Below are 72089 nucleotides of genomic sequence, written 5' to 3'. Positions count from 1 at the left end.
AGAAAGCTAGGTAGTATACTGGCAACTAAGTCCTCTAAGTACTGAGGTGTCTGCCGTCTACGCTGCGGGCGATCTATTTTTATCACGATAAAATGTCGACCCTTCTTCCTCCCAAGAGAGTTAACGTCCATCATCCTCATCGGAGTGTACATTCCACCACACGCGAACACTGGGGTCGCACTTTCAAAACTTCACGACGAGGTAAACAAACTCCAGACAGCTAATGTTGACGCTGCCATTTTGGTTCTGGGTGATTTCAACAGCGCGCGTCTTAAAAAGGTGTTGCCGAATTTCTATCAGCATGTGACCTGTCCCACCAGAGGCGAGAACATATTAGACCATGTATACTCGCAATTTAAGAATGGGTACAAGTCACAGGCTCTTAGTCCATTCGGTAAAAGCGATCACGCCGCCATCTTTCTTTTGCCAAAGTACAAACAAAGTCTCAAGCGAACGCCGGTGGTCTCGCGAAAGGTTAAGCGTTGGGCCGTGACGTCAGAGGAGTCACTCCAAGCTGCACTTGACTGCACAGACTGGAGTGTATTCCGTGATAACACAGCCAATATTAACGAATACACCGAAACGGTAATTGACTATGTCTGTACTCTGGTAGAAGAAACAATCCCCTCCACCAAAATTAAAATCTACCCAAATCAAAAGCCCTGGGTAGACAAATCCGTCCGTGAGGCTCTGAAAGTGCGCACATCAGCATACAACACCGGGCTGGTGACAGGCAACATGGAAGAACACAAGATGGCAAGATACAACGTCAGGAGAGCAGTAATAGAGGCAAAACGGCGTTACAGGGATAAAGTTGAACTTCAGTTTGAACAGGCTGACTCTAGAGGCATGTGGCAGGGCCTCAGAACAATGACAGACTACAAAGGCACCCCCCTCAAACTGAACAGTGACATCTCCTTAGCAAATGATCTCAATTCCTTCTATGCGAGGTTTGAGGCTGTGAATAACAACACCAGCCTACAAACCACGGCAATGAGGGGGGGGGGCGGGGTCTGCTGATGGAGACTCAGTGTTCAGGGTAACAGAGCATGAGGTGAGACGGATCTTTAAAAAAGTGAATATCAGGAAGGCAGCAGGACCGGACGGCATCCCCGGCCGCGTCCTAAAAGTCTGTGCCGACCAACTGGCCCCGGTATTCACTGACATCTTCAACCTGTCCTTGGAACAGGCTGTCATCCCCACCTGTCTGAAGAAGTCCACCATCATCCCTGTACCCAAAAAATCTACGCCCGCTTGCCTCAACGACTACCGCCCTGTAGCCCTCACCTCCATAGCCATGAAGTGCTTTGAGAAGCTAGTGAAGGGCTACATCTGTTCCTCCCTCCCCATCAACCTGGACCCTCTGCAATTTGCATATCACCCAAACAGGTCCACGGAGGACGCCATAGCCCATGTGCTGCACACAGCAGCATCACACCTGGACAAGAGGCAGGGGAACTATGTGAGAATGCTGTTCATCGACTACAGCTCAGCATTCAATACCATAGTCCCCTCCAAACTCATAGCCAAGCTCAGGGACCTGGGCTTGAACTATGACCTCTGCCAGTGGGTCTTGGACTTCTTGACGGGCAGACCCCAGGTGGTAAGAGCCGGCAACTGCACCTCCTCATCCATCACGCTCAACATAGGGGCCCCCCAGGGCTGTGTTCTGAGCCCCCTCCTCTACTCCCTGTACACACATGACTGCGTAGCACAGCGGAACAACAACACCATCATCAAATTTGCTGATGACACAGTAGTGGTGGGCCTGATCTCTGCCAACAACGAAAGGGCCTACCTGGAAGAGGTAGAGAACCTGTCACAGTGGTGTCAGGAGAACTGCCTCTCCCTGAACGTCAGCAAAACAAAAGAGATGATTGTGGACTTCAGGAGGTCGGGGGTCAAGGACTACAGCCCCCTCAGCATCGACGGGGCACCGGTTGAGAGAGTGAACAGTTTCAAGTACCTCGGAGCCCACATATCCGAGGACTTGACATGGACCACACACATTGACAGTGTTGTGAAGAAGGCACGACAACGCCTCTACTTCCTCAGGCGCCTAAGGAAGTTCCAAGTCAGTCAGAAGATCCTTAGGAACTTCTACTCATGTACAATAGAGAGCATCCTGACCGGCAACATCACCTCCTGGTTTGGGAATAGCACTGCACAAGACCGTAGCAGACTACAAAAAGTGACACGTTCAGCCGAACGCACAATTGGAGGGGGGCTTCCCACCCTCCAGAACATTTACAACAAGCGGTGCAAGGGGAAGGCTAAGAGAATTATTAAGGACTCGAGCCACCCGAACAACTGCCTCTTTGAACTGCTGCGGTCAGGCAAGCGATACCGGAGTCTTAAAGCGAGCACAGAAAGACTCAGAAGAAGCTTCTATCCCCAGGCCATCAGGCTGCTAAACGAACAATAAACACTATGCAACAACCATCAAATGCACACAGCACACACACACACACACACACACACTCACTCAAACAAACAACACACTGCAGCACCCACTCTCCACACTTTAGATCACACAAACACACTTTACACTTTATATTTATTGATAAAGGATTTGCACTACAACTCGTACACCTACTGTGAATTGTACCTAAATTGCACCTCGTCCCATTTCTGCCTTGCACTATATAGTATTGTATATTAGTACACTGCACAGTATTGTATATTGTATGGTAACTACGTCTATTCTGCATCGAACATTGTACATATGTCTAAACTGAACACTGTGACCTCATTTTTTTACTTCTAATTTTACTATGTTATTTTATTTCATACTTATCTTGTCTTGCACAGTCTCTGGAGCGTAACAGTAAGAAGCATTTTGTATAAAAGTATTCTGTACTTCTGTATGACAAATATTAAAGAAACTTGAAACTTGAGAATTAATTCTTTTCTCAGCCTGTAATGACATTGAACAGTGTGTTCACATATTAACAGGTTTACCTGTTCAACTGGCCGTATCAAGGGTAAGGTAGGAGGGGTGTTCCCCCCGGTTCCCTGGGGACTTCCCCACCCTCCTCTCAGACATGTTGTTTACAATATATTGTGTCACTGTGTTGTGGGATACGATGTAACCCTTAGCTTAGTTGCTGGGGTTGTGCTAAAACCGCTTGAGAAACTATATTTTCCTAAAGAAAAGATTGTTTGGTCACTTTTCGTGTGTGCTTAGCAAGGCCTGTGGCCGATACTAATCGAGAATTGTGTATTCTCTCATTATGAAAAACGGCGTTCCTCTGTAGAGTGTATTTGCCATTTTTTGTGGTGATAAAGGGTTGTGTGTGTCTTGGATCTACAACTGGGTTAGGTTGGCCACAGAAGCACATGTGTAAGTCTGGTACCGGGGCTCTTAAGGGGGCCCTCTCTATTCTGTGTTTTTTCCTTAGTAAAAATCAGATAGCAGGTTAGCACATGAGCTGTGTGAAGCTGTTAGACACTTCATGTAGCTGACTGTGACTGAGTGTGTCATGCTCTTTTTTGTCATTACATCGTATCATGGGTGTGGGGTCGTAAAGGGGTGAACTGGTAATCCTTTCCTCCCCTTTTGATGGGCAGGGGTTACAACCTCCTGTCCTTCAAGGTTCCTGTCACGTTGCTGTTCGGCACGTTACAGGGTAAGAGGGGGGGGGAGTTTCCTGGTCCCACGCCCTGGAAGATTGGGCGTGTGCACCGCAGAAATTCCCCCGCCATAGAGTACGTCACTGTGCGTCTCTGTTGGTAAGACTTCCGTGAGCTGTTCAGGTCCATATGATGGATCTGTTTCAGGGAGTGGTCAGGGCTCCTCCTCACGAAGCTCCTACTCGGGCCTTCTGTGAGTTAGGACTCTCCTTCCCTGTGAGGGAGCCTCCTCAGAGTTCAGAGCCTCCTCCTCAGATTGTCAAGGTGAGTAGAACTTCAAAAAGGAGTCCTGCTCTATTGTGTGTGTATTCGATTCAATTCGATTATTGAGTGTGTATTGGTTCAGTGCCTCCTCCTCGGAGAGCCCTAACCCAAAATATTACATGGCTCAATGTTGCAATATATTCTTTTCAATCTATACAGCTCGCGTGGGAAGTCTCTTTTTCGGATTTCCGTCTCCTCCCTATGGGAGGGTGGTGGGATGTAAAATGTAAAAAATATTTACCCTCAGCGTCGTCACGAGGGATTCATGTCAGTCTGTGTTCTTTCTTTTTTGAATAAAAAGAGGAAGGTACATGAAGCACGACGGCTCCGTGTCGTTCTCTCAGGCGACTTGGAGGAACAATGTTTGGTGTCTTGCTAGACTATCCATTGATGTGTTTGGGTCTCGACGCATACATAGTGCTGGCTCAGGTGGGTTTCTGTGACAGAATCACACAGGGGCTAAGTGCGCCTTGGTTGCTTGTTAAAACAGCGTTTTTATAGGGCAACTGGGATGGAGTTTTGTCTCTTCCGAGCGCCAGTTTACTAGGTTGTCTCGATGAATTCTCGTTCATATCTGGGGGATGTTAACGGAATAGATCTGGACATAGGTAGAGGGGTCTCACGCCCTTGGGGTGGGCCACTGAGCACGGTCTAAATGGGGACCGTCTGGGTGGCGCCCTCTTTTCATGTTTTAGATCGACACGCATACCTACCCCCTCTCCTGGAGTGGGCATGTCGGCGTGGTTAGGACGCGGGACTGGTCTGGTCACGCTCGTCCAGGTCAGTTAACCCGTTGTCCGCCGGGGATGCAGATCTGCTGTTCTGGTACCCTGAGGGACTTGTGCTTTTTTCGGGGGGAAAAATGCCAGGTCGGTCCGGGTGTCGCAGGGTTAGGCGCTATGGAGACCCTTGTTGGGTACATGTTGTACTCTGCACTATCGTAATGGCTTACGGCCATACCAACCTGTACACGCCCGATCTCGTTCGATCTCGGACGCTACGCAGGTTCGGTCCTGGTTAGTACTTGGTTGGGAGACCGCCTGGGAATACCAAGTGCGGTGTGCTTAGGGCTGGTTCTCCATTCTTTTCGCTCCTCTCTCACGCGTGGCGAAGAGGGGGCTGTTGGGGTGGTCTTGGACCTCCTCTGGTAACCCTGTGCTTCCCGTGCCGCCGGGCCCGGTCCGAAGTAAAGTTTCGTTGATACCGTAGGCCTGGGATAACCCTTTTTTGAAAACTGAAACACTTGTACTGCGGTATAGCCAGTGTATGCCCGCAGGTGTGTTTTGGAGTTTTTTCTTGAGGGGTTATAGGAACAGCCACCGCATCTGGTAACGACAGGGTGGTTGGTTCCCTGGTGTGTTGGAGCAGAGTCAACTCCCGGGTTACCCGGTTGAGTGTGCCCCTGCACGTTCATGACGTCTGCCAATCATGTCAGCCTTCTCTGCCTCGACCCCTCTGGGTGGTTTTTTTTTAATGGAGGCTTTGTCATGCAATGCATGGGGCTGTTTTCAGCTGACTCCTTTGGCGCCTGTCTCGTCCGCAGTGCTCCAGGCTCAGGTTACAGCCTGTTGCCTGGTTTCCCCGGTGCGCTGCCTGCTTCCGTTGGTTAACCTTTTTTGTGTGCTTACGGCCATGCTGACTGCCTGTTCTGCAGGGTCAGTGTGCCAGGCGGTGTGCTATTGGGGGGAAAGGGCCCGCTCCTGGAGGGGCCTTATCCGAATACGCTGGCGATGTGGGAGGCGGTGTCACTAAGTGACCACCTGGTGGGGTCTTGATGCCTGGCATCATTGACCTCTCCGGGCCCCCGTTTTCCAGGGGATCCAGTCCCTTCAGTGGGTCTGGGTCTTCCTTCGCGCTCCGCTGCTACGGCCTTGCCACAGGGTTGGGTTTGCTCTTGACCCCGGGGCAGTAACGAGGTTGTTCCTTCCGTTCGTTCCCGGGTGGCATGCGGGTTGTGCGTGTGTGTAGTCGTGGGGTCAAGCCACGGTCTGCTCACCCTGTGCGTTGAGTTGCTTGAGTGCCTCTTCGCACGGTCGGATCCGTCGCCCTCCCGTGAACCTCCAATAGGGGGGGTATCCTCCATTAGGGAGGGTCGGGGGGCTCGGTCCTCCCCGGTCTGATGGTTGTGGGGGGCCTCAGCGGGGTACATTCGTCGGGCTATGGCTCCGCTCAGCCCCTGTTATGCAGACAGGTGCTGAGCAAGCCATAACGAAACAGAACGAAGGGTTATGTATATAACCCAGTTCTGTGAGTTATGGTGCGCTCAGCACCTGGACGCCGCTGCGGCCCTTGATTTTTCATTGTGGTGAAATTTGTTGGGAAGGAGATGAGTATGTGGCCCCACCCCTGCTTATGTAGGTAAGCGGATGGGGGTGTGGCCAGATGAATGCTGGCATGTAAAGGTACATGGTGGAATTTTTTATTCAGTGTATATACGCTGAAGCGAGATATATGCAGACAGACAGGTGCCGCAGCGGCGTCCAGGTGCTGAGCGCACCATAACTCACAGAACTGGGTTATATACATAACCCTTCGTTCTGTTTCGTTATGGCTTGCTCAGCACCTGTCTGCATAACAGGGGCTGAGCGGAGCCATAGCCCGACGAATGTACCCCGCTGAGGCCCCCCACAACCATCAGACCGGGGAGGACCGAGCCCCCCCGACCCTCCCTAATGGAGGATACCCCTCCTATTGGAGGTACACGGGAGGGCGACGGATCCGACCGTGCGAAGAGGCACTCAAGCAACTCAACGCACAGGGTGAGCAGACCGTGGCTTGACCCCACGACTACACACACGCACAACCCGCATGCCACCCGGGAATGAACGGAAGGAACAACCTCGTTACTGCCCCCAGAAATCACGGGGTCAAGAGCAAACCCAACCCCGTGGCAAGGCCGTAGCAGCGGAGCGCGAAGGAAGACCCAGACCCACTGAAGGGACTGGATCCCCTGGAAAACGGGGGCCCGGAGAGGTCAATGATGCCAGGCATCAAGACCCCACCAGGTGGTCACTTAGTGACACCAAAACAACAAACAAACAAACACCACTATTCTCCAAATAAACCAACCTAATCTATGGTAAAATAAATTACATTACCTAAACTACCCTTACACCTAACCAAAACAGGAGAAAACAATATCCAAAGGAAATGGCAGCTCACCCCACCTGTGCTTCCTGAAAAGAGAGAAAAACACATTAATGATACAGACAAGAATGGCAAAATATATACAAAACAATCTAAAGCTATCAATGCTCTCTCTGCGGCCATACACACACAAAGGCACTTTCACTATCACAAAGGCCTATAAACAAAATGGGATATTATGAAAAGTACTATGTCACAAAATGTCACCATGCCTAGCCTCATGCCAGAGAGAGAGAGTGACTGAAGTGAGAAGCCATGCTTGACCCCACGACTACACACACGCACAACCCGCATGCCACCCGGGAATGAACGGAAGGAACAACCTCGTTACTGCCCCCAAAATCACGGGGTCAAGAGCAAACCCAACCCCGTGGCAAGACTGTAGCAGCGGAGCGCGAAGGAAGACCCAGACCCACTGAAAAGACTGGATCCCCTGGAAAAAGGGGGCTCGGAGAGGTCAATGACGCCAGGCATCAAGACCCCACCAGGCGGTCACTTAGTGACACCGCCCCCCACATCGCCAGCGTATTCGGATAAGGCCCCTCCAAGAGCGGGCCCTTTCCCCCCAATAGCACACCGCCTGGCACACTGACCCTGCAGAACAGGCAGTCAGCATGGCCGTAAGCACTCAAAAAAGGTTAACCAACGGAAGCAGGCAGCGCACCGGGGAAACCAGGCAGCAGGCTGTAACCTGAGCCTGGAGCACTGCGGACAAGACAGGCGCCAAAGGAGTCAGCTGAAAACAGCCCCCCCCGGCGGAAGGGGCGTATGCTGGCGTTGTTGATCACCATGACAAAGCCTCCATTAAAAAAAACCCACCCAGAGGGGTCGAGGCAGAGAAGGCTGACATGATTGGCAGACGTCATGAACGTGCAGGGGCACACTCAACCGGGCAACCCGGGAGTTGACTCTGCTCCAACATACCAGGGAATCAACTACCCTCTCGGTACAGACGGTGGTTGTTCCTATAACCCCTCAAGAAAAAACTCCAAAACACACCTGCGGGTATACACTGGCTATACTGCAGTACAAGTGTTTCAGTTTTCAAAAAAGGGTTATTCCAGGCCTACGGGTCGACGAAACATTACTTCGGACCGGGCCCGGCGGCTCGGGAAGCACAGGGTTACCAGAGGAGGTCCAAAGACCACCCCAACAGCCCCCTCTTCGCCACGCGTGAGAGAGGAGCGGAAAGAATGGAGAACCAGCCCTAAGCACACCGCACTTGGTATTCCCAGGCGGTCTCCCAACCAAGTACTAACCAGGACCGAACCTGCTTAGCTTCCGAGATCGGACGAGATCGGGCGTGTACAGGTTGGTATGGCCGTAAGCCATTACGATAGTGCAGAGTACAACATGTACCCAACAAAGGGTCTCCATAACGCCTAACCCTGTGACACCCGGGCCGACCCAGCATTTTCCCCCCCGAAAAAAGCACAAGTCCTTCAGGGTACCAGAACAGCAGATCTGCATCCCCGGCGGACAACAGGTTAACTGACCTGGACCAGCGCGACCAGACCAGTCCCGTGCCCTAACCACGCCGACATGCCCACTCCAGAAGAGGGGGTAGGTATGCGTGTCGATCTAAAACATGAAAAGAGGGCGCCACCCAGACGGTCCCATTTGTACCGCGCTCAGTGGCCCACCCCAAGGGCGTGAGACCCCTCTACCTATGTTCTGATCTATTCCGTTAACATCCCCCAGATATGAACGAGAATTCATCGAGACAACCTAGTAAACTGGCGCTCGGAAGAGACAAAACTCCATCCCAGTTGCCCTATAAAAACGCTGTTTTAATAACGAGCAACCAAGGCGCACTTAGCCCCTGCGTGATTCTTAACAGAAACACCCCGAGCCAGCACTATGTACGCATCGAGACCCAAACGATTCTGGTTCTTGACTACGGTCGGGAACCTCCCACCTTCTCTGTCATCTGTCACTTGATTACTGTCACTTGTTTTCCCTGTCATTTAGTGCTGTCAATTAGGGGTTGGCTTCTGATTGGCTGTCACGGGGGTGTGCGTGGAATGTTGGTATTTGGTGGCTATATAACATTCCTTTCCTCTGCTTGTCATTTGTCAGGTCTTCACTATAGGCGTTCGGAGATAACGCGGGCGGTTCCATTTCTGGACCACCACTAAGCTCCATTACCTAATTCTCTCGTTCCCTTGCCTTGGCATAGTATCCTAGTATTACTCTTTGTGTTCTTTACTATTAAAGTCGAACCTGTTCAAGAGTATACCTTCTCCGTCTCTGTGATTGCCTACAACAATTGGAACTCACCTACCTCCATCCTGACAGAAGACCTGACCATCAGAGTTCCATGGAGGCAATCATGGAGAGGCTCCGGGCACAGAAGAGTGCACAGGAGCGCTTGGAGGAATGGCAACATCTGATCAGCGCCGAGTTGGTTCGGCTGGGCGGGATCGTCAGCGCGTCGCAGGAGACGGCGCAGTCGGCGCTCATCACAGCCCAGCAAGCACAAGTCTAGGTGGCGGGGGTAAGGACGACGGTGGGTGAGACGGCGGCAGGAGAGGCGGCGTTCAACACCACGTTCAACACCGAGGAGAGTCGGGGAGCTCTTGGGCACCAGGATCGGAACCAGGAGCCACGGCTACCCGCACCAAGCCGCTACGTGGGAGCACCGGAGGGATGCAGGGAGTTCATCACCCAGTGCTCACTCGTGTTCCAGCTGCAGCCACGCTCATTCCCCTCTTCCAGAGCACAAGTTGCATATATTATCACCCTCCTCACCGGTCAAGCACTCTCCTGGGCTACGGCCAAATTAGAGAGCGGTTCGCCTCTCTGCGAATGTGTGGACGACTTCACCAGGGAGTTGAGAAGGGTATTCGACACTTCCCGAGTACTCTCGGTCTTCGAGGCCGGTGGGCGGCTTCTCGCTTGCCGGCAGGGCTCCCGCACGGTCTCAGAATACGCCATCGAATTTTGGATCGTGGCTCGGGAGGCGGCTTGGCCGGAAATTCCTTGTGTGGTCCTATTTCTCAAGGGACTCTCCGCACGGATGCGAGACGAGTTCTCCGTGCGTGAGATCCCTGAGCAGCTGGAAACGCTCATCAACACCGCCATACGGATGGACAACCGACATCGGGAGAGAGAGAGGGAGCGTGAAGATACTACCCAGGTACGTGTCCTTTCTCCTCCCGTTGTTGACATCTTCCCGCATTACACGAGTGAGCCACTGGGTGATGAATCCATGCAGCTTGGGGCGCTGTCGCTCTCAGACGACGAGCGGCGGCGCTTCATCGAGGAGCGACGTTGCTTCCGGTGCGGCCGCACCGGTCATCGTTTCGGCAGCTGTCGGGAACAGGCTGGCTCAACTCGGCGCTAGTCGGGAAGGGGAGGTGCTCCGCCGGGCCTCGAGAGGGCGCCAGCAGGTGGGCTCACCCCAGCACTACCATCTGACTCACGTACATTTCTGGAGGTGGCGGTTAACTGTGGGGGTAACGTTAGGGGAACGAAGGCTCTCATTGACTCAGGGGCGGCGGGCAATTTCATTCACTTGGGGTTGGTGAGATAATGGGGAATCCCGGTAGAAGAGTTGGGGGTTCCCATTCCTGTCTATGCCCTGGACGGTCAGCCCCTGGGCAGTGGGAGCGTCACACAACGTACTGTTCCTATGCACATCCGGGTGGCGGGTGGGGGGTGGGAGTGGGTTCAATTATTTGTTATTGTCTCCCCCTATTCTGTTATAGTGTTGGGTCATCCCTGGTTGTCTTGTGGTGGGGCTGATATCGGACAACGACGAGAAGGCCTACCGGGAGGAGGTTGAGGTACTGGAACGCTGGTGCCAGGACAACAGCCTGCTCCTGAACATTGGTAAAACCAAGGAGCTGATCGTGGATTATAGGAGAGGACAGCAGGAGACGCACACACCACTGATGATTAACGGGGCTACCGTGGACAGGGTGAGCAGCTTTAAGTACCTGGGGGTCCACATCTCAGAGGACCTGACATGGTCAACACACATAGACACAGTAGTAAAGAAGGCGAAACAGCGCCTCTACCACCTGAGACAGTTAAGGAAGTTCAGAGTATCGGGGAAGATACTCCAGTCCTTCTACTCAGGAGCTGTAGAGAGCATCCTGACCGGAAACATCACTGCCTGGTATGGAAACAGCACGGCACAGGACAAGAAGGCCCTACAGAGAGTGGTGCGCTCAGCCGAGCGTACCACGGGTATTGCACTACCCCCCCTGCAGGTTCTATACAACAAGAGGTGCAAATCCAGAGCCTGCAGGATAATGAAAGACCCTCACCACCCCAATAACAGCCTGTTTCAGCTGCTGAGGTCAGGCAGACGCCTGCGAACCCCAGCTACTAGGACAGAGCGGCTTAGGCTCAGCTTCTTCCCCCAGGCCATCAGAGCCATGAACAATGAACATTGAGTGCTCAGAACATTGAACTATCCACACACAAGCACACATGAACACACACACGACACGCACGCTGTGCACGCTCACACACGAGCAGCCACTTAACACTTTAACATGAGCGGGCACACACTCATGTCGCACACACGCACACTTATGGCCAAAGGAAAGGACACTTTAAATTAGAATAACAGGAACAGTGTATTGCACTACCAAAGCTAACTAGCATGTCCCATATGCTCTGTAAATAACTATGTACAGATACCGAGATGTCACTCCATGTTACCTGTTACCTGTTTACTGCACAATGTTGTTTTTTCATTTTTTGATTCTATTATATGTTGTACCACTGTATTGCACATCGTTGCGGGCAAGACCACCCGCATTTCATTGTATACCTGTATGCCGTGACAATTAAAACTCTTGACTTGACTTGACTTGACTTCATGTGTACGGAATATTAATTGGAGCACGGGCAAGCTCTCAACGGAGGTCGACGTGAAGTCGGTCGTCGGCGAGAGTTTGTCCACTCCCTTGTCTCCCTTCCCCTCTTCTCTTTTTTCTCCTTCTTCTCTCTCCAGGGTAGTGGGGAGCGTCGCAGATTCTGTTCCACCCTCTAATCCCGATTTGATAGGGGTTCCTGAGATCTATTGGGACCTGGCGGACGTTTTTAGCAAGACGCGTGCTAAAGCACTACCGCCTCATAGATCATACAACTGTCCCATTAATCTTCTACCCGGTACCTCCCGCCTCGCGGGCGAATGTTCTCTCTCTCACGCCCCGAGACCTTGGCCATGAACACCTACATTGAGGAGGCATTGCTTGCGGGGCACATACGTCCTTCCACATCCCCGGCCGGCGCTGGTTTCTTCTTTGTTGACAAAAAAGATGGGGATCAGCGCCCGTGCATTGATTATAGGGGATTAAATGACGTTTCCATCAAGAACCGATATCCTTTACCTCTCATGGACACGGCCTTTGAGTGCTTACAGGGGGCACAGGTCTTTTCTAAACTTGACTTACGTAATGCATACAATCTGGTCAGGATTAGAGAAGGAGACGAGTGGAAGACTGCATTTAATACACCCAATGGTCACTATGAGTATTTGGTCATGCCCTTTGGTTTGGCTAATGCTCCGGCAGTCTTCCAAGTCCTGGTTAACGACGTGCTGCGAGACTTGATTGGGGTGTCGGTGTTTGTTTACCTAGATGATATCCTAATTTTTTCTCGCGATATGGTGCAACACCAACTGCATGTTCGGGAGGTGCTAGACCGTCTCCTCAAGCATCAACTATTCGTTAAGGCTGAGAAGTGTGTGTTTCACACTGATACCGTTTCCTTCCTGGGCTTTGTGTTGACGAAGGGTGATCTACGCATGGATTCGGCCAAGGTGAGTGCAGTCTTGGACTGGCCACGGCCTTCGTCGCTCAAGGGGTTACAACGGTTTTTGGGCTTTGCAAATTTTTACAGGCGCTTTATTCGCAACTTTAGCGCCTTAGCCAATCCGTTAACAGCTCTCACTAAGGCCTCTCTCCCTGGCTTTGAATGGTCGCCTAGGGCAGAGTCGGCCTTCTGCGATCTCAAGCGTCGGTTTATATCCGCTCCTGTATTGATCCGCCACGATGCAGAGGTTCCGTTCATTGTGGAGGTGGATGCCTCTGACATCGCTGTGGGGGGGTGCTCTCTCAGAGGTGCTTAAAGGATGGGAAAGTGCACCCATGTGCTTTTTTTTCTCGCCGTCTGTCATCAGCCGAGCGCAACTACGACGTGGGTAATCGGGAGTTGTTGGCTATCAAATTGGCACTGGAGGAATGGAGACATTGGTTGGAGGGGGCGGCACATCCTTTCATTGTTTGGACCGATCATAAGAACTGGGCTTACATCCAAGGGGCTAAACGCCTTAACGCTCGCCAGGCCAGGTGGGCGTTATTCTTCACACGATTTCGATTTACCATCTCCTATAGACCCGGGTCCAAGAATATCAAACCCGACGCGTTATCGCGCCAGTTTGATTTTCCTGGCCCGGGAGTGTTGTATATTTCCAGAGATTTATTCCTTGTTGCACCATACACCATACTGAGACACAACATACAGCATGAACAGGAAGTACTACATATCTGTTTACAAGCAGAGGGTGGTATTGACTGATAGTGCCATCTAGTGGTAAGGTAAAAGTACTGTATTACAACACTCCCACTTAATTTTACAATGGCATTCAAGTCCCTTTAAATAATATTACAACACTCCCACTCAATTTTACAATGGCATTAAGTGCCTTTAAATAATATTACAGAGCCATGCTCTCCTTCATAAAAAAGACATCAAGAAAAAATCTTTAAACAACAACAAAAATATACTTTCTCTTTTTACAATGCTTTTACTGGAACTCTTTTTCACATTTTTCAGACTTGCTTTGACCAGGCAGCGTTCGGCGTTCACCTGTCAAGCACAAATAACCACTCTATTTAAATAGGAAAAAGTCCAATCTCTCCCCTAAGGTACTCAAACTTCTGTTTAGTCAGTGGCTTGGTAAAGATGTCTGCTTTCATGTCATTTGTTGGACAATATTGCAGTTCTATTTGCCCATTCTGCACACATTCACGGATGTAGTGGTAGCGAATGTCTATGTGTTTTGTCCTGGAGTGGTTCACAGGATTCTTCGCGATTGCGATGGCTCCTTGGTTGTCTTCCAGGATCACTGTGGCTGTAGCCTCCACTCCGAGATCGCTCAGTAGTCGTCTCAGCCAGACACCTTCTTGAGCAGCTTGACTGAGTGCGATGTACTCAGCTTCTGCTGTTGAAAGTGCAACTGTTGCCTGTTTCTTGCTAAGCCAGCTCACCGCTCCTCCACACAGTAGAAAGATGTTGCCTGTTGTTGAGCAGCGGTCATCCTGATCACCAGCCCAGTCAGCATCTGAGAATCCAATCAAAGCTCCAGAGTCTGACTGTTCATACTTGAGAGCAAGGTTCACTGTCCCTTTCAAGTATCGAAGTATCCTCTTCACAGCAGTCAGATGTGAAGCATCTGGATTTGCATTGAACTTTGACACAGCACTCACTGCCTGAGCTATGTCTGGTCGTGTGGCCATTGCAGCATACAGCAGACTTCCTACCATTGACTGATAGGTATGTTGGTGCACTGGCTTACTGACACCATCACTTTTCCTCAATCTGACATTGCCATCAGCAGGAGTTGCTACAGGATTTGCATCATCCATTCCATATTTCTGAAGAATGGTTTCAATGTACTGCTTTTGATGAAGAAATACACTGTTCTTATTTCGGATCACTGAGACGCCCAGGATATAGGAGAGCTCACCCATGTCTTTCATCTTGTAGCGCTCCTTGAGAGCCATTTTCAGCTCGTTCATGCTCTCAGTCGACTCCGTTATCAGAATGAGATCGTCAACATAAACTGCGAGTATTTCAAGCTGTTGTCTTGATCTCACAAACACACAGGGGTCTGATGTGCTCTGTTTGAATCCAATTTCCATCATGAACTGTGTGAAAGCCTTGCTCCAGCAGCGGGGTGACTGCTTCAGTCCATAGATCGATTTATTCAGTTTGCATACCTGGGCCCTCATGCATCAACGTGTTCTACGCACAGATCTGTGCTTACCCTGTGCGTACGATCATTTCTAAGCAAAGAGTGGGATTCATCAATTTCAACTTGAACTTGACTTTGTGCGTACATCTACGCACAGGTCAGACCTGGCGTACCTGACGCCCAGTGGTAGAATATCGTTACTACGCATAAGCACTCCTCAGTCCTGCATTCGTTTCAAGGCGGAAATAAGCTTCCGTGCATTAGTGTTCAACTTCTGTATGACCCGTAATTCATTATAGTTCATTGTAAAATAGCGACAGTAGTGTAATTATAACGGGCTCACACGCGAACAAGAGGTTGGCCTGCTTGTTTGGCACGGGGGGGCAGACGCAAAACACCAACCTCCAAACGCGATTAGATATTGTTTCAAATAAAAAGCAAATTATTTTGTGTGTCATGTTTCCAAATAAGATTGGTCACGAAATGCTTTCTACTTCAATTTGTTGGTTAGAATAGATGACCTCCGTTGAAACTTCACTGAGACTAACAGTCTATTTGTGAGCTCCCGCACAGACGTGATGATAATAATAATAATAACAATAATAATAATAGCTTCATTTTATATAGCGCCTTTCAAGAGACCCAAGGTCGCTTTACATAGATAGGGGGGGGGAAATAACAAAGTAACAAACATAGTGGACAGACACACAACATATATGATGGAATTCATTCAAGATCCTCTCCACCCGGGTCTTTGCCACCGCGGCACGGTCCATCGTGATATTGGAGATGGATCGAGCAATAGACTGTTACTTACTGTAGCTGTCAAAGCCTATCACAAATGCAGTTATGTGAATAGAAAGGGATTCCACTCAGTCAATGTTGCGATGCGCATTTGCCTGATACATGTTATTGCTGGATGCCGGGAGGAAGGCGATGCTGAATGTTTTCAATTCATTAAATAAAACGGATACTTTCTGCAAGGGTTTACTGACTGTCATACAAATAATCAACCAACTACATACTGTAACTTTTCAGTGCATGTTCTTATTTACATTGTGACAACAGCCTTGTGAGTTCCCGCAGTGACCCGCACACAGACATGATGGAATTCAAGTTCATGTTTGTATTGATCACATATAGGCAGGCTACACATGGCGCATCTGCTACATCATACATGGCAGTAAGATTCATTGTTCTTGTATTATATGCTCTCGTATTATATTGTTTATATAGGCTACCCAATACTGACATCAAAATAGATTGTAGTATGCCTCTAGAAATCATATGCAGCAGGTAGAAAATTGACGGGAGATCCATCGCGATTTGGAATAAAATTGAGGAGAACTTTAATCCCTGGGGTATTAATCAAACAACACGGGAAAAGGCAGTCATATTCCAGCGCGGTCTTTATTAGCCGACAACAAAATAGATGCATCTAAAAATCATATAGCCAATCGAACACAACTAATAAAGGCATTCATATTACAGCACGGTTATAATGACACACAACCAACGCCAAACAGTGGTCAACGAACGGTCTTTATTAGTATTTTGAGCTGTCCAGGCAGAATTGCAGCAATGGTCTTAGGGAGCCGTTGATATCTGACATCACCGTTTACGAGTCCGCCTTTTATTTATCCCACAATACGCGATAGTGTCTTCTTGGTTCGACAGCAGTGAACAATCTTCGTGGAGTTTCTCAGGGTTCCGCTCGGGTCAGTCCATTATTTCACATCCCATGGGGGGTGTTTCCTCATTTTCATGACCATATATGGATAATCATGCACGAGCATTGACGGTAGAACAAAGTGGTATTCATCAACACGGAGGACCATAGAGCCTGCGTACGCACGTGTGATGAATGCCGACTTCCCTGTGCGTACGCTAGTTCTACATTCCGTGCTTACGTGTGGAAGTAGGTCAAGTTCTACGTCCACGTTGATGAATGAGGGCCCAGGTGTTCCTCCCCTGGTTTGATGTAGCCCTCTGGTTGCTCCATGTAGATTTCCTCTTCCAGGTGTCCATTAAGGAATGCAGTTACGACGTCCATCTGGTGCACCTGTAGATTGTTTTGAATAGCAAAGGACAGTAGTGTACGAATAGAGCTGAATCGTACCACAGGTGAAAACGTTTCATCATAGTCAGCACCATACAACTGTGAGTAGCCCTTGGCGACGAGTCTGCATTTGTATCTCTCCACTCGTCCATCACTGTGATGCTTGACTTTGAACACCCATCTTGATCCTACTGTCTTTCTTTCTCTTGGTAAATCCACTAAGTCCCATGTCTCATTTTCCAGCAGCGACTCATATTCCAAATCAGCCGCCTCCTGCCATTCCCATACCCCATAGTCCTTTAGCTTTTAGCAAGTGCTCCATCTGAAACTTCCATGTTGCCCAGTTCTCTGGTCTGCTCAGCCGGTCAATAAACAGCTTGTCATCCATTGTGAAATCCCACAACACTGTTCATCTCACACAAAACTCTGTGTAGCTTCTTAGCGTTGTTCTGGGCCCATAACCTGTTGTATATTTCCAGAGCTTTATTCCTTGTTGCACCATACACCATACTGAGACACAACATACAGCATGAACAGGAAGTACTACATATCTGTTTACAAGCAGAGGGTGGTATTGACTGATAGTGCCATCTAGTGGTAAGGTAAGTACTGTATTACAACAGGGAGGAGCAGCCCCATCCCATTATTCCACCGGCCTTGATTTTGGCACCCGTGTCTTGGGGCAAAGATAAGGTGGTAAGGTCGGCGCTGACGCGGGAGCCCGATCCTGGCGGGGGCCCTCCGGGGCGGTCGTATGTGCCCAAGGCGGCACGCTCACGTTTGCTGCAGTGGGCACATGCCTCATCCCTCACCAGCCACCCTGGGGCCACCAGGACCCTGGAATTTATCCGTAGGAGGTTCTGGTGGCCGACAGTGGAGGGGGATACACGTTCCTTTGTGGCGGCCTGCCCGATGTGCGTGCGCAGTAAGACCTCTCGCCGTGCACCGGCAGGTCTCCTCCGGCCACTTCCTATTCCTAAACAGCCCTGGTCGCACATATCCCTGGACTTTATTTCTGGCCTCCCCCTTTCGGACGGGTTCACCGCCATTTTGGTGGTGGTGGACCGGTTCTCGAAGGCGGCTCATTTTGTTCCTCTCCCCAAGCTTCCATCGGCCCGAGAGACTGCTGATCTGGTGATACAGCATGTCTTTCGGGTCCACGGGCTTCCGGTGGATATCGTGTCGGACCGGGGTCCTCAGTTCGCTTCCAGGTTCTGGAAGGCGTTTGCCGCCGGTTTTGAGTCAACCAGGACCTGGAGGGGGTCTTGAGATGTTACGTTGCCGGTTGCCCGGCAACGTGGAGTAGGAGGTTGGCATGGGCTGAGTACGCGCATAATACCCTCCTCTCCTCCTCTACCGGTATGTCTCCCTTTCAGTGTCAGTATGGTTTTCAACCTCCTTTGTTTCCCGAGCAGGAGCAGGAGGCGGAGGTGCCCTCGGCCCAAGCACATGTGGCTCGCTGCTGCAGGACGTGGAAGCGGGTCCGGGCGGCGCTGCAGAAGGTTTCGGTTAGCACCCAGCGGCAGGCTAACCGCAAGCGTCGTCCGGCTCCGGTTTACCGTCCTGGGCAGCGGGTTTGGCTTTCCACCCGGGATCTCCCTCTCCGGGTGGAATCCAGGAAGCTGGCTCCTCGCTTTATAGGACCCTTTAAGGTGGTACGTCGGGTGAATCCTGTGGCTTACAGGCTACGGCTTCCGAGTTCTATGAGGGTTCATCCGACGTTTCATGTGTCCCTGTTGCAGCCGTTCCTCTCATCGCCCTTGGCCCCGCCACTGCCTACGGTTCCTCCGCCTCGGTTTATGGGTGGTCAGCCCATTTACACGGTGCGGAGGATACTGGGTTGTAGGCGGAGGGGTAGGGGGTTTCAGTTATTGGTGGATTGGCAGGGGTACGGGATAGAAGAGCGTTCTTGGGTGCCTCAAAGGGATATTTTAGATCCCAGCCTGATCGATGATTTCCGGCGGCTGAATCCCGAGGCCCCCAGGTGAACGTCTGGTGCCGTTCGTCGGGGGAGGGTACTGTTACGATTCTGGTTCTTGACTACGGTCGGGAACCTCCCACCTTCTCTGTCATCTGTCACTTGATTACTGTCACTTGTTTTCCCTGTCATTTAGTGCTGTCAATTAGGGGTTGGCTTCTGATTGGCTGTCACGGGGATGTGCGTGGAATGTTGGTATTTGGTGGCTATATAACATTCCTTTCCTCTGCTTGTCATTTGTCAGGTCTTCACTATAGGCGTTCGGAGATAACGTGGGCGGTTCCATTTCTGGACCACCACTAAGCTCCATTACCTAATTCTCTCGTTCCCTTGCCTTGGCATAGTATCCTAGTATTACTCTTTGTGTTCTTTACTATTAAAGTCGAACCTGTTCAAGAGTATACCTTCTCCGTCTCTGTGATTGCCTACAACAATTGGAACTCACCTACCTCCATCCTGACACCAAACACATCAATGGATAGTCTAGCAAGACACCAAACATTGTTCCTCCAAGTCGCCTGGGAGAACGACACGGAGCCGTCGTGCTTCATGTTCCTTCCTCTTTTTATTTAAAAAAGAAAGAAACACAGACTGACATGAATCCCACGTGACGCAGCTGAGGGTAAAAATCTGAGGAGGAGGCTCTGAAACTCTGAGGAGGCTCCCTCACAGGGAAGGGGAGTCCGAACTCACAGAAGGCACTTCTCCCCGAGGAGGAGCTTCGTGAGGAGGAACTCTGACAACTCCCTGAAACAGATCCATAACATGGACCTGAACAACCCACGGAAGTCTTACCAACAGAGACGCGCTCAGTGACGTACTCTATGGCGGGGGAATTTCCGCGGTGCACACGCCCAATCTTCCAGGGCGTGGGACCAGGAAACTCCCTTCCCCCCCCCTCTTACCCTGTAACATGCCGAACAGTAACGTGACAGGAACCTTGAAGGACAGGAGGTTTTAACCCCTGACCAATCAGAAAAGGGGAGGAAAGGATTACCAGTTCACCCCTTTACGACCCCACACCCATGATACGATGTAATGACAAGTAGAGCATGACACAGTCATAGCGTGCTACATGAAGCATCGAACAGCCTCACATAGCTCATGTGCTAACCTGCTATCTGATTTTTACTAAGGAAAAAACACAGAACAGAGAGGGCCCCCTTTAAGAGCCCCGGTACCAGACTTACACATGTGCTTCTGTGGGCCAAACCTAACCCAGTTGTAGATCACAAGACACACACAACCCTTCATCACAACAAAAAATGGCAAAAGTACACTCTTGCTACAGAGGAACGCCGTTTTTCATAACGAGAGAATACAGAATCCTCGATTATGTATTGGCCACAGGCCTTGCTAAGCACACATGATAAGTGACCAAACAATCTTTTCTTTAGGAAAAATTTGTTTCTCAAGCGGAAAGCACAACCCCAGCAATTAAGCTGAGGGTTACATCGTATCCCCACAAACACAGTGACACAATATATTGTAAAGAACATGTCTGAGAGGAGGGTGGGGAAGCCCCAGGGAAACCGGGGGGATCACCCCTCCTTCCTTACCCTTGATACGACCAAGTTGAACAGGTAACCCTGTTAATATGTGAACACACTGTTCATTGTCATTACAGGCTGAGAAAAAAATGCATTCCTCAATCACATGTCACTAAGCATAGTTTCATAGGTTAATTAACCCCCTTAGTTGTGAGTTCACGTTACATGAACACACATGTTCTCATCACAACTAACCAGATCATTTTTACACATGTAAACAACAACCCGATTTCTATGGAGAGAGAAGCTATACCAGTGACAAGACAATTCACACACAACACGCGTCGTATCCTCAATGTATTGCAGCAACACACGTTTTGGAAAACATCGTTATTACAAAACATTTAGAAGGGAAGGAAAGAAGAAGTGTTTAAAGTCCGGTCGGGACTCCTACCCTGAGCGCAGGCCAAGAGAACTGCAATCTGGCTAACGGGACACCGAAGTTGAACACAGCATCTCCTGTGTTGGCGATGAGGGTAACGTCGCTGCGCCACCCAGCCGCTACGTTTCTCCATGTTGACGCAGTCCTCGCTGGCAGGGCTCCCGGTGTAGGTTCGACTAACATCCTCTGTCAAAGATGACGTCGTAGTCAGAGTGTTTTAAGGCATGTTATAGTCACAGTATCGTTTCAACAGTGTAGCATTAAGCTAACAGCCGTCCGACTGATAGCAACAAGCTAATGTTTACTAGCCTGGTAAACACAGCGAGCTAGCGCCGCAGCTAACAGCTGACTGGCTAACACAGTAGGTCACAACTAGCACACCAGCTAAGCAGCTATCCGACTGATAGCAATAAGCTAACGTTTACTAGCCTGGTAAACACAGCGAGCTAGCGCCGCAGCTAACAGCTGACTGGCTAACACAGTAGGCCACAAACTAGCACGCCAGCTAAGCAGCTATCACCTGAACTGTACACAACGACATAACAAGCCACACTTCAGACAGGCAATTGTGCTGTCCAAGTCCCTCCCCTAAGAGGGAAAAGAAAAAGAATGTCAAACACAGTTTTCAACGGTGATCCAGACATACAGCGGGGCCAGCACAATTCCCATTTCGGGCTGCAGCTGACTTTGAGCATGGAACTCCCGATAAAGAAGATCCTATGCCCACATTTCCTCGTTAGGGTGTACTTTCATTTTTATGTGAAAGGTGGGGCCTGCACGGGACAGAGAAGCATCCGCTCGAGAATCCTGGGTTCACCAGGACCTGGTCGCGGCCCACTAGATTGACCATCATGGACGTCAGACCAAGATCCTCCGACCGCCGTTTAAGCCGAGCAGAGGACCCCAGTCTGGAGTCTGCGTTTCGTAAAATTGTCAGCTAACCCCCACAGCATCAACAACAACCAGAGCTCGCAAGCAAAACAGTACGTACCCCACCCTGGAAACAACCGCTTCTCACAACAGTCGGTGCTTCCCACAGTCCAGCTGTATGGCCGGAGGGCAACCCCATCCAGCCGCAGCAAGGAGGACTGTAGCTGGGGAGCATGTCAGCGGCGTGAGCTCCTAATACGAAAAAGCCTTTGAAGGTCAGAATGATCATCATCTTCCAGACACTCCAGTAACGAAGACAATATCGCCGTATTTTCTCGAAATAGTGAGAGAGAAAATAAAGATATGATGTCAACGTATCTTCCCGTTCTCTTGTTTTCCAACTTTCTTCTACTAACAACCTCGTCAAGTGGGGATCTACCGAAGGCACTTCCTTGTGGTGAAAGTGAAGAAGGAGGCGAGTAGGTGACCACACACCCGCTTATGAAGGTAAGCGGATGGGGGTGTGGCCAGACGAATGTTGGGATGTAAAGGTACATGGTGGAATTTTTTATTCAGTGCACGTGCACGAAGTGAAGTATAGTGCAGATGATGCTGAGCGAAAGCCATAATGAAATAGAACTGCTAGCTAGATTAATTGTCTTTGGTAATAAAGAATACACCTGACTGCTCGCATCGGTTCACTTGCCGGAAAGAGAAAGATTTATTTGGCGCTCTTATATTTATATGGAACGTGAACGTAACATACGTAAACATGCGTATGACATCACAGCGTGAGTATGCAAATGAGATCAACACTCAACACCCCCACTTGATCTCAGACTGTATAATACCGTAATGAACAAGGTACTTATCAACATTAAACATCAACACTCAGCACCCCCACTTGATCTCAGACTGTATAATACCGTAATGAACAAGGTACTTATCAACATTAAACATCAACACTCAGCACCCCCACTTGATCTCAGACTGTATAAATTAGGCTTTGTGTCCACTAAAAGCCTTTTTTTCAAGGCGGACCGCTTTGAAAAGCAAAAATATACATGCTCAGAGCGTTTCCAGAGCGTTTTTCCAGAGCGCCGGGAGGCGTCTATTCGAATACCAACCGTTTTGTGTGTTTTGCCAATCTGATTGGCCACTGACGTTTCTGGTCATGTGACATGTGTGCCCAATCGCGTGACGCGCCCATTTCCGCCCAGACCAGCAGCAAACTACCTAATGCCTAGTTTATCACTGGTTAAGCTTAGGCGACTCTTTCGAAGTTGGTTAAGGTTAGAGTTTGGAATCAGGGCTGGCGTTCTATCGCCATGCTCTAAGACAAACTCTAACCTTAACCAACTTCGAAAGAGTACCTAAGCTTAACCTCGTTCCCAGCTTTATCTCGAGAGATAAAGCCTGGTAAAGCACTACGGCCGAAAGTGTGAATCGGGTAGGAAGTCCCGCCCCTGAAATCACGACAGGTGCTCGTGAAAATGCACTCCCCCCGAATCCTGTCGGCAAACAAGCTAGAACGTCCCGGTCATGTAGCAAATTCGTAAGGCAAAGCCGTTGCAGTGGCTTAAACGAGGAAATATTGTGCACTTCACACGTTTCTATAATTGTTTTGTTGAAAATGTCCGCTGATAACTCCATTGTCTTGTTTTCGAGATGTACGAGCGTCTGCTTGTTGTTTGTTTCTCTGGGGAGCGTCTATACTTTCCGTAGCCGCATTTCTGGCAAGACGCTCTCTGATTGGCCGACGCCTGTTTCTACACTGGTTAAGCTTAGGCACTCTTTCAAAGTTGGTTAAGGTTAGAGTTTGTCTTAGAGCGTGACGGCAAGTTCTTTCGACGGTTAAGCTTAGGCACTCTTTCGAAGTTGGTTAAGGTTAGAGTTTGTCTTAGAGCATGGCGATAGAACGCCAGGTAGTTCGCAGGCTGTTCGACGCGGAAATGGGCAAAGACACAGCTCGTCACGCGATTGGGCTACAGTGGCCAATCAGAGAGCCTCTGCCAGAAATGCGGCTACAGAAAGTATAGACGCCACTGGGGACTATAAACAGAACTGGGGGTGCCCGGAAACCGGAAAGCCTGTAGCCGGTATTTCTGTATTTCCGATTCACACTTTATAGCTTTACCAGCCTAAGCTTAACCGGCGAAATAACTTGCCGTCACACGATTGGTGCACATGTCACATGACCAGAAACGTCAGTGGCCAATCAGATCTTTCCTGTGACAAAATGGCATCCAATGTAATAAAAAAAGTTAACCAACAAACTCGATTCTTGTACCGGATCTCCACTCTGGTAAACAAGAATACCCTGAAGACTCTAGCAGGAGCACTCATTCAAGGGTACTACGACTATGCTTGCACCTCATGGTACCAAAGCACCTCAAAGGCACTAAAAAACAAATTACAAACATCTCAAACAAGCTAGTCAGACTACTGCTTGACCTGACTCCTAGAACCCACCTCACCCCTGCCCACTTTGACAACCTAGGATGGCTTAGAGTAGACAACAGAGTACAGCAACTTGCAATGGGCCTGGTCTACAAGATACACTACGCGACCAAGGTACCCATGTACATGTCAAAATACTTCCCAAAGGTCAGTGAATACCACGATCACAACACCAGAGGGAGCTCCACAAATCATGTTAAACCCAGATTCGGCTCAAACAAGGGACTAAACACGTTTCGCAATTATGCCACATCAATGTGGAACGCCCTACCCAAAGCTGTAAAGGAATGTGAATCACTACCCACTTTCAAAAACACTCTCAAAAAACACCTACGGGAGACTGCAATTCGAAACTGGCCCCTACAAATGTCCTAACCCAGTTGCACATGTGGTGATATTGACTTTGAATTTCATAATTGATATGTGTGTATAATCAGCAAAAAGCCAGGTGTACCTTTTCAACAGCAGAGTGTGTTTTCAGTGCTAAAGTAAGGAGTGATACTGGTGTTACAGAAACAGTCAATAAACCCCCACTACTCAGTACTCAGAACAAAGAGACAAAGGTCACACCTATTGTGACAAGATTACAGCAGAGGACAGCTGGTCTAACCAGAGACCAGATACGGGCTCAGACTGGTTGAAGAGCAGAATCTATTAATCAACTGTTTAGTATCAAAAGGTCTCATATGATGTCTGGTATCAGTCTAGAAAGCACTGACTGTACTTGGGGGATATTAGACATCTAGAAGGAATTCAGAGGAGGGGGCCACAGACAGGCCCCCTCCCTCTCTGTCCCATCACGTCGCCACAGTCCAGAGGTGGGGGCATGCAGCCCCCACAGAAGACCACCCACAGAAGACCACCTGATTGGACCAAAATGTATTACTAGAATGTTATGATTGGTGGGAAGTTATAGTATATAAGAGCAAACATAGTGTTAGTTCAGGAGCCCAGACCCCCTCCCCAGGTCTGTGGCTCTACCGCTACCCACCCAGAGAATGCTGTTGGCTGATGTTCATGTAAGTAGGCTGGATGGACCCATTATGTTGGTTAGAATAGAATATAAAGATACTTATCTTAGAAACCAGGCTTACTTATATGAAAAGCGGCTTACAGTAAATTCTCTAATTACATTTATGTTAAAAATTACTGTTGTTTGTACCTACATGTTGGGGTTTTGAGATGCAAACCTTGTTGATCCTGTGTACAAAACAGACATGATTAATGTATTCTGATAATCCTTGTATGTGAAAAGCAACCTTTTTATTCACTCCTGGCCGCAGAGACAAATAAATCCATGAGTTGAATTCGAACTCTGTTGTCTGGACTGCACATTTATTCCTTGCTGGCTATATTGGGAGTCAGATCAGGAGACCAAAAATTCTATCACTTATGATCCTTTCTCCTCCTTCCAGTTAAGCGACCTCCTTGTACTGTACAATAACCTTAGATTATTGTTAGGATTCTACGACAGAAAGTAAATGACCAAGTATGGCTTTGTCAGTATTCCAATGTACAGTGTACAGTGTGTGTGTGTCCCTACCCACCCCCCCCCCCCCCCCCCCCCCCCACCTCCAATGTACAGCCCCCACCCCACCCACCCAACCTCATCCAATGTACAGTTTCTACGTCAAATGTATATACACTCTTTTTCTGGACACTTTTGTATCACAAACAGTACTGTATTTGCAAATCTGATATGTCATAAATGTATAGATGTAGCAGTACTGTCTATCTGTATGTCATGTATGTCATGAATTGAAAATGGGGGACCCTGATGTAAACAAGACGAAAGTATTTCTCTGGTCTGCATCCCCTTAACAATTGTATGTATTGAGCTGTACTGTACTGTACCCATTCTGCAATCTGTTAATAAACTTTTCAATCAATTCAATCAATCAATTAGCAAAACGCACAAAACGGTTGGTATTCGAATATAGGCCGCCGGGAGCGTTTATTGTTGCGTCATCGTCGCGTCATTTGCGTCATTAGTAGGAGCTACTCCAGAAGCCACCATCTATACTGACATGCAGGGATAATCCTCAATAGAAGAGAGTAGAAAAGGAGTCAGGACGCCGTTGAGGTATTTTCAAGTTGTGCAAAGTTACGTAATGGAACAATGTAAACCCAAAATGCATGTCAGCCAAGCAGCCGAAAGTAGGAACAGAATAGAGAAGTGCGTCTGCTTCGCTGGAGGATGGCAGCCCAGGAGGGAGGAGACAGTCGACTCTGTGTTTACTGTCAGCCCGGGGCTTAGTGCAGCTGGAGGAGTGCAGTCACACAGGGATGATACTCTGTGTTTACTGACAGCCCAGGGCTTAGTGCAGCTGTGACAGAGAGAGGGAGGCGGGAGAGAGAGAGAGAGAGAGAGAGGGGGGGGGGGGGGGGGTGAGAGCATCCCAGGCAGAGAACGAGTGAGGGGAGGGGAATCATGTAAAGGAGGAGTTTATCGGGAGTGAGAGCGCTTGGAAGACATCAGGGAAGAGAGAGAGAGAGACAGAGAGAGAGAGAGAGGGAGATGCTGTTGCCAGGGAACAGTGGTTGAAGAAGAGGCGTCCATCTTTGACAGCTTGCCGAGGGATAAACATGTTGTGACCGGGATGCCAGAAGTGAACCTGACGCCTCCTGGTGGGGAGAGGGAACAGCTGACCCCGTCATAGAGAGGAGGGGGGTGGGGGGCTTCCCGCTCAATTAGCTGCCCACCGTGGACCACGGCCGCCCGGAGTCGCCAAAAAGCAGAAGGTAAGGCAGGTGGGATTACATAACCACCATAACACCACACTGATGACATCACCACAGCAGGAGTAGAGCCTTGGGGTGGGGGTGGGGTGAGGAGGGGGGGGGGGGGCATTAGAATTGGCGAAGAGGAGGGAGAATAAGCGGAGGAGGCAGGACCGTGGCAGGAATGAATGGGGAAGCGAGCGTTAATGTGGAGCTAAGAGCGAGCGGATTATCTGCTGTCCGCTCAGTATGGGATCTGAGTGACTGACAGAGGAACTGTTTGATGTGCATAGAGAGCGGTTCTTAGAGGATGAGAACGGGATGCTGCTGGATGCTGCGTGACTCTCCAGGCTCATCCATCCCAGGGGGGGGGGGGCCAGTTCCTCTCTCAGTCCCCGTCAGGAGCTCCATGACCTGGATCTTCTCTGCAAGCAGCTGCCAGGAGGATCTCCACCACTGGATCTGATCACAACCCGCGTCTCACCCGCAAATGTAAACAAGGACGATACTCAGTAGACAAGAGGTATAAGAAGAATAGGAAGCACCGTAAACGGAGACCTTCCGAACCAAAACAGCAAAGGAGAAGACTCGTTTTTGGACGTGAGTATAATCTGAGAGGCAAATTCTACCATGACGTTTTAGGGAAATAATAGCCTTTTCTCGTTCTCTTTTTCTTTCTCTCTCTCTCTCTCTCTCTCTCTCTCTCTCTCTCTCTCTCTCTCTCTCTCTCTCTCTCTCTCTCTCTCTCTCTCTCTCTCTCTGCTGAGTGCACCCTCCTGTGCTTGGGGCCACATTCTTTGAGTGATGCACGCAGAGCATGCCCTCAATTGACTGGATGGCATTTAATGCTTCATTTCATTGGGCTAATGTGGCTCAAATTACAGAGACAATGTCTTCCCCTGTCCATCAGATAAGGCAAAAGGGACGGTTCGTCTCGTCGTGACGCGAGGCCCCGTCCTCCCATGCACGCTGGGGAATCTTCCCCTCAACCACAGACGCCAACATTCCCGTACACAGCCTGTGTGACTGGGTCACCTACGGGGGGAACACAACTCTTTCTATACGAGCTCGACATGGAGATAATATGCATGCAACCCGCTTTCATCAATGTCTCCATTCAGTCCGCGCTTCGGTAGAATTATCCACAGCTCCGAGCCACTGCACATGATCTGACGGATGACCGGACGGTCGTTAAGAGAGGCAGGGAGGTGTGGCATGCGTAGGTTACGGTCGTTAAGAGGCGGGGAGAGGTAGGGCATGCGAGGTGGAGGTCGTTAGGAGAGGCGGGGAGAGGTGTGGCATGCGAGGTGACGTCGTTGAGGGAGGCGGGGAGAGGTAGGGCATGCAAGGTGGAGGTCGTTAGGAGAGGCGGGGAGAGGTGTGGCATTCGAGGTGACGTCGTTGAGGGAGGCGGGGAGAGGTGTGGCATTCGAGGTGACGTCGTTGAGGGAGGCGGGGAGAGGTAGGGCATGCGAGGTGACGTCGTTGAGGGAGGCGGGGAGAGGTGTGGCATGCGAGGTGACGTCGTTGAGGGAGGCGGGGAGAGGTGTGGCATGCGAGGTGACGGTCGTTGAGAGAGGCGGGGAGAGGTGTGGCATGCGAGGTGACGTCGTTGAGGGAGGCGGGGAGAGGTGTGGCATGCGAGGTGACGGTCGTTGAGTGAGGCGGGGAGAGGTCTGGCATGCGAGGTGATGGGTGAGAGAACGCCTTGGCCACCATCTGCACACGCAAATCCCCAAGTAAATACACACTCTCGGTCCGGTCGGTAATACACGCCGAGCAGCTCTGGCCTCGGACGACACGCTGGTCTGCTGTTCCTCCTCGGCCTCAGTCACAGGGTTGGTTGCATAGGCGGTCTTAGCTATGTTTCACCCGCTTAGAACGAAACGGGTCCCGGCACGCTAGCAGGGCCCGGATTGACAAAGCAAACGCACCCTGGTTTGACAAAGAAAATGCACGCACTGTGTGAATGTGTATGAATGATGCGTGATAGAAACGCTTGAAAAGGTAACATCACAGAGACAGAAAGATGTTCACTGACTTAAGAGGACGGTGGACTGCGGGGTCCCTCAGGGCAGTGTGCTGGGGCCCTTGTTCTTCCTTCTTTATATAAATGACATGCAGTCAGCCTGCTCATGGGATCTCCTGCTCTACGCGGATGATTCGGCTCTCATGGTGTCAAACAAAAGCAAAACGGTTATTGAAGTAGACTTAGCATGGAGTTAGGAAATGTCAGTCAGTGGCTTTCAGAAAATCGACTGTCTCTCCATTTAGGAAAAACGAAAAACAGAATCTATTTGATTTTCTACTACAAAGAAACAGAAAAAACAGGAAGGGTTTAAGGTACAGTTAGGCAGCTCAGTTGTCACCAGTACCAAATCAGTGGTGTATCTCGGGTGTACTTTAGAAAACACACTCTCAGGGGAAAGCATGTCGAAAAAGGTAATAGCCAAGGTTAACAACAGAATAAAATTCCTAGCAAGAAATTCTAAATACCTGGACAGGAAAGCTCTTAGAGCACTTGCAGGGGCATTAGTCCAGTGTCATTTTGACTATGCTTGCTTGTCCTGGTATGACAGTGCCCCCAGCAACTTGAAAAATTGACTTCAAACTGCCCAGAACAAGCTAATTAGGATAGTCCTGCAGCTCCCCACTCGTACTCACTTAGACCAGCCCCACTTCAACAGCCTAGGGTGGCTCAGGGTGGACAAAAGAGTATCCATGATAAAACTATGCCTAGTCTATAGGATTTATAAAGGGGAGGTGCCAAGCTACCTTCACAATTACTTCCAATATGTAAAAAACAATCATAGCCATGAAACCAGAGGTAGAGACACAAACATAGTTCTGTTTAGATTTAAACTCATTTCCTACGGCCAGCAGACCTTCCTTTACTCAGCTGCAGTTCTGTGGAACAGCCTGCCCAGCAGCATTAAACAGGCCCCCAGGTTAACTGGCTTCAAAAAGTATGTACGATCATGGCTATCGGCATAGGAAAGAGAGGGTAGCATATTTATTTATTATTATTTTATCTTCAACTGTATATGCATATTATATCTTAATGTTTTACGATGTTGTTTTATATTGATGTATGTCCTGTTTTTTAATACCAGGGACCATGATGGAAATAAGTGCTTGCATTTTATCATGTTTTTATCCCTTGGATGATGTCTCTAATCCACAATCAAATCAATCAATCAATCAATCAGTCTTTCATCTTGTAGAAGAAGCCTTGTTCCTGACAAAAACAAAGTCATGGAAATCTCCAGAGTCTAATTGAACTATGTCGTGGCGAGTTTGGCACAGTGGCTTCCCACCTGATGCGGAAATCTGCCTAAAACATTATATTTTCATTGGCTTCCTATTGTGATTTTGGGTGAGGTATAATACAATACATAAACCTCATCATTTACATTTAATTTGATAAATGGCACGTCACTGTAGCATTATGCATTAAGATTTTAGGGCTAAAAGGTAAGCTGTAAATATACCTCGCATGCACACAGGTTCTCTCTCTCTCTCTCTCTCTCTCTCTCTCTCTCTCTCTCTCATTTGCTTGCACCCCACAATTTTATAATCACCACCTAGTACCCAGGTCAGGAACTAATAAGAATAAACAAGGACCCCACATTTGATGTCGAAACGGGGCCCCTGAACCTTAAGGCCGCCTCTGGCTGGTTGGAGTAATGAAGTCTACTGTGGCTTGGAAACTGTGCCTGTTTGAACCACCGCCCACTCTGGGTTATAATGCCTTCACCATACAGCAGTTCCAGTCAGTACTCAGTAGCATGTGTCCCAGGGGGGCAGGGGCTTTCTCGTCCCCATTTGCCGATTTGTTCCACTTGGGCTCTCAAGATGCCGTCTTTAATGCATCAGTGCCACGTCAGTGGACAAATGGACCGTGAAAACATCTGTGGCGTGAACTATGATGACCGGCTGGGAACATAGCGGTAGGCTACGTGCGGAGAGGGCGCTCGACCTCAAAGACCCATTCGTCATGCGAGACTCGCGCATGACGCGCGCACACTTCGGAGCACGGGACATGATGATGTATACAACACATGATGTCACGCAGCATGGAAATAGACGTGCAGCGGCGTTGAATGGATATTATGCTCTCATTTCTGATTAGATTAGATTCAAATAATGTATTGTCATTATACAGCACAAGTAGGCCTACAGTACAACGAAATTAAATTTGGCATCTAACCAGAGTGCTACAGTAAAGTGCAATTGTAATATACAATGTAGCTACAGGTGATTAAACTGGGTATAAAATAATATAATATAATATTAATATGTACAGTGATACAGGTATAAAGACACTATAGTAGTAAGTCATACTGGCCAGCAGTGTACCTAGTAAGAGTAGGTAGGGATATGTACAGATATAGATATATTATCTACAGATATGTAAAATATATGCAGGTATGTACAGACAGATGTGGATATTATATGCAGGTGTATAAGTAGTAGGTATATAGAGAGATTGTATGCATGTATATTCAGACATATATAATATATAATGTAAATATACTGTGTAAATGTATTTATAGGGCATATACAGCACTATTTAACTACATGTTATCATACAGAGTTATATGGGTCGACTATTAGGTAGGTGGTTGTGATTACTATAATTACAGTGTAGGGCAGATAGATTCATCATTAGATTCTATGCAGATTCATCATTTAGTTCATATCATGTGCAAATGAAGGTTGGCTCAACAACAACTAAGCCGCCGTTGGGTACGCTGCACACACGTTGTGTTTGTTTTACCCTGAGTGAACTGAGCACTGTGCTGATGAACATCTGGGTCTCCGTGCTCGTGGTATTAAAGCACACTATTATTCTCTCAGCATTTTATTTGCTCTGCTCAGCCGCTGGGTCACGTGTTTGTCAGGAAAAGTTGCTTCAGTCGTCAGAACTGAGGTGAAACTCGTGTTTGTGTTCCCTGTGCCATCTGTTGTCATGACAACTCTTGGGTTTGTCCCTGAGATGATGATGATGATGATGTCACTGCGTGTGTGTCGTCCACAGTGAGGCAGAGCGTGGGCACAGCAGAGGCCACTCTACGCATGGAGGACAACATGGAGGTTAAGGACGAGTGGCAAGATGAGGACTTCCCCAGGTACGTGTGTGTTTATGTTTATGTGTGCGTGTGTGTGTGTGTGTGTGTGTGTGTGTGTGTGTGTGTGTGTGTGTGTGTGTAGGCGTGTAGGTGTGTGTGTCTGTGCTCCTGACTAAAATATAACATTCCCCGGGTATGTGTGTTTATGTGTGTGTGTTTTTGTATATGTGTGTGTTTATTAGGGCTGTCCCCGACTAAGGATTTGGATGGTCGACTAGGATTGGCCAAAATTTGCCGTTAGTCGACTATTGGTCAAAAAAAAAAAAAAAAAAAGTATAATATAATTTTTTTTTTTTTTTATTACATTTGGGCTGTGGGGGGTGATTAATGTCTGAAGGAGTCGACTGAAGGCTTCTTGTCCTCTGCAAAAGCATGCAATTGGTCCACTGATGGATACATCTTGATATTTGTCTAGTCTAGTGTGTTCATTAGATGGGTGAAATCCTCTTTCAGTGCCTCTGTGCCTGTTTTTTTAGGCAGTTAGCCTCTGGTATGCGTGCCATTAGCGTTAGCCACGCTTCTAGGCCTCTTTTCTTTTGGAAAGAATGATAATTCTTTTTATTTTTTTTTATTATATTCGACTAAGAGGTTGGCCAGTCGACTACGGCTCCTTTCGACCGATTAGTCGACTAATCGATTAATAGGGGTCAGCCCTAGTGTTTATGTATGTGTGTGTTTATGTATATATATTACCCCTATTAATCGCCTATTAATCGAATATATATATATATACATATGTGTGTGTGTGCGTATTCCTGACTTGAATATCACATTGGGGACACGTGTCAGACTGCAAAGCAGTTGATTGGGGATTCTAATAGAGGACAAAAACATTCTCTATTTGGGGGAAAATATTATTTTCAGGTTAATAGTTAGCATTGATGTGTTTTGGTAGGTCCTAACTGGGTTAGGTTAAGGTCTGGTGAAGGTTAGGGTTAGGCATGTATCGGGTAAGAGTTAGAATTAAGTTTAGGGGCTATGGAATGAATGTAAGTCGGAGCAAGTGACTACAGTTATATGTGTGCGTGCATGCGTGTGTGTGCGTGCATGTGTATGTGTTTGCGTACTACACACCATCCTCTTCCTACCCAGTGGACACAGAGACTAATATCACAACGAGAGAACGCCTGTAACATCACAAAAATAAAAACAATCCTTTCACCCGCTGTTACGACCTGAAGTAGTACGACTAAGGGTAAAGGGCTGTAACATAACAGTTGGTTGAAAGAAATGATGGACCACGTTTGTAAACACAAGGATATTTATTGTTAAATGCAAAGGAAGCACATGTAGCTCAAGGGTGAGCCAAGGTCAAAACAACAAACAAACACCACTATTCTCCAAATAAACCAACCAAACTATGGTAAAAGAAATTACATTACCTAAACTACCCTTACCTAACCAGAACACAAAGGTCAATAAACAAACGCAATATTATCAAAGTCAATGTCACAAAGTATCACTAGGCCTAGCCTCATGCCAGAGAGAGAGTGACTGAAGTGAGAAGCCATGTTTTAACAGGTGTGTGGTGATCCATGATTGGGTGGTGGGTGATGGTTGTTGATTGAGTCTTGGGAGTCCTGAAACCCATCCACCAATCGGTGCTGTTCTGCTAATGGAAGGGCAGGCCTAGCAGGGACCAATGGTGGAGGACGGGTTCTGGCTGGAGGGAGGAAACAAAATGGAGAACAAGACACACTGGGGAAGCACATACATTGGGATGTAACACCCGCTGACCTGGAAAGAGTAGTAAATGCATTCATCACATCACGCCTTGACTACTGCAATGCCCTCTACACCGGCATTAGTCAAGCAGCCATGTCCCGCCTTCAAATGGTACAGCACTCTGCAGCTAGGTTCCACACTGGCTCCCAGTCCCATTTAGAATAGAATTCAAAATCCTCCTCCTGGCCTTTAAGGCACGGGTGCAGCACCCCTGTACATTACAGAGCTCATAACCCCCTACTCAGCACCCAGGTCACTAAGATCCTCCAACCAGGCTCGGCTGCCCCCCCCCCCCCCCCCCCCCCCCCGCACCAGACTCAAAAAGAGAGGCGATCGCTCTTTTAAGGCTCTTTTTCCCCCCAAGCTGTGGAACCAGCTACCCCTGGAGATCAGCTACCACATTTCACTGTATGCCCTGGTATGTATGTGATGAATAAACTCTTGAATCTTGAGATCAAAACTGCCCCCTCGCTGGAGACATTTAAGTCCAGACTAAAAACTCACTTTTACTCCCTAGCCTTCAATAAACAATAAAGATTTTCCCACACCCTAACTCACACACTCCCATGCAATTGTATCTTGCCCCCTCCCCCTTGTATCTGTTCTTGTGTTCTTCTATCCCCTGTGTGCTATATTGTACTTTGTGCTACTCTATCCCTGTGTTGGCCTACTGTTGTCCTATTCTCTGACTGTCCTGTTGTGCCTTTTTGTATTTTTTGTATTATGAATTTTATGCTTTGACTGTACAGCACTTTGGTTGGCTCTTGAGTTTTTAAATGTGCTTTATAAATAAATGACTTGACTAGAGAACAGACACGCTAAGAACCTCACACGCAGACATACGACATAGAGATTATTTCCATATTCCTTCCCAAAGCTCAGTTACATAATAAACGCAAAGTGTTAATTTCATGCCTGGAGCCATTTTTCATGCCCTACTTGGAACAAACAGGTCCCACAGAAACCCAGCGGGACAGAGAGATGGTCAGTCAGGCGCGCGTCTGGAATAGGGATATAAAAACAAAACAAAAACATGAGGCAGGTGCGTCGCGACCTTAATATAGCTTTAATCGTTACATCATCAGATTACGCCCAGCAGAGCCCTTCTGTCACGCCCGGCGGCCCGGCAGACAGCCAGGTTCAGGTAAAGATACGGGTCAAACATATTGCAGTTGGAATTGATAGTTCTATTAGGACATGAGTGTATCATGAGTATAAAATTAGATCAGGACATCCAGTGCAGGGTGTATGTATGTACTGTGATTACAGACAGTATCCCAGCGTAATGTACTGTGATTACAGAGAGTATCCCAGCGTAATGTACTGTGATTACAGAGAGTATCCCAGCGCAATGTACTGTGATTACAGAGTATCCCAGCGTAATGTACTGTGATTACAGAGAGTATCCCAGCGTAATGTACTGTGATTACAGAGTATCCCAGCGTAATGTACTGTGATTACAGAGTATCCCAGCGTAATGTACTGTGATTACAGAGTAGTATCCCAGCGTAATGTACTGTGATTACAGAGAGTATCCCAGCGTAATGTACTGTGATTACAGAGTAGTATCCCAGCGTAATGTACTGTGATTACAGAGTAGTATCCCAGGGTAATGTACTGTGATTACAGAGAGTATCCCAGCGTAATGTACTGTGATTACAGAGAGTATCCCAGCGTAATGTACTGTGATTACAGAGTATCCCAGCGTAATGTACTGTGATTACAGAGTATCCCAGCGTAATGTACTGTGATTACAGAGTAGTATCCCAGCGTAATGTACTGTGATTACAGAGAGTATCCCAGCGTAATGTACTGTGATTACTGTGAGTATCCCAGCGTAATGTACTGTGATTACAGACTAGTATCCCAGTGTAATGTACTGTGATTACAGACTAGTATCCCAGTGTAATGTACTGTGATTACAGACTAGTATCCCAGTGTAATGTACTGTGATTACAGACTAGTATCCCAGGGTAATGTACTGTGATTACAGACTAGTATCCCAGGGTAATGTACTGTGATTACAGACTAGTATCCCAGGGTAATGTACTGTGATTACAGACTAGTATCCCAGGGTAATGTACTGTGATTACAGACTAGTATCCCAGGGTAATGTACTGTGATTACAGACTAGTATCCCAGCGTAATGTACTGTGATTACAGAGTAGTATCCCAGCGTAATGTACTGTGATTACAGAGTAGTATCCCAGCGTAATGTACTGTGATTACAGACTAGTATCCCAGCGTAATGTACTGTGATTACAGACTAGTATCCCAGGGTAATGTACTGTGCTGGAGCTCTCTTCATCTGCACAGTCTGCCATCTCTCTGCTCATTACGCTGGGATGGGGGCTTGCTCATTAAAAGTGTGTGTGTGTGTGTGTGCGCACGTGTGTGGTTTAGTTGAACTAAGGGCCTCTAGAGTTTAGCTGCGTTCCCACTGCAAGCCTTTAGTGGTCAATTCTGATTTATTGCTCAGACCTGATCTTTTTTTGTTTGGCTGTTCGCATACTTTTTTTTTTAATGTGGCCAACATAAGATTCCAGCGTGAACCGGTCACTCTCCTGAACTGAACCGCATGCGCAAATGAACAATGAAGAAGATGGACGTAAGAAATTGTCAATGTCAACATTGTGACATTAAAAGTTGTATGAAAGTCGCATGACTGTTCAGACTGAGGTTGCATTGCAAAATATTTTACCTGTATCTGATTCAGGACCACATATGAAAGTGGCCCAAATCAGAATTGAAAAGCTCAGATTCCATGTGATTTGTGCTGTTCACACTGTTGTGAAAGAATCAGATCTGAGTCACATGTGAGTAAAAAAAAATTAAATTAAATTAAAAAAAAATAAAGAAAAGAAAAATCTGATTTGGGCCACTCTTGCTTGGAGTGTGAACGTAGCCTCTTTCTCTACATTCTATGTATAATAAGGATGATATGTCTCTCGGTGCAAACATAGCTCTTATATTGTCCCAGCTTGGTTTGTTATTCTCTTACCACTCCTTCACACCCTCTGTCCTCTACGTATCTCCAAAAAAGGTTAAGACACTAGATTCAAGATTCAAGAGATTTATTAGTCATATGCACAGTTAAACAGACAATTACATTGTAGAATTAAAGGTATCATCAAAAACTTTAATACTAAAATAAAGAATCTTAAAAAGGTAAATAAAGTATAAAAACAAGGCAGGAGTGACAGAGTAACAGTATTGCACATTCAGTTCACAGTGTAGTGGTAAAAGGATGTAAAGTGCACTATGCATTCGATCTGCCCCTACGCTGGAGACATTTAAGGCCCGTTTAAAAACCCACTTTTATTCCCTAGCCTTCGATTAATCCTGATTCTCCCACACCCTAACCCACACACTCCCATGCAATTTTATCCTGCCCCCTCCCTCTTGTATCTCTTCTTGTGCTCCTCTGTCCCCGGTGTGCTATACTGTACTTTGTGCTCCCCTATCCGCTTGTCCTATTTTTTTAATGTACTGTCCTGTCCTGTTGTGCCTTTTTGTATTTGTGTATTTTATAGGACATTGATTTTATGCTTTGACTGTACTGTACAGCACTTTGGTTGGCTCTCGAGCTTTTAAATGTGCTCTATAAATAAATTACTTGACTTGACTTGACTTGACTTGCATTGTTGAAAATATTGATAATAATGTTAGTGGAGGTGACAGTGAAGTCACAGCAGCAGTCAGAGTGTCTGTGTAGCGTTCACAGTTCAGTCACTAACATGATAATAACAGCAATTAGCAGCACATCCCCTTCGGTCGGGCCAGACTGGGACGCGTTTCACTGGTGTCCCCTGTGATCTAGTCTTCTGGTCTCATGGTACTAAAAGGTCCAACGGTCTTATTATGCTGTCAGTGGAGAGCTGCTAATTACCAGTGTTGCTTTCTCCAGAGACAGCAGCTCTGCACTGTGATTAAATGACAATAGGAGTTCAGCACGTGCTCCTGGAAAGTGAGAGACTGGGAGAGAAAAAACGCAGAGGACAGTGTGTAGTTTAGAGTTTATTCTCATCTTCTCTCTGTTGTTAATTTGATGATGGCTCATACTGGGCCATGTTGTTGTCATGTCATCGACGTGGTATTGCCATAATATTTTGGTCGCTAGTACGATCATGGCATCGCTATCATGGTTTAATTGGATTATACGATGGTATTATTTAAGCACAAAAGTGGTACCATGGCAGTATCATGCTAAACTATTCATACAATGGCCGCCGGTATCATGGTAAAACCGACCAAACTACCATGATAACTTCTTGTAAGGGTTATGCTTTCATTATGTAATATATAAATGTGTTGTATCTGTAAAATAATGATAACACAAGTACATCCACAGGGAACAGGCTGGATGCTATACTGGAACACCCCTCCCACCCCCTCTATGAGGAGCTAGCCCAGATGAGGAGCACGTGCAGCCATAGACTTTCCCCTCCACCAACACACCACAAATAGCCTTGGCCAGTCCTTCGTGCCAGTAGACATCAGGCTCCACAACCGTGGGCATGGACTGATGCCAATAGAATGGGTGAAGAAGAACTTGAGAACTGTTAGGACTATCTGACTCTCTACTAAACACTGCACGTTGCAGTGTGCTACTACTATGTATTATTATAAGTAGTAGTATTATTATCTTTTCCCTGCTTGTTTATTGCCTATATTTATGTCTTTCTACTATTACCCTGCCCATACCTGTACCTCCCCTCCCCCCTGCTGCTATGATGCCTGAATTTCCCCCAAGGGGATCGATAAAGGAATATCTTATCTTATCTCGTCTCGTCTTGTCTTATGACTAAAGAATGTGTTCTCGGGCGGTTAGGTGGCCGAGCGGAGATTGCGTTCGTCACCAGCCCCGGAGCTGAGCTGGATTTGCCTGTTCGAATCCAGCTCACAGCTCCGGGGTTGTCACCAGCTTGGCTGGCCGTCTGCACTGATACAATTGGCTGTATCAGAGGGTGGGAGAAGCTGGCGGGGTGGGTCCGGGTCGTTGTAAACAGCGACTCCTACAGTTCGGTCGGGGCGCCTGCTAAGCGCGGATTGGACGTGAGGGGGATAGTGTGGTCCTCCCACACGCTACGCCCTCTCAATGAGAATCCGCGCTGCCAGGTGAAAAGAAGCGGTGATTGGCTGGACGTGTGTCGGAGGAAGCACGTGGTAGCCTCCACTCTCCCAGATGATCTGACTGTGGGGGGTAAGTGCGCAGCGACCAGGAAGGGACTGGGAATTGGCATACGACTAACATTGGGATGGGAGAAAATCGGAGGAAAATGGAGGGGGAAAAAGACCAAAAAAAAAAAAATAAAAAAATTGTTCTCGGGGGAGCTCCCGTAGCTCACCGCATATCTCGGCGCTATTTCTGCGTCGGGGAAAACCGTGCTCGTCACGGATCTGGGGGACACGAGTTCGATTCCCGGACCCGCCGTCATTTCTCAGAATGTCTTCCCCTGCTCTACATCCCATTTCAACCTGTTTCTGTCGGTCATGCTTGACCAGAAAAGCGATAAACGCTAAAAAATAAAGTTTAAAAAAAAAAAAAAAAAAAAAGGTGTTCTGAATATCCAGTTAATGTAAATAATTTCCTTCATGTTATATGATGTGTCTCTTGTCTCTCCAGGCCTCTGCCAGAGGACGGGGTCTCCTGTGGCCTCACTGACAACAGGACTAGTGAGTAAAGCTGTTGAAATACACCAATTAGCATTTATGTGCACCTTTATAGAACATACATTTTCAGCCACGCATTGTGGTCTGACAAGAGGCATTCCATGAGTACTCATAGCCACAGCATAGGAGCTGGTGCCTTACAACATGAGCAATATCACTTGTTCAATTCACTATCTGTATTGTAACCATTACAAATTGTTAGCTAGCAACAAAGTAACAAGAACAAAATGTCTTTGTGAAAGACCAAAATAAAATGATCAAAACCCCAATTGTCTATGTTTAAGGTGCTATACATAACATTTTAAAATTACATAACTTAAAAAATAAATACATCCACAGAGCTTTTAGAAAGGTGCAGAATAAAGGTATTGCTTTCCCCAAAATGTATTGATTAATGAATGTATAATTAAAAAAAAGTTGGCGGGTCCAAAATGAATGTTGCGTGCATGTATCCCCTCCCTACTTCCCATTTTCCCAACATGGAATGCACCTGATTGGATAAAAGACACGCTGGTGCTGTAGTGCGACATCTAGTGGCTGAATGTCATCTATAGCACCTTTTAATGTATGAAACAAGTATTAAAAAAAATATATATAGGTCATGCTATGTTGTGGTCACTACTGTTAGCAGTGAGGCGTAGACTGACCCCCCCTGTGCTCCTCTCTCTCTCTCACTGATATGTTGTGGTCACTACTGTTAGCAGTGAGGCGTAGACTGACCCCCCCTGTGCTCCTCTCTCTCTCTCACTGATATGTTGTGGTCACTACTGTTAGCAGTGAGGCGTAGACTGACCCCCCCTGTGTTCCTCTCTCTCTCTCACTCACTGATATGTTGTGGTCACTACTGTTAGCAGTGAGGCGTAGACTGACCCCCCCTGTGTTCCTCTCTCTCTCACTGATATGTTGTGGTCACTACTGTTAGCAGTGAGGCGTAGACTGACCCCCCCTGTGCTCCTCTCTCTCTCACTGATATGTTGTGGTCACTACTGTTAGCAGTGAGGCGTAGACTGACCCCCCCTGTGCTCCTCTCTCTCTCACTGATATGTTGTGGTCACTACTGTTAGCAGTGAGGCGTAGACTGACCCCCCCTGTGCTCCTCTCTCTCTCACTGATATGTTGTGGTCACTACTGTTAGCAGTGAGGCGTAGACTGACCCCCCCTGTGTTCCTCTCTCTCTCACTGATATGTTGTGGTCACTACTGTTAGCAGTGAGGCGTAGACTGACCCCCCCTGTGCTCCTCTCTCTCTCACTGATATGTTGTGGTCAGTACTGTTAGCAGTGAGGCGTAGACTGACCCCCCCTGTGTTCCTCTCTCTCACTGATATGTTGTGGTCACTACTGTTAGCAGTGAGGCGTAGACTGACCCCCCCTGTGCTCCTCTCTCTCTCACTGATATGTTGTGGTCAGTACTGTTAGCAGTGAGGCGTAGACTAGACTGACCCCCCCTGTGCTCCTCTCTCTCTCTCAGACCACCCCACCACCCTGAACGTGGGAGAGCCTGTGAGTCAGCGTAAGCGCCGCACGCTGGTGGCGCCGGACATGAACCTGTCGCTGGACCGGAGCGAGGGCTCGCTGCTCTCCGACGACTTCCTGGAGACGCCGGACGACCTGGACATCAACGTGGATGACATCGACACGCCCGACGAGACCGACTCGCTGGAGTTCATCACCAACGGCAACGAGCTGGAGTGGGAAGGTCAGTCAGAGGTCACGTGAAACAAGTCATTCATCTTAAAGACTACAAGTTCAGTAATATTGTCATCATCACCACCACCACCATGATTAACCATTATTTTTCAATCATATAAAATTATATTTGTGTCCGTAATCTCACAAAGGACTTAAAAATGTATCCTAAGTAATTTACTTTTTTTTTTTTTTTTTTTTTAAGTAATCTGATTACTGTATTTCCACAGCATCCATAATGGAATACAGTTACCAATTTCTTAATTTTTTTCTTTTTGGTAATCACATTACTGTAATCATGTTACATAATCCATTACTTCCCAACCCTGCATAATCATAATCATACTAATCATAATCATATTAAACTGATTTGTATAGCACCTTTCATACAAGAATTGCAGCCCAAAGTGCTTCACAGCAGTAATGTAGACATAATGGAGATAGAATAGACATAGGCATAAGATTAGCATAGAATTGACATAAAATGTGCAGAGAATTTACTAAATAAAAGCAGACATAAAATCAGTATAAAATAGACAATAATCAGAAAATAGACAACATTCATTCATAACTTATCACAATTGACCTGCGCTACGCGTCCTATCAATCGATCGATAACAAGCTATGAAATAACAAGTTGTTAATGCTGTGCTACTATGTAATACTACTATTACTATTACTGCTACTATGTAATACTACTGTTACTATTACTATGTAATACTGCTGGACCTACAAAAGGCCTTCGACACTGTCAATCACTCCATTCTAATGGACAAGCTAAAAGCAATTGGTTTTGATAGCCTATCAGTGAGCTGGATGCAATCCTACCTAGAGGGGAGAGAACAGATGGTAGAGGTAAACGGTACTCTATCCCCCCCCCTCACAGTGAGCTGTGGTGTTCCACAAGGAAGCATACTAGGACCGCTACTCTTCCTAATTTATGCAAATGACATGTCGTCAGCCTGTGACTGCAATTTGTTCCTGTTTGCGGACGACTCAGCCCTGCTGGTCTCTGACAAGAACAAATTGCAGGTTGAAAAAACCCTCAGCACGGAACTAGGCAAAATCTGCATATGGCTCGCTGATAACAAACTATCATTACACATGGGCAAAACAGAGTCCATTCTCTTCGGTTCAAATAACAAACTCAGCAAGACCGACGGATTCTCAGTTACAGTGGGTGACAATATTGTCACAAGGAAAGACGAAATTACCTACCTGGGTTCCATCCTAGAGGCAAATCTTTCCTGTGACAAAATGGCATCCAATGTAATAAAAAAAGTCAACCAACGAACTAGATTCTTGTACCGGATCTCCTCTCTGGTAAACAAGAATACCCTGAAGACTCTGGCAGGAGCACTCATTCAAGGGTACTATGACTATGCGTGCACCTCATGGTACCAAAGCACCTCAAAGGCGCTTAAAACAAAATTACAAACATCACAAAACAAACTGGTCAGACTACTGCTTGACCTGAACCCCAGAACCCACCTCACCCCTGCCCACTTTGCCAACCTAGGATGGCTTAGAGTAGACGACAGAGTACAGCAACTTGCAATGGGCCTGGTCTACAAGATACACTATACGACCGGGGTGCCCATGTACATGTCAAAATACTTCCCAAAGGTCAGTGAATACCACAACCACCACACCAGAGGAAGCTCAACAAATCATGTGAAACCCAGATTCGGCTCAAACAAGGGACTAAACACGTTTCGCAATTATGCCACAACAATGTGGAACGCCCTACCCAAAGCTGTAAAGGAATGTGAATCCCTGCCCACATTCAAAACCGCTCTTAAAGAGCACCTACGGGAGGCTGCAATTCGAAACTGGCCACCGTAAATGCCCAAAACCCCCACCACCTCCTAATAGACAGTCTCCTCCCCACCGCATGTATATATTCCCTCCCCGCCGTATGTATATTTCCCTCCCACCCCCTCCTAATGTACAGTCCCCTCCCCATCATATGTATATACTCTGTCAGGATCTAGGGGTAACAGTACTGTATATTTGAATACCGCCTATGTCACAAATGTATCAGTACTAAATACCTATATGTCCCTATGCCATAAATGTCATGTATGTTGTGTATGTCATAAATGTCTATATGAATTGAAAATGGGGGACCCTGATGGAAACAAGACAAACGTCTTTCTCAGGTCTGCATCCCCTTAACAATTGTATGTATTGAGCCGTACTGTATTGTACCCATTCTGCAATCTGTTAAATAAAATTTTCATTCATTCATTCATTCATACTATTACTGTTACTATGTAATACTACTATTACTATTATTGATACTATGCAATACTACTATTACTATTACTGCTACTATGTAATACTACTATTACTATTATTGCTACTACTATTACTATTGCTGCTACTATGTAATACTACTATTACTATTATTGCTACTATGTAATACTACTATTACTATTACTGCTACTATGTAATACTACTATTACTATTATTGCCACTATGTAATACTACTATTACTATTATTGCCACTATGTAATACTACTATTACTATTACTGCTACTATGTAATACTACTATGAACGACAAGCTCTGGTCACATGTGTTACTTGTCTCCAGACGACACCCCAGTAGCCAGCGCCAAGCGTCTCCCAGGAGAGGGCGAGGAGGAGAGAGACTCGTCTGGGCGTCTGTGGCGCACCGTGATCATCGGAGACCAGGAGCAGAGGATAGACATGCAGACCATCAGACCCTACCTGAGGGTGGTCACACATGGAGGTGAGGGGGGGAGACATGCAGGCCATTAGACCCTACCTGAGGGTGGTCACACATGGAGGTGAGGGGGGGAGACATGCAGACCATCAGACCCTACCTGAGGGTGGTCACACATGGAGGTGAGGGGGGGAGACATGCAGACCATCAGACCCTACCTGAGGGTGGTCACACATGGAGGTGAGGGGGGGAGACATGCAGGCCATCAGACCCTACCTGAGGGTGGTCACACATGGAGGTGAGGGGAGGGGAGACATGCAGGCCATCAGACCCTACCTGAGGGTGGTCACACATGGAGGTGAGGGGGGGAGTGTGTGTGTGTGTGTGTGTGTTTTGGCCATTTTTTTATTGATGAAAACGCATAATATGGTTTTTACCTATACATTCGGATCAGCAGTTCAGCACCTGCACTGTTTGTGGGTGAGCCTAGTAAAGGATGTCGCATTGCGTTCATCTTCAATGAATGGACCAATGCAATAGTCTAACAAAGCCCCCCCTCTCTCTATATATATCTCACACACACACACACACACACACACTTCAGAAACAAACATAGTATCAATGAGAGCATCAATAATACACCCGAGTGATGTCTAGTAAAAAAAAAAAAAAAAAAAAAAAAAAATTGGGTCTCCCCCCCCCCCAGTGCTGGGCCCTTGGAAGCATCCTAAGCTATGCCCCCCCCCCCCCCCCAGCTACGCCCCTGTGTGTGTGTGTGTGTGTGTGTGTGTGTGTGTGTGTGTGTGTGTGTGTGTGTGTGTGTGTGTGTGTGTGTGTGTGTGTGTGTGTGTGTGTGTGTGTGTGTGTGTGTGTGTGTGTGTGTGTGTGTGTGTGTGTGTGTGTGTGAAAATGAACCGATTTTAAGAATACAGACCCAAACATCAGGGCATATCTTAATTTGGGGACCAAAATAATTACATGTTCGGCATCCTGATTTTATTTGACAAGCTATTTTAGTGTCAGGATTAAGATTAGGGCAGTGTGTCGAAGTGTCCTTGAGCAAGACACTTAACCCCTAATTGCTCCCGATGAGCAGGTCGGCACCTTGCCTGATTGCCTCCGCCATCGTTGTGTGAATGTGTGAGTGAATGTGAGGCATTGTTCACATTCCTTTAAAAAAAAAATATATATATATATGAACTGCCCCTTTAAGTGGCCCTTTAATGTCAGGTGACGGCTAGGTCTTCTGGTCGTAACAGCTGTGTCATCTAAAGAATGTACTGTGTTTGTTTGTTTGTTTGTTTATTTGTTTGTTTGTCCTCTCAGGTTACTATGGCGAGGGTCTGAATGCCATCATAGTGTTTGCAGCCTGCTATCTTCCTGACAGTGGCTGTGAGGACTACACTTACATCATGGAGAACCTGTTCCTGTAAGACCTCTGTTTTACCCTACAGTGGACACTGTGTAGAGACTGTAGACCAGGCCTATTCAGCTAGCAGCCAGCGGGACGGATATGGCCCACAAGAGGCCTGCACATCTTTTTTAAAGCATGTGTGCTGTGATTGGCTGTATCAAGCTTATTTGTAGCCATTAATTGATACATTTTCCTATTTTCCCCACTTGCTACAGAAGTATTTCAGTAACCAACAACCAGCTTTCCTTTGATTAGTAGGAAGAGAGTTACTTATCAGTCCGGACTATAGTGATGTAATTTATAGTCATGCTGCGGCCTCAACCCTTCCCTGGACTCAGATTAATCACTGTGTCCTTTATGAGAAGGTTGGTTGGCCCTCTCTGATGGAGAGGCACAACAAACACTGGTATTTGTTAATTCTTAAGGCTTTTATTGGTAAGCTACCTCCTTATACTACACCATTATTGAAATGGAATTTTGGAACATATGGAAGCCATTCTAGTGACTGGCTGGTCCTTAAGGTCCCCCACGTTTGCTCTGAACAGGGTAAATCTGCATTGTGTATGCACACTTGACGTAACTGTAAATGAGGGAAACCTCTGTTGCCTTTTCGAGTTTAACTAAAGATTTGAAGATGTTGTCTTCATCTCTACATGTCTGTAACGTCACGTTGTCCTCAGATATGTTATCAGCAGTCTGGAGCTGCTGGTGGCAGACGACTACATGATCATCTACATGAACGGAGCGACTCCTCGCAGGAGGATGCCTGGCATCAGCTGGCTGAGGAGATGCTACCAGATGATTGACAGGAGGTAACGCTTTGATTATCAATCATTTGTATTGCAGTAAAATGGGATTGTCAAGCAAAAAGTTGGTGCATACGGTAGTTGTATTTTCTTATATCGATACTTGCCGTCGCTGTATAATATATAATATTGGCACACAAAATATTGCGATATATTGCTGTATTGATTTTTCCCCAATCCCTAGTTAATGTTATTCATTTGATCACTGACTGAGAATGAGAATAAGAATGTAAATCTGATCAATGATAATGATCATGATAATGATAATGGTGATGATGATAATGATAATTATAATGGTGATGGTAATGATGATAATGATGATGATAATTATAATGGTGATGGTAATGAGGATAATGATAATGATGATGATGATAATGATAATGGTGATGATAATTATGATGATAATGATAATAATGATAATGGTGATGATGATAACGATAATGTCCTCCGCAGGCTGAGGAAGAATCTGAAGTGTCTGATCATCGCTCACCCGTCATGGTTCATCCGCACCGTCCTGGTGATCTCCAGGCCTTTCATCAGGTAGGGACCTCATCTGGTCATGTTTGTGTAGTTTAAGGGTTTGGGACGTGGGACATCTGTTTACAAGCCTGGGCAAAAGGGCAGAATATAAAAATATGATGTGACACGTGTCTTTCTATGAAGGCAGTAAGTAGACCACCACACAGTCTCTACTAAATGTACTGCATGATGGTCATAGCGTGATGTTGCTGTTGCCCCTCTGCAGTGTAAAGTTCATGGATAAGATCCGTTACGTCCACACCCTGAATGAGCTGAGTCGGATCCTCCCCATGGAGCACGTGCAGATTCCTGAGTGTGTGCTGCAGTAAGTCATCTCGACCACCAGGGGTCACCGTTGAGACCCTAGGTCTGTGTGTGTTGGATGCTTTCTGTGTAGACTAGAGAGGACAGTTACAGATATACAGACCCAGTGGCTTTTAGCCAGCATGGTGGTGAGGCATGTTGGTGTGGATGTCGGTGCCATGAAGTCAACTTGTTTCCCAGGGAATTCTGTTTCAGATATTGTTTATGTATTTATTTATTTATTTATTTATTTATTTATTTATTTATTTATTTATTTATTTATTTATTTATTTATTTATTTATTTATTTATATAATTTTAAAATGTTGTCCTCCAATAAGATAAGATAAGATATTAATGTATTGTTCCCCTTGGGGAATTTCAGGCATCATAGCAGCATGTGGGGGGGGGGGTACAGGTATGGGCATAGGGAGGTGTATTCTGACATCACTTTGGACCGCCCGCAAGTAATATGGATTATCGGCTATTGTAACAATTCTGCCTTATGAACATTGAAAAGTTTTCCATTTTTGCACAAAATGAGTTCCCTTCTATCACTAACATTATTGTTTAAGTATTTTTGGTTGAAATAAAATGTGGCGATTTCTTTTTACGATTAATTGCGAATATTTTCATGTTGAGCTATAGATTGTGGATGAATACGCACAGAAAAGTACACCATGCAAATGTTCATGCTTTATTTGTTTTAAATGAGACGATTTAGAAATGGGCAATGGGGAAATACGTTGCAATTTTGCGAGGTGGACCGGCCGGAAACAGCAATGACGTAACCAATACACCTCCCTATTAACACATTGGTTGCCAGCAGGGGGTGCACGATTTATCGCTTGGTTGCCACCACTCTAATCAATGAGAGGACGAGCACATTTGCGAACGCTTAAACTATATCTTAAATGATGGCTATGGTTCTAATACACCCGTCGCTTATCAATGACTTGCTTGCAGTCAACATGTACGAAACGGATTGTTTTTTCATCAGTACATTTCCGTTTTATACCGTTTTGAATACGAGTATAGTTTTGGAAATTTCTAGAAAGAAAAAAAGATTCTGCAGTAATAGCCATTTACTGGAATACACACAACACGTTGTCATTTTCCGGCTGATTTATGAATAGTTTTCAAATAAACGCTAGATTATCGATAGTATATGTGTACTTATGCACGCTAGAGAAGCGGGCTGAAAAATCGATTATCTATGCTGTGCCTGGCGCTAACGTTATGCACACACTGTACACACACAGGAGACACGTTGTGAACGCTGTGAAAAAAAACCTCTGATTAACCCAATACTGGTAAAATAAAGTCCTTACCTCAGATCAGATTAATCCAATTCCTGATCGCCATTCCAAATATCGATCGCGTTTATTGATCCAACGTTATACCTCGAAACACATAATCAATGCTTCTTCCAGTGTCCTCAGTGGATGCAATAGTCTCAGGTTACATGCCTCAGAAGTCAAATGTGGAGCCCGGAGTTTTTTTCTGATGCATTCCCATCGACTCCATTCCAATGGGTGCAATACCATCCGGGAGACGATAGGGGGCGGTATTTGCCCTTTTCGAGGTCAGAGCCATTCCCAATGATAACGTGAGGCTGGATGGATGAAAAATTAATGGGTATCGCTAATAAAAGAAATAATGATTAAATAGCGAGATTTCTCGTCATTGGCACTCAACGCATGGCGGCCAACAACGAGATTTCTCGTCGTTGGCACCCAATGTGTTAAGGCTGAGACCATTTATCGATTTATCGATAATTATCGATAACTGCATGAAATCGATAAGTGGCATCCCTTATCGTTTTTTTTGCATGTGTAAAATAAAAAATATATATTTTTTTATTATTACTTTATACTATACTAAAATACTAGGTCATTTATGTAAATTCAGTTGAATTGCAACTCTGCACTGTGCATTCAATATGCAGTGCACTCCTCCATCACATCCAGAGACCACGACTATAAAATGAAAAGGATCATTGTGGTAGTTTTGAATGGGGAAATCTGTAACACTAAAGATGGAGGCAATGACAAAGAATTGCTGCAAAATAAACATAAATGTTTTGTTTAAATAATAAAAAATAAGGGCGCCCCAGTGGCGAACCACATAATGCGCTGAGTCGCGGCACGGCCGACCCGGGTTCGATTCCTGGACTCGTCGTTATTTGCTGAATGTCTTCCCCCCACTCTGTCTCCCGTTCCTCCTCTCTCTCTCTCTACTGGACTGTCCAGTAGTAAAAAGCGATAAACGCTAAAAAATGTATCTTTAAAAAAAATGTATAATAATAATAATAATAATAATAATAATAATAATAATAATAATAATAATAATAATAATAATAATAACAAATAAAAATGTAAAAAGAAAATGAAAATACAAATAAAAATATTGATATTTATCTATACTTTTGACCTGATTTATGGATTCTTCCAAATGGCATATCATCTCAGCCTTAACACGTTCGGCACCAGACCCGAGATATCCCGGGTTAACTCGCCATGCGCTGGATGTACGAAGAAACTGTACATTGGAGAAGGTTGGGTAGGTGGGGTGAGGGGGTGGTGGGAAACTGTACATTGGAGGTGGTTGGGTGGGGGGGGGTAACTGTACATTGGATTATCGACGAAACCTTACTTGGTCCCAAGAAGAGTATTATATGTATCTGGCTTCCTGTGGAGGCCAGAGTTACTCAGCTCAGACTCAACGTAGTGCACAATATTATCAACCAAGGGTCCCCTAGAGATACCTCCAGAACTACTTCACCCCGGTCAGTGAATCCCACAACCACAGAACTGAGAGCAAGCATAGCAAAACTGAAGCCCTTTCCGTTCCAAACTAGGCCAGTGCTCCCTTGCTTTCTCTGGAGCCCAGGATTGGAACAAGCTGCATATCCCCATCAAGCAGAGGTGATGCAATTGCCTCCACACATGCCTCCACAGCTTCAAGAGAAACGTCAGGAAGTGGCTCATGGACCGAATAGAGGAATAGCCCCCTATACTAAGAATGGGATTCCAACTGTTTTTAGTTATTGTGTGATATACAATTTTAGCTATAGGTTAGTTTTGCTTTAAAAGTACAGTATGTGTTTTTTGTCATTGTCATGTTCGTTTTTGTTGTGGCCTGGGACCATGACGGAAATAAGGGTCTTACTCTTTCTCATGTTATCCTTTGGATCCTTGTTGTGTGTTTTTAATCCATCAATAAAATCAATCAATCAATAAGTAACTCTGTATATATGCATCTGAGCAAGTAGGCAGTGATCAAAGGTGCAGATGAGGGTCTGTATATAATATATATCAGTTATATTTAGGGATGGGTACCTTTCACATTTGAACCGATACCGGTACCGGTACCTGTGAATCGATACCGGTACCCAACGGTACCTTTTTTCGGTACTTTAGTCTCAAGAAATGTAATTTACCTACATCAGTCGTGAAAAAAAAAATCCAAACTTCAAATAACTACAATTTCGACAGTTTTCGGCTTGCCATTGCTCCGACTGCTTTGTTGTTGAATCAAGTCAAATCCTAGGTAAGCATATATTGTGCGTGTGAACGTTGACATGAAAAAAAAAGTATTTCACTTGATTCGATACTCGGTAGTACCGACGTGTTTCGGTTCGGTACCTCAAAAGTACCGAATTCGGTACCCATCCCTAGTTATATTATACATTACAATAAATATGGTTACAATAAACACTAGAATCTAAATATATACTATGAGTAAGTAAAGTATACAGTATACACAAATGTACTTTGGGCCAACTGCACTGCCCTGCAGAAGCTAACTGCAGTAACTCAATATTTTAAGTGAAATTTAACTTATCAATATCTGTTTTATCTTGTGACAAATATTTGTTTTAGAGAAAAGGGGTGTAAAGAAGTGCAGTAACTAAAAAATCACTGCATAGTCAAATGACTGTTTGTGTTTGTGTTACTGCGGTTAGCTTCTGCAGGGCAGTATAGTTACTGTGGTTAGCTTCTGCAGGGTAGTAGAGTTACTGCAGTTAGCTCCTGCAGGGCAGTATAGTTACTGTGGTTAGCTTCTGCAGGGTAGTATAGTTACTGCAGGTAGCTTCTGCAGGGCAGTATAGTTATTGTGGTTAGCTTCTGCAGGGCAATATAGTTACTGCAGTTAGCTTCTGCAGGGCAGTATAGTTACTGCAGTTAGCGTCTGCAGGGCAGTATAGTTACTGTGGTTAGCTTCTGCAGGGCAGTATAGTTACTGTGGTTAGCTTCTGCAGGGCAGTATAGTTACTGCAGTTAGCTTCTGCAGGCCAGTATAGTTACTGGGGTTAGCCTCTGCAGGGCAGTATAGTTACTGTGGTTAGCTTCTGCAGGGCAGTATAGTTACTGTGGTTAGCTTCTGCAGGGCAGTATAGTTACTGTGGTTAGCTTCTGCAGGGCAGTATAGTTACTGCAGTTAGCGTCTGCAGGGCAGTATAGTTACTGTGTTTAGCTTCTGCAGGGCAGTATAGTTACTGTGGTTAGCTTCTGCAGGGCAGTATAGTTACTGCAGTTAGCTTCTGCAGGGCAGTAGAGTTACTGCAGTTAGCTTCTGCAGGGCAGTATAGTTACTGCAGTTAGCTTCTGCAGGCCAGTATAGTTACTGTGGTTAGCTTCTGCAGGGCAGTATAGTTACTGCAGTTAGCGTCTGCAGGGCAGTATAGTTACTGCAGTTAGCTTCTGCAGGGCAGTGCAGCATAATCGTTGTTTTTTGCCATCCCTCTTGATCATCATAAAATACATATTTGACTTAATTAATCAAGAATTTGGTATGGCTTAACATTTTCAATGTTTCGTTAAAATGCGCCTCAAAATAAATAAATAAAAATACATTGTATTAGAGAATGTGTGATAAAGATGTGATATCTAAACACTACAGCCTATATGGCATGTAGGCAAGTGGGGTGCCTTTATAATAAGGCTCTAAATGTTAATTATCCACACACTTTTATCATAAACCATGAACTTTTATGTCATTTATCCAAGGTATGATGATGAGAAGATCAGAGCCCAGAGAGAAAGGTAAGAGAGAGAGAGAGAGAAATTATTTGATCGTGATCTAGAGCTGGTCCATTATGGCAAAAATCTATTATTTATATTTATTATTTTATAATTTTATAATTGTATTATTTTGGTCAATATTGAGATCAGGATTATTTAACACAATGACTCAGTGACTTTGGAAACATCATGTGTGTCTTTTAATTCAACTTAAAGGAACACTCCAACATTTTGGGAAATTAGCTTATTTGCCATCTACCCTGGAGTTAGACAAGAAGATACATACCCTTTTCTTCTCTGTGCATGCAGTAGGAGTAGGAAGACGTTGGGAACTAGGCTAATGGAGGAACCTACTTCCAGTGACTGATGCTAAGCTAGGCTAACGGTGCGTGTCTTCCTACTCCTACTGCATGCACAGAGAAGAAAAAAGTATGTATCTTCTTGTCTAACTCCAGGGTAGATGGCAAATAAGTTTTCCTTTAAAAACAAAAAACATGACCAGACTCAAAAACATGACACGGCTTGTTTTATTAATCATCTGAAGCCAAAATCGTAATTGAAACTAAATGTGATTAATTGCCCTACTGTGACCTACGATGGTCTCCCAGGGATGTATTAATGACCGTGCTTCATCTGTCCTACAGACTGGAAGACCAGCAGCAGAACAACTCAACACCACCTAAAGAGAGGTGACCTACATTTTCACCTACTGTGTTTTCAGTAGATACAGTTCAGTATGCGGCCACATGACGCACCACATTCCACTGATTCCATGCAGGACGTCTGTCACTACATGCATTCATCTGGAGAACAAATCAATTTTTGCAGAGTGTTGAAATCAAACAAGGGGAACGATTTCTGTGGCCCATGTGATGCTGTTCTGATCAGAAACCATGGTTTGTTATAGGGACTAGTTAAAGCAGTTTAGGGCTAGTTGAAGTAGTTTAGTGCTAGTTAAAGCAGTTTAGGGCTAGTTAAAGTAGTTTAGAGTTACTTAAATGAGTTTAGGGCTAGTTAAAAACAGTGTAGGGCTAGTTAAAACAGTTTAGGGGTAGTTAAAGTAGTTTAGGGGTAGTTAAAGCAGTTTAGAGCTAGTTAAAGCAGTTTAGGGCTAGTTGAAGTAGTTTATGGCTAGTTTAAGTAGTGTATGGCTAGTTTAAGTAGTTTATGGCTAGTTTAAGTAGTGTATGGATAGTTTAAGTAGTGTATGGATAGTTAAAGCAGTTAAGGGTGAAGGCAGTTTAAGATAAGAAAAGATAATATATTCCTTTATTGAACCCCTTGGGGAAATTTGGGCATCATAGCAATATGAGGGAGGGGGGAGGGGAGGTATGAGCAGGGTAATTGTAGAAACACATAAATATAGGCAATACAATTAGACAATACTGAATAGTTAAAGCTGCTAGTTAAAGCAGTTTAGGGCTAATTAAAGCAGCTACTAGGAGTTTGTAACTGATGTAGCCTGTAGCCTACTTCTATACGACCTACGTAAGAAAAACGAGACCATCAGCGAGAAGATTGGCTTTTTCTATACAGTGATTCTAATGACCTGTGTTCGGGTCTTTCTTTCACTCGCTTCCAAAACAAATGCATGCGCTAAGCCAGCAGCCTGCTCCACCAGCTGTGTGTAAGTCAAACTTAGTTATAACATAACGTAAGCATTACACCACAGATAAGTTACAACATAACAACTAAATACTTACACATGCCCTAGGCTAGGTGTAAATCATAACATGTCACCGAGTTATCTTCAGTTATCTACAGTTTATCTGCCACACAGCATACTTCTTTCATTGATTACATGCCATTTTGCTATTTATTGATATGATATTTCAATAGTGATCTAGCTTACTATGTAGTTTAGGGCTAGTTAAAGCAGTTTAGGGCTAGTTAAAGTAGTTTAGGGCTAGTTGAAGTAGTTTTAACTAGCCCTAAACTACATAGTACGCTAGACCGATCTTGAAATATCCTATCAATAAATTGGATAAATTTATTGATATTTCAAGATCGATCTAGCTTAATAGGATGTGCTAGGATACCAAGTGGCTCATGCCAGCCAGAAAGCTAATGCGCACGGTAACCATGACAATGGAACTCTATTTTTGATCATTGATTGGCCACTCGCCATAGTTAGGTTGTAAGTAATCGTGGAACAAACCCAATTTTAGTAGCTGATTCAGTTACAAACGAGTGCCTCTAGTGTCGACTTCACAACCTAACATAGGTACAGCCCTGCAGTGCAAATTAGGATATTTACGCCTCAAGGGGAGGGTACTCATGGGAACTCCAGTCTTCATTCCGGGAAATACTACCGCTTTTGTCCAGTGGGGTCGCCAAGGTCAACACAAAATAAAAACGTCCTAGTAGCCGCTTTTAAACTACCAACTTGTTTATATTTACTTATGGATTAACTCACCTTGTTTTTATTTCCAGGCCAAAATCAATGATACCAGAGAGGGGACGTGACATTTGACATTAGGTGAGCGTCGCCTTCCATCCAGTAACCACACACCGCTAACCTCTCGGACCAGATCGTAGTGTCAGTCTACCCTGTAACCCAGCCGCGGTGCGCAGGGGAACATGTCCACCCTCTCGGCACGAACATGTCCCCCACTGGTTGAATCACCTCTGATCGGGGGTCAACCTCGAGTCATGAGATCCGTGTCTCAGATCAATCACCTCTGATCGGGTTAGCCTCGAGTCATGAGATTCGTGTCTCAGGTCCACTCCTAAAGCTCAAGTGTCAGATCGCAAGTGTGCAACGGCTTTCAGTCAGTCGGAGATAGAAGAGCGACTCTGAGCTGCTTTTCACCATTTATTGTCTCTCAGCTGCAGAAAGACACATAAAACAAAGTAGTTGTAGTCTTCTGGTCACTGCACGTGTTGCATATACCCTCCGCAGAGAGACACAGTTGAGTGGGTACGGCAACACAACAGGGACATACAGCGTGATATGCAGTGGCCCAAAACACCACAGGTGGCTCCAAAACAACAAATACTGGCTGGGGTTTCTCAATTCGGGTCAAATAAAAATCACATCTAAATAAATTACATTTCTAACTCTGTTACACCCTCGATGTTTCAACGTGGCGTTCTGAGTCCAGTAGAAAGCAAGTCAAATCCAACTTCTCAAGTGTGTTCGTCTAACCCTGCAGATGGACCCGTATGGAAGAGTTGTATACAAATCTTCATTTTTATATTGTCTAAATCCACAATTCTTACAAGGAATTTAGAATCTGTCATACATACTGTATGTCTGGGTAACCAGTACTACATAATAATAGCATAACAAACGTGGATGAAATGAGTAAGGTTATGATATCTTAAGGCAGAAATAATCGTTCTGTATAGGGAGACTGATGAGTCTGCAGCTCGTATGAGTCAGGTTGTCCATCTGTCTGTCGTTCTGTCTGTCGCTCCGTTCATTTGCCACGACATGGTACATAATAGAGACGTGCAATTTGCCACACTGTTAGATATTGGTGCGTCCAATGCATCTCCACAAATATGGCCAGATGGGGGCCATAATCAAAGGTCAAAATGTCAAACTTTGAAAAGCCGTAACTCATAGACAGTCAGTCCGATTGACACCAGACTTTGTGCACATAATACATCTACCTTTGGTCTACACAACCTTGCAGATAGGACCACCCAGGACCACCCACGGCATTTTCACCCTAGTGTAACCCAGTGGATTTGAACCTGGGACTAATGTTGTCAAAAATATCGATTTTTCGATACATATCGATTCTGAATATTTAAAACGGTTTCAATACTCATATTAAAAAATATTTAAAAACATTTTGTATAAGGAAGTTGCATTGTTTATTTCAATACCTGTAATAGTACAGTAGTCCACACACACACATGTGCATTCAGTTAAGTTGGAATATGACTGTAATACAAACAGTTCAGTTTGTCAGGTACATGCAACACAGATTACAGTGTTTACTTAATTTCTAAGATTATATCATTTAGTTATTTTTAAATGTGTGATCTAAAGATAAACAAAGGGTTTTAAAAGTGTTATATGTATCTTCTCTTATAGTACCAGAGAGAAGCTGAGGAGAATCAACCAGCAACAAAAGCAAAATTTATTAAAAAAATATATATATATATATTTTTTTTCTTCTTTTTTTTACATTTTAAGATTGAACCTTTTTCCCTCTGGTATCGAAAATGGTACCTTTTCAAGGTATCGTATCGAAGTTCGAAATTCCAGTATCGTGACAACACTACCTGAGACCATAGGATCCACAGGCGGTCGCACTAAGCAGCTGAGCTAAAGGGTCAGACCCGTTAACAGGTGCTGATTGACAGCAACCGACTCGTCAGTAGTTCACACTCCTGCTCCTAGGTTGTTGGTGTAATCCTCACACCTGCTGAGTGGAACCCAGAGACAATGTCTTTCACTGTGTGATTCTGAAAGTGACGAGGACAAACCTCTAGACCGCCACGTCCAATCGGATGTGTTGTGAACAGGAAGTGAAGTGTTACTGGTGAAGGATTCGTTTGATTTGCACCAACCTTAACTAGATCAGTGCCGGCCATTTAACATTGAAAACCCTGTTGAGTGCCGCCACCCACTTCAATGATAGCGTTAAAAACGCATAATCTATGTTTTAAATTATGGCTATGTGTCTAATCTGCCCGTCGCTTATCAATGACTTGTTTGCAGTCAACATTGTCGAAACGAATTTTTTTTTTTTTTTTTTTTTTTTTATCTTTCTTCCCCTCCTTTTTCCCGATTTTTTCTCCCATCCCACCCTTCCTGGTTGTTGCGTACTTTCCCCTACTGTTGGTCCGGGAGACCGGAGACTGTCACATGCTTTCCTCCGACGCATGTGCAGCCTGGGGCAGGTTCTCACCGGGGAGAGTGTAGCTTGTGGGAGGCCACACTATCTCTCCTTAGTTCCAACCCTTGCTGAGCAGGCGCCCCGACCGAACTGTAGGGGTCGCTGTCCACAACGCCCAGGACCCACCCTTCAGCTTTCCCACCCCCTGATACAGCCAATTGTATCAGTGTGAGAGGCCAGCCAAGCTGATAGCAACGCCGGGAGCTGGATTCGAACAGGCGAATCCAGTGTCTCCCGGTGTTGGTGACGAACGTAATCTCCGTGCGCCACCTGCCCCCCCTACGGATTGTTTTTTAATCGGTTCATATCCTTTTTATAGCATTTCGAAAAGCTATCGTTTTCTCGAAAATTTCCAGAAAATAGAAAGATTCCCTCATAAACGGCATTTATTGGAATATTCTCGAATACACTAGACACGTTGTCATTTGTCGGCCTATTTATGAATAGTTTTCAAATAAACGCTAGATTATCGATAGTATATGTGTACTTATGCACGCTATAGAAGCGAGCTGAGAAATCGATTCTCTCATTTCCTCAACATCACACACACACACACACACACATATACACTTACGGGACACGCTGGTATCTCAGTGAATACAGCTCTGATTATCCTAAAACTGGTAACATAGACTCCTTACCTTAGATCAGATGTTCTCCAAAAAGATTATTCCAATTCCTGATCGCCATTCCAAATATCGATCGCGTTTATTGATTGATTATTGGCTGCTGTAAATATATATTCCACGCTGCTTTCCAACTCGCGATCACTTCCCTCATCATCAGATCCCTCGCCAGTATAATGGAGCCAGTTGGCTCCCCCCACAGGGATCTCCCAGTATAATCGAATGGCCTGCAGTTACACAGGGATAGACGATAGGGGGGGCGGTTTTTTCCCATCGGAGCTCCTGGAGGGGCTGCTGTACCAACGGGAGACTCGGTTGATGAAATATGAATTCAGATCGCTAATATAAAAAAAATAACGACAAATCGCGTCGTCAACACTCAACGGGGGGCATGATAAGACGACATAACACGTCGCTGGCACTCAAAGTGTTAACATGCGCGTTTCCTTCATGACACGGGAGGTGTGCGGAGTTGTGTGTCGTTCGGCCACATGGTGCCGCTATTCGCATAACTTGCGCGATAGAGATGTGAAATTTGCCACAATGACAGATATCATTATGCCAATGCTTCATGCCAGATCTCACACCAGATGGCCAAATGTTGCCGCTACAATCACATGTAGAAATATGCAACTTTGAGAAGCCATTACATATTCACCTACGTCCCATTGACACAACACCTTGTACACATATACAGCTATCCTTAGTGTACAACACTGATGTTTGACGCTAGATAATTGCATAAAGATACTGGATACAGTGCTGAGGTTAAAGCACATGTCCAGGCAGCGAGAGCCAGTAGACAATAGGGATTTCCAATGTGGTCACAGCCTATCATGAAGTTCACGCTTGCTTGCTTGTTCCTTTGTTTCTAATGGCCCTTTCTTTGCAGAGGCAAAGTCCAAACCACTGGGGTGTGAGTGTGAGGCATCCCCCCAAAGTCTCAGGGGTATAGGAACGAAGGTTCAAATGAAGGTTATAGGAACGAAGGTTCAAATGAAGGTTATAGGAACGAAGGTTCAAATGAAGGTTATAGGAACGAAGGTTCAAATCAAGGTTATAGGAACGAAGGTTCAAATCAAGATTATAGGAACGAAGGTTCAAATCAAGGTTATAGGAACGAAGGTTCAAATCAAGGTTATAGGAACGAAGGTTCAAATCAAGGTTATAGGAACGAAGGTTCAAATCAAGGTTATAGGAACGAAAGTTCAAATCAAGGTTATAGGAACGAAGGTTCAAATCAAGGTTATAGGAACGAAGGTTCAAATCAAGGTTATAGGAACGAAGGTTCAAATCAAGGTTATAGGAACGAAGGTTCAAATCAAGGTTATAGGAATGAAGGTTCAAATCAAGGTTATAGGAACGAAGGTTCAAATCAAGGTTATAGGAACGAAGGTTCAAATCAAGGTTATAGGAAAGAAGGTTCAAATCAAGGTTATAGGAATGAAGGTTCAAATCAAGGTTATAGGAACGAAGGTTCAAATCAAGGTTATGGGAACGAAGGTTCAAATCAAGGTTATAGGAACAAAGGTTCAAATCAAGGTTATAGGAACGAAGGTTCAAATCAAGGTTATGGGAACGAAGGTTCAAATCAAGGTTATAGGAACGAAGGTTCAAATCAAGGTTATAGGAATGAAGGTTCAAATCAAGGTTATAGGAACGAAAGTTCAAATCAAGGTTATAGGAACGAAGGTTCAAATCAAGGTTATAGGAACGAAGGTTCAAATCAAGGTTATAGGAATGAAGGTTCAAATCAAGGTTATAGGAATGAAAGTTCAAATCAAGGTTATAGCAATGAAAGTTCAAATCAAGTGCAAGCTTGTCCCAATTAAAATATCTGACTTGAGCCAGACTTAAAGGAACACGCCAACATTATGGGAAATGCGCTTACCGTCTTCTCCAAAGTCAGACAAGAAGATAGATACTAATTCCCTCTTTGTGCGTTCAGTAGAAAGCTATCTGGCTGCAAGAGGTGAGAGGTGTTTTTGACCAACAGCTAGGCTAGCTGGTCCGTATCCGCTTCCATTCATTTGTGCTAAGCTAAGCTAGCTTGATTGATAAAATGTATTTGACAAAAATCAGCAGGATAGCTTCCTACTGAACGCCCAGAGAGGAAATTGGTATCCATCTTCTTGTCTGACTCTGGAGAAGACGGTAAGCACTAAGCACATTTCCCATAATGTTGGCATGTTCCTTTAATGCCACGCTAGATATCCCCTCCATGCCTCCTCGTCAAGACCTGCATCACACCTCTTGTTGGCTGCACCTGCGCGACACATTCTCATCAGAAAAAGTACAATGTACATAATGACCACATAAAATAATGGGTAGCCCTTTATAATAACACCCTGTTATAATACATTTATAAGGTATTTGTAGATAATGAACTAATCATGAACAAACCATTTATATACATTTATTAAATCATTTATAACTATATTTGTATACCATTTATAAGTATTTATAACGCATTAGTGGATAATGAACTAATCATGAACAAACCATTTATATACATTCATAAATGATTATTAAATCATTTATAACTATATTTGTATAACATTTACAGATTAGTTCTACATTATTTATAACTCATTATCAACATTGTTTGTACTTGATTTGTTCATCATTAAATAATGTTGTTTAATGTGTAGTAACACATTTGTAGATGCTTTGAAAAATAGATATGAAAAAACGACTATAGTGTATCTCCATTTATTTTTCATGTTGAACAAATGATTTGATAAGACATTCATAAAACATCTATAAATCATTTGCAGATGCTATCGTGGGGGCCAATCTAAAGTGAAGCCTATTCATCATTAACAAGTGTCTAATACAGTTAATTATTTGTTTACTTTTTCATCACATGTTACAAATGTTGTAGGCAGCTTTCGGATACACCCTTCTTTGTGACATCAAACAGTGACAGAATTAGGACTAAAGATAAATGCAATTTTATTAACATATAAAATACATGTGCATGACATATAGTGTAACTCGGGGGGCACTAGGACCCAGGAGTACCCTGGCCAGGTAGAGTATCTAGAGAGGAAGTCTCACGCGAGCGAGACTTGACGTCACGTGTGTTGCACTGTTGCCGTCTGTTTGAATTGAAGCACAAGTTATCCGTGCTGCGTCTATACTTTCGCTTTTAATAAGGTATGAGCAGGTTAAACACCTTTTTTTGTTGGTAAATCTATTCCATCATTTCCGACCTACAAACAACTCTTATGTTGTGTAGACGTTCGTCTAGATGTGGTGGCCGCTAACGTTACATTTGTTCATAATGTGTGCTCAGTGTGCTCAGTGATGATGACACGACACAAATAATTATTACTCTTGTGTGTCGTATCGAACAAATGTAATGTTAGCGGCCACCACATCTACACGAACGTCTACACAACATAAGAGTTGTTTGTAGGTCGGAAATGATGGAATAGATTTACCAACAAAAAAAGGTGTTTAACCTGCTCATACCTTATTAAAAGCGAAAGTATAGACGCAGCACGGATAACTTGTGCTTCCATTCAAACAGACGGCAACAGTGCAACACACGTGACGTCAAGTCTCGCTCGCGTGAGACTTCCTCTCTAGATACTCTACCTGGCCAGGGTACTCCTGGGTCCTAGTGCCCCCCGAGTTACACTATATGTCATGCACATGTATTTTATATGTTAATAAAATTGCATTTATCTTTAGTCCTAATTCTGTCACTGTTTGATGTCACAAAGAAGGGTGTATCTGAAAGCTGCCTACAACATTTGTAACATGTGATGAAAAAGTTAACAAATAATTAACTGTATTAGACACTTGTTAATGATGAATAGGCTTCACTTTAGATTGGCCCCCACGATAGCATCTGCAAATGATTTATAGATGTTTTATGAATGTCTTAACAAATCATTTGTTGAACATGAAAAATAAATGGAGATACACTATAGTCGTTTTTTCATATCTATTTTTCAAAGCATCTACAAATGTGTTACTACACATTAAACAACATTATTTAATGATGAACAAATCAAGTACAAACAATGTTGATAATGAGTTATAAATAATGTAGAACTAATCTGTAAATGTTATACAAATATAGTTATAAATGATTTAATAATCATTTATGAATGTATATAAATGGTTTGTTCATGATTAGTTCATTATCCACTAATGCGTTATAAATACTTTGTAAATGGTATACAAATATAGTTATAAATGATTTAATAATCATTTATGAATGTATATAAATGGTTTGTTCGTGATTAGTTCATTATCTACAAATACCTTATAAATGTATTATAACAGGGTGTTATTATAAAGTGCTACCAAATAAGGTAAAGGACTTATTTCTGTAGCGATATGTATATTCTGTATGTGTCAATCAGCCTATTTTCTTTTTTTTTTTTTTTTTAACTTTGGCCATTCCGCTGGCTCTTCTTGCGTTTATCGCTTTTTCTCTGGTCAAGAATGACCGACAGAAACAGGTTGAATGGGGGTACAGATGGGGGGAAGACACTCTGAGAAAGTTACGGCTTTGTCCGGGAATCAAACTTGCTACCCCAGATCCGTGACGAGCACGGTTGTCCCCGGCGCCGAAATAGCGCTCGAGGTACGCGGTGAGCTACTGGAGCTCCCCTGCCTATTTGTTTTTTGCAAACGTTAACGTTATGCACTGATTAAGGAGACAATCAATCAATGACAACCATGCTCAAAGAGCTGTGCCAAATTCTCTACATTCGTACATTGCCAATACAACATAAACACGTGATCCACGGCTCTCACATAGCGTACATTATGTACGTTTTTTTCTGTCGTCGACTAGCTAGTACTTTATTTACATATTTCAAGCGGGGGCTGCCGGGTTACATAAGAAACATCTGCTTAGCTCTTTGGAATTCCCCATGCGCCACAAATCAATGCTATTTTTAATGCCAACCATTAACCATCTGCCACGCGTACAGTCCTAGCAGAGACGATCCGATCCTAGAGCTCAGCGGCCGCATCGAGGTTGAAACGAGGGGAGCACCCGGCTTGGCGGGAGGGGGGTTATTTTAGAACTCTCTCACTATTCCGCGCTGCTGACCGCTCCTATAAGCCTCTAGGTATCATCCGCGCTACAGCTGCCACTCGACTTGGATACAGAAAGTCCCCCCTGGTGGGGTTGGGTGACGCCCCTGGAATGGCCATAGACAGTATCTCTTAACCCCTTTGGCAGGTCAGGAAGCAGGGGGAAAATAAATTGGCAAACCTGATACATGTTAGATTCATAAGAATAACAGGGAACCACTGGCACACTGATATACATACATGTCCGCTTAGATTCATAAGAATAACAGGGAAGCACTGGCACACTGATATACATAGATGTTGGTTGCTGATGATAATCATTTATAATCCTTGATAATAGGATTCGATTAGAATAGGAATAACAGGAATGTCTGACTCCCACCTAAACTGCACGGACTACAACGCATAACGAATGATGTATATCATGCCAGTTAGGGTACCTTATGTATACTGCATAGTATATATTTAGATTATAGTGTTTATTGTAACCATATTTATTGTAATGTATAATATATAACTGATATATATTATATACAGACCCTCATCTGCACCTTTGATCGCACTGCCTACTTGCTCAGATGCGTATATTCAGAGTTAATTATATTGTTTACACTGCCTATTTTTACTTTCTACTATAATTGTATTGCCTGTATTTATGTCTTCTACTATTACCACGCCCATACCTGTACCTCCCCTCCCCCATGCTGCTACTTTATGATGCCTGAATTTCCCCCAACGGGATCAGTAAAGGAATATCTTATCTGGTCTTATAATAATTTTCAGAAAAGAGGATGACCCCAGAACCTGTGGTCAGAGTGGATCCTGTGGAGGGAGATGAAACTGACTAAGTTGAATCTACATGACTGACTCTCTCTGGGGGAGCCACTCTGGAACATACACTACGACAAAAGTACATCTTCATTACACACTCATCACAGACGGAACCGGTGCTACTGGTAATGGATCCTACAGAATAAAGACCCCAAGCTCCTCAGGAAGATTATTTTCTTTCAACCTCGTTTTTTTTTAGTTGTTGTTTTTTTTGTGGTTCAAAATGCATTCCAGCGTATTATTATGCAGGTTACGACTGAACCGTCAACAGATGATGCACAAGAAGTTCTCTGCATGGCTAGTTTAGCTTTGCCCGTGTAACCAGCTAAATTCTCTGCAGCATGATATGGAGACAGTGTTTCAGGTTATCTAACGCTACGTGTTATTTCAGACTAATTCCCTGCAAGGCCTCAATGGTGGCTACAGAAGAAGTTGGCAACTTTAGTCCTTCTTAAAAAAAATTATAATAATAATAATAAAATAAAAATGTACATAACTGTAATATAATCTTGAGAAAAGTGTTTGCGCAGATATTTGGTTTTGGTACGAACAGCATGAGTATTATTCAGTTTCATGATCATTTCAGTGACACATGTCGTGCGGTTATCGTTCAACAATACCGACCATATTCATGTGGTCAATGGTTCATCTTCCTTTACACGAGGTCTTGTATAATATTCCTTATGTATTTTATAAAGTTCTGTTTGCAGGTGGCATGCTCGTTTATGTTGCCCTCCCCGTCTGTGTTTCATGCTGTACTTTTCGAAGTCACTTGCCGTGATGTTTTACAAGATAACAAGGTACTTTTACAAGACAGAAAGCATAACGTTGTTACAAATGAGAAGGAAATATATTTAGACAAGTCAAATAAATTGATAAAATTGTTATTTATGAATATGTGCCATTTATTGTTTGTAAGAAAAATAAATGGGGGGGAAAAACCCAAAAGAGTTGGTGGTCCCATCATGATTCTTCCAGTCTGCCCTGTTTTCATCCTCGCATTGACAAGTGTGTCCGACTCTCCACCGAAACCTGCACGGACTACAAGGTATGATGTATATCATGCCAGGTCCTTGTGTATACTGCACCCTCTGTATACTGTTTACTTTTACTCTTACTCGTCTCATAGTATATATTCAGATTCAAATTCTTTATTGCCTATATTTATTGTAACGTATAATATAACCGATAAAAAGGCATACAGACCCTCATCTGCACCTTTGTTTACACTGTTTATTTTTCTCGTATTTTAATATTCAGATCTAATTGTATTGCCTATATTTATGTCTTTCTACTATCACCCTGCCCATACCCGTACCTCCCCTCCCCCATGCTGCTATGAGGCCTGAATTTCCCCAAGGGGATCAATATGATATATATTATAGGAATATTTGTACTCACTGTACTTAGATAATGGAGTGGAGATGGCTGGCAAGGTCAGGCAACAGCAACAAGGTTGTCTTTTTCCATTCCACGTGTAGGCCATTGTGTCCATAATAAAAACTGGTATGAGGCCACATGATGCCCAGGTGGTATTTCACCTTTGATTATTTTTAGATATAAAGCCACTGTGATCGACTGAATCCATCTAAGGTTTGATTACATCAAATGTAACTGATTTATAGATTCGTTCGTCGTGAAGGGAGAAAAAAAAGTTCCGCTTCCTTTGATCAGATTCCAACTCGAATGTATCTGCAACAAGGATAAGACTAGATAAGATGTTCCTTTATTGATCCCCTTGGGGGAAATTCAGGCATCATAGCAGCATGGGGAGGGGGGAGAGGAGGTACAGGTATGGGCATTGGGCAGTAAAATTGAATCTGAAGGTGCAGATAAGGGTCTGTATGCCCTATTGGTTATATTATACCTTACAATAAATATAGGCTATAAAGAATTTGAATCTGAATATACTATGAGTAAGAGTAAAAGTAAACAGTATACACAAGGTGCCCTAACTGGCATGATATACGTCATACGTGGTAGTCCGTGCAGGTCTTGGTGGTTAAGAGTCAGACACACTAACTTTAAATTCAAAATAGAAACGCAACAGCTGTTTGAGTCCTTCTATGAAGAGATGAGTCAGTCAACTAGATAATGAAAACAAAAATAAACAGTGTAAACAAAGGTGCAGATGAGGGTCTGTATGCCCTGTCGGTTTATATTATAGGTTAAGATGTTGTATATTACATGTTATGAAGAGATGACAAAGAAAGAGAGATTACCTTGAGCGCCACATGGTTAGACGCGCTACAGTCTGGGCTGCTGTCCTGGACATGTAAGTCCTTCTACCGTCACTAATGTCTTTCATCCCCTAATGTCAAATAACCACATCAAGATACTACTGATCAGTTTGAGATTAGATTAGATTCAGATGTATTGTTAATTATACAGCACAACTAGTACAGTACAACGGAAATAAGTTTGCCATCCAACCAAATGAGTAACAGTAAAGTGCAATAGTAATATACAATGTACATGATTAAGATGGATATTAAATATATGAATTAGTACCAGTGCTAATCAGATGTAGTTGTAGTATTAATATGTACAGTGATACAGGTATAAGACACTATGGTGGAACCGGAGAGGTCATTATGCACGTGATCAAATCTTCTTGGTTGATAAAAATGTATTGTTAAAACATGATTAATCAAATATAATTTAGGTCAGGAGTTTGTTAGATGACTTGACGTTCTCTGGCCAGGAGAATTGGGTAAAGTCCCCCCCCTCTCTCTGTGGGGTCACTTTATAAGTTATCTGGAATGAAAGGGGTCGGGGGAGGGATGAAGGAAGGAGGGTACAGGGGGAAGGGATGACCAGGTGAGGGGTGAAGGAAGGAGGGTACAGGGGGAAGGATGACCAGGTGAGGCGTGAAGGAAGGAGGGTACAGGGGGAAGGGATGACCAGGTGAGGGGTGAAGAAAGGAGGGTACAGGGGGGAGGGATGACCAGGTGAGGGGTGAAGGAAGGAGGGTACAGGGTCAGGGGGGAGGGATGACCAGGTGAGGGGTGAAGGAAGGAGGGTACAGGGGGAAGGGATGACCAGGTGAGGGGTGAAGGAAGGAGGGTACAGGGGGAAGGATGACCAGGTGAGGGGTGAAGGAAGGAGGGTACAGGGGGAAGGATGACCAGGTGAGGGGTGAAGGAAGGAGGGTACAGGGGGAGGGATGACCAGGTGAGGGGTGAAGGAAGGAGGGTACAGGGGGAAGGATGACCAGGTGAGGGGTGAAGGAAGGAGGGTACAAGGGGGAGGGAGGTGTTAACAAAAGGCCTTGAAAGGAAATTCCACATAAGTCATACTGGCCATCAGCATAACTAGTAAGAGTAGGTAAGGAACATGTACAGATTTACAGTAGATATAGTATCTACAGATATGTAAAAAGGATTATATGCAGGTATATCTAGACAGATGTGGATATAATATATATATACGATAAGAATAAATATATATATATATATTACAGTATATATACAGCACTATTGTGTATCCTATCATACAGATTTATATAGGTAGACTATAGTATGAGGTGGGTAGTTGTGATTATTATGATTACTATGATTACAGTGTAGAGCAGTTGTAGACAATGAAAGCAGTTGGGAGGTAAAAGTTGAGTAAATTGAGGTATGGAATGATGTCATCATCACGTGCGATGGCTACTGCTTCCCCACTGAGACGATAGCTGGGTTTAACGGTTCCGCTCCATCATAATAACACACAGGATAAGACCGGTCATAAAGGCATTCAACGTGTAAGAAGTTTGGACCCGTCTACGTCCGAAAGTGTGTGGCGCGCTGCCAATGTTCAATAACGTGATCATTTGTGAGCTTTGAGGTTCGAAGAGATTTAGTTTCACATCACAGTGTGAGACAGAACTAGCCTTTGACATACTGTAAGTCAGTGGCATGTATTCCAACAGGTTGCATCAGAAAAATGTGTGACGCAGCAAGCTACCACACACACACACACACACACGCTAGCTAAATATAGTGATACCAGCTTCCTCCGACCCAGACCTGTCTGAGCAGGTCTCTCTCAAGACCTGAATAATGAGGTTTTGTTTAGCTCTTTGACACCGATAGACCACACACAAACCTCTGGAAAGAGTGCATACAGGTTGGTTTGTATTAGTGCTGTCAGGCGATTAAAAAATGTATCTAATTAATTACAGGATTTGTAATTAATTAATCTAATTAATCGCATTTTAATCGCATAACCATTTTATGCCTGATATTCCATATTCTATAATCATATTTCAAATTGCATGTGTCCGGATGGCAGAATTCAGTACTGTATCTACAAAACCTTCTGTTTAATCATCTTCCATCTATTAATTTGCTTAGATTTTTCAGGTCTGGTCAATTTGAGCATAGTGTTATTCACAGTCAAAGATAAAAAAAAAAAAAAAAAAGTTTATTGATATTCTCATTTGGTTCATTACAATTTACTCAAGCCTAATAACAGACACAGTATTTCTGATACTGGGAAAACATTCCCTGAGATCCATAGATGTCCCTAGAATCAGATACCAAGAACATGCAAATGGACCATATAAAAAAAAAGTCTGTAAATGTGTATTCTACATCCTTATGGAATTAATGAGATTTAAAAAAAAATTGCAAAAAATTAAATTAAATAATATTTTTTTATTCTTTTTGTAATTAATTTTGAGTAATTTTTCATAGCGCGATAATTTTCTATGTAATTAATTAATCTAATTAACGCGATAAACTGACAGCCCTAGTTTGTATTAATCGCTCTTTCTGTATAATGTTAACGATTACACTGTACACTACACAGCCATAGATGTACTGTACTACTACTGTCCTGTACTGGGTGGCCCCGGCCCCCTCCACGCCCCTCTCTGGGACACACTGTACAGCTGGTGGTTCACTTACAAAACCAGCCCTAAGCCTCTCAATCCCCTTGAGAATGGAGTCTGGCTAAATACATAATGTCCCTCTGTTTACAGTATGAACAATCTATGATTTCTCAAGCTGTATATGAACAGATATCAACATATATACAGATATCAATATCCTCAGGCCTTACAGTACAACTACAGTATCTCCGGTCCTGCCTTTCATTCTGTCACCCTCTAAACACCTCAGGAGAGAATTAACATTGTAATTCACAGCTCAGACCCAGAATTTCTCCATTATCTTCCACTGGAACCCTGTGTAGTCTTCAGCAGCGCAGGTGTCAGATGGACGGAAGGTGGCATATCTCACTGACCCCTGCAGGGGCCCGTGTGTGTATGGAGGCCGAGGAGCAGGTGGAGATTTGCTTTCACATGTAAATGTGGAGCCACGTGAGGCTCTGATTGGCAGATGCGGTCGTACAGCAGCAGCCCATTGGCCGCCGGCGAGAAGGGGGCGGATCAGAGGCTGTGACATGGCCGCATGGCGCTGCCGGCTGGAGCCTTTATATAGCCAGCGGAGAGGTTGTCTTTCAATGAAGTAGTAAAGGGGGGGAACCTTGCCAGAACGGAAGGAAAGGCCAACAGATTTTCTAAAAGCCTTTAACAGACAGCTCGTTGTTGGGTTCCCTTCTTTTATCTACCATTTCTAAAAGACCAACATAACAAAAATAAACATGAAGTTCATCATCGGCATTGGCGGGTAAGTCTCAACAAATTCATTGATTCATTGACAAACTGTTTCCTTCTCATCAGTTGAGGTGGAATTCATTTATGCAGTATCTGATAATTAACTACAATTCATTAATTAATTAGTTGATTAATCAATTCATTCATTCATTCATTTATATTAATGCAACTTTTATCTTAATTTCAGCGTGACCAACGGTGGAAAGACCACTTTGACAAATAGGCTAATTAAGACGTTACCAAACTGTTGCGTGGTGCATCAGGATGACTTCTTCAAGGTAAGAAAATCAGATCATTTTAATTGTTTACATTAGTCATTAGGCAACTACCAAGGCTTTGGAAGCTAAGCTAACAGATGTGCTAAGTGAAAACAATAATGTCACTTGATGTACAGTATTTACTGTAAGTTCAAACTGCTTGTTCTTATGTATTTCTATAACAGTACTATAACACTTGCAGGTGTAGTGACTGTCATCTTAGCCATTAGCAGCCTACTAATACATGTGGCTGATTGTCTCCTGGACAACCAATGAAAAGGTTGAACGTCCCCACTTAAAGTTCAACTTTGTGCATTCATGTTGCAAGTTGTGCAACCAGCTGTTTGCATGATCATTAACTTTCATTTGACTTTTCTTTTTACAACCCCCACCTTAGCTGCATTCAATGTCAACAATGGTTCTTTAACCAGTGATCAACATAAATTTTTTTGAAACATCAAGTGACTTGATGTAAAAAAAATAAAAAAGAAAAAATGAAAAAGAAAAGAAAAGAAAAAAGATAAAAAAAAAAGATTTTCAATAAATAAATAAAAAATTAAAAGAAATGTCCAATTAAGGACTTTACTCTCTGTACCCCTCGATTGACTGAACTGTAAGAGTTCAGTTAAGGTCCAACCTACTCTGGTTACACTGTGTCCTTAACAAAGGCACCGTGGGGGGTGCAGTAAGGCCAACTTGAGTGGAGACGGGTCCTTGACTTGTCCTGTCCAGGTGTGTCAGCTCCTAGGCTGCAGCAATGTCTTATTGGTGACTGTAATTTCAGAAACCCGATCAGATAGAAGTCGGGGAGGACGGCTTTAGACAGTGGGATGGTAAGAGTCGAATAGGAAACCATGCAGTAATGTACACATTTTCAACAACAAAAGTATTCACACTTTTGCAACCCAATCCTAAATTTTTAATATTCAACCATAAATAATTCAGTGAATGCTACAGCCATTCACTAACCATGACTGATGTGCGTAGCGGCACATTGGTGAGCCCTGATTCTTCCCACATGTGTTGAAATGCCGCTCTCTCTCTGCTTCGCCCCGACAGTGATCAGCGCAATGGATATGGAGGCCATGGTCAACACGGTGAAGGGGTGGCAGGAGAACCCTGCCAAGTTCGCCCGCTCTCACGGAGTGACACTGTCACCCGAGGCCGAGGAATCGGACAAGGAGGACGCCGGCCTCCACATTCTCATCCTGGAAGGATTCCTGCTCTACAACTACAAGTGGGTCACCTGCCAACAGGTTTCACCTATAGAGAAACGCAGACGCCAGACTTATTTTCGTTGTATTGTACTGTACTGTATTCATTGTTGATAACAAACCATTTGAATCTAATCTAATCTAATAATCCCTCTCCACGCAGGCCTCTCATTGAAGTCTACGACAAGTGCTACTACATTGCCATTCCACACGAGGAGTGCAAGAAGAGAAGGAGGTACGGCACCCTAACCAGCGTTATTCACAGGGTGGCCATTTTGCTCTTACGCCAGGCTCGGGTTGGGATTTCTCTGGCGGGAGTGTGGTGTAAAAGAAATCCCAACCTGAGCGTGACTTAAGAGCAAAACCAGCTGACCGACTTTAAGAGCGGTTCTCACTGAGCCGGGCGGAGGTGCGTTGAGGGTCTTTGGTTGGTTACATGGTCCGCTCTCTTTCCACAGTACGAGGACATACACAGTACCAGACCCCCCCGGCCTGTTCGACGGACACGTCTGGCCCATGTACTTGAAACACAGGAAGGAGATGGAGAACAACTGCAACTCAATAGGTAGGTCAGGATCTGAGGATTTAACCGTAAATCGTAGTGTTAACCTTCGATCTACTGTAGAAGATTAATCGATTCTATCTCCCCCCCCCCCCCCCCCCACGCAGAGTACCTCGACGGCATGAAGTCAAAGGACGAGATCTACAACAGCGTGTACGAAAGCATTCAGAATTCACTTCTGAACAACTCATAGGTAAATGAAAGCCTCGGCGCATCTGAGATTGATTTACATGGATACTGTATATTTTTCCTCTTTAGAATAAGAATGATTACATGTTAATAATGTCTCCTTCTCTCTCTCTCTCTCCACAGCGACACGGGGGTGATGGAGAACATGTGTATAGACTTGTAAATATCATTTTCATTGATGTGCAACACCAGTGCCATACTTCCATACAGTGCCGGTGTGTGTATTGATGTGTAAATAGTTAATCATGTAACTTATTAAGAACAGACGGCAGAAGCATTGTATTTTATATGAATCTATGTAACCTTTTTTCTAAAAGATGATAAACGCAGGGAACGGGTCACAAATCGCTGATCTTGTTTTCACTGTAAAATATACCATCATGGGAGGATAAGTTGGTTTCCAAACTTAAAGTGACAACTGAATTTACCTCATGTGTTCTGTGGTTATTACTAATCTCTGTATAAACACTATGGAATACACACACCAAAGCCACGTATTTCACATAAAATCATAAATCAACAAAAAAACGTATAAAGACTACAGCTTATTCATTCATAGTCTCTTTAATGGGGCACTTCACCAATGCTGATTTATTTTGCACATAATCTCACACGCATCCAAAATAAAGTGTGTTGTGTTGCCACACATTCATTTAGTTTGGGAGTAAATGAGTTTGAATATGGCCACCAGTGATGTCATTGGGGACTTTGAATAGAATAGAATACATTAGAAATGTAACAAATTATAACAAAGAATAAGAAAACAAACAGACACAAAACTAATAAAATGAACAGTAAACATATAAAGCAAATTCTCCAAAATAGATAAATGTCCGAAAAGGAGTAGGAAGGAAGTATACACTTATATGATCCTACCCCCTTTTCTTATCAGTTAAATAATGAACTTTATGTT

General features: G+C 44.8%; 2 protein-coding genes across 3 annotated transcripts; both read left to right on the top strand.

The window, feature by feature from the left end:
• Positions 1 to 27595: 27595 nt before the first annotated feature.
• Positions 27596 to 64083, top strand: atcayb (ATCAY kinesin light chain interacting caytaxin b). Its single transcript, XM_084327367.1, has 13 exons — positions 27596 to 27600; positions 32042 to 32132; positions 39484 to 39533; positions 41000 to 41227; positions 43815 to 43973; positions 45234 to 45336; positions 46002 to 46133; positions 46581 to 46667; positions 46873 to 46971; positions 51961 to 51996; positions 52620 to 52664; positions 54409 to 54454; positions 63302 to 64083. The coding sequence occupies exons 2-12, from the start codon at positions 32080 to 32082 to the stop codon at positions 54446 to 54448; spliced, it is 1032 nt and encodes a 343-aa protein (XP_084183493.1). The 5' UTR covers positions 27596 to 27600; positions 32042 to 32079; the 3' UTR covers positions 54449 to 54454; positions 63302 to 64083.
• Positions 64084 to 68824: 4741 nt separating this feature from the next.
• nmrk2 (nicotinamide riboside kinase 2) lies at positions 68825 to 71574 on the top strand. 2 transcript variants are annotated; one of them, XM_084327419.1, is made up of 8 exons: positions 68825 to 68967; positions 69142 to 69232; positions 69996 to 70044; positions 70271 to 70448; positions 70589 to 70660; positions 70884 to 70990; positions 71095 to 71180; positions 71300 to 71574. In XM_084327419.1, exons 1-7 carry the CDS (start codon positions 68942 to 68944, stop codon positions 71178 to 71180), a joined length of 609 nt encoding a protein of 202 aa, XP_084183545.1. In that variant the 5' UTR covers positions 68825 to 68941; the 3' UTR covers positions 71300 to 71574. The 2 variants fall into 2 exon arrangements, with proteins under 2 accessions (XP_084183545.1, XP_084183546.1); XM_084327420.1 differs by lacking the exon at positions 69996 to 70044 and having other exon boundaries at positions 68931 to 68967.
• The last annotated feature ends 515 nt before the right edge of the window (positions 71575 to 72089 follow it).

This window comes from Notolepis coatsorum (assembly GCF_963971535.1).
Source record: "Notolepis coatsorum genome assembly, chromosome: 13".
NCBI lineage: Eukaryota > Metazoa > Chordata > Actinopteri > Aulopiformes > Paralepididae > Notolepis > Notolepis coatsorum.
The sequence above is the reverse complement of the archived record's forward strand: the minus strand, read 5'-3'. Positions and strand labels throughout refer to the sequence as shown.

Excerpts from the sequence above, each read along its gene's own strand:
- atcayb (XM_084327367.1), top strand. The coding sequence starts at position 32,080 with ATGGAGGACAACATGGAGGTTAAGGACGAGTGGCAAGATGAGGACTTC. Across the intron at positions 41,228-43,814 it reads CAACGAGCTGGAGTGGGAAG|ACGACACCCCAGTAGCCAGC; the intron begins GTCAGTCAGAGG and ends ACTTGTCTCCAG. Across the intron at positions 46,972-51,960 it reads ATTCCTGAGTGTGTGCTGCA|GTATGATGATGAGAAGATCA; the intron begins GTAAGTCATCTC and ends CATTTATCCAAG.
- nmrk2 (XM_084327419.1), top strand. The coding sequence starts at position 68,942 with ATGAAGTTCATCATCGGCATTGGCGG. Across the intron at positions 69,233-69,995 it reads ATCAGGATGACTTCTTCAAG|AAACCCGATCAGATAGAAGT; the intron begins GTAAGAAAATCA and ends CTGTAATTTCAG. Across the intron at positions 70,045-70,270 it reads CGGCTTTAGACAGTGGGATG|TGATCAGCGCAATGGATATG; the intron begins GTAAGAGTCGAA and ends TCGCCCCGACAG.